The following is a 72,089-nucleotide window of genomic DNA, read 5'->3' as shown; positions in this document are numbered from 1 at the left end:
ACCCCTAGTTACAAACGGACCTCAGGATGTTGGCAATTTACTGTACTTTAGCCCTAGGCTACAATAATCAGCTATAACAGTTATCACAGGTGTCTACAATGAAGATTTAGTGTTAATCCTGATTCTTATGACAATCCAACATTTTTAAAATCCAATTGTCACAGAGACCAAAAAAAATTTGGCTGGGGGTTACAATGATAAAGTATACAGTTCCGACTTACATACAAATTCAACTTAAGAACAAACCTACAGACCCTATCTTGTATGTAACCTGGGGACTGCCTGTAATAGTAATAATCATTTATATAGATCCATCATATTCTGTAGTGCTTTACAAATCATAGGGGACATATACAAATAAAATAAGACATTATAAATAAATATAAATATCCCCCATTATATTTCTGGTGTCTTTGATAGTGGCGGTCAAAAATCATGATATTGATATATTCCATTCAAGAAAGGTCAAAGTGTAAAATATATACATATATATATATGTGACATATATGTAACTATGTGACAGACTTGTTTAGCACATTAGCATTGTCCATGAATTAGGTGATTCAAGTAGTTTTATATGTTTATATAAGTCATTTAAACGACTGGACTAAAAGTAAATTGAATGGAAATATAATGTGTATCAAAAATAAAACAGTAACACGTTTCTTCTCCAGGTCATTACTTTTACATTCATTAGTAAACAGGGGTTGAAATTATTTACAAGACGCCTTTTGTTTTGGTTGGAAATGGTGCCATGGGTTTAATTTAAAGTAAATACATGCACATATCCCGGTGCTGCTGGTCATGCTCACTGAAATATCTGTAATGACATTGGGAAGACGGCCAAGTATTATAGGGTGTGCAGCCCTAACATAACCTTTATGCTGGTGATAATAGGTCATTTTTGCTGTACAGTACTTTTTTTTATAGTATATTGTGATGATTTTTCTATATTATCTAGAAAAGCTTATTTAAAAAAATATATATATTTTTGACATTAAATTGTGGCCACATCTGGGGAAATAGTCCCTTTCCGCTACAATGTACATTTAGTATGTCTAATATATTAGAGCTGTTAGGAAAACAATAAATAGGATAGGGCAGCACAGTGGCTCAGTGGTTAGCAATACAGCCTTGCAGCGCTGGGGTCCTGGATTCAAGTCCCATCTAGGGCAACATCTGCAAAGAGTTTGTATATTATCTCCGTGTCTGCTTGGGTTTCTTCCGGGTCCTCCAGTTTCCTCCCACACTCCAAGATTAGATTGTGAGCCCCATTGGGAGTGATTTGGCCAGCTCTGTGCAGCGCTGTGTAATCTGTGTGCTCTATATAAATAAAGGATTTATTATTATTAATTAGGGGAATTTTGTTTATAGGAAAACCCTTTTGGCCACCAATTAACAACAATTTGTGACATAAAGGGAAATGCAGAAAAAATAGCTGGGAACATAAAACAATATTGCTGTGGAGCTTAAGCCTAGAAGGTATAGATGTATTCATGTAGAAAATATCAGAATTGACCTCCCTTGTGTCTGGTTTTCCTTACTCAAGCAGATCCAGCGAGTTGGAAGAAAGAATTGAGCAGTGTAGTCACCTTTGCATATATGGATCGGTGAAGAGGATGGTTCATTTTAAACCTAATCGAGTCTCAGGCTTGTGCGCTTCTCAGAAATTAGAGGAAATCAATCCATGTGCTAATGAGAAAGTCCATAATTTATTGTCTGCTGAGGAATGCATGATACATTTATTTTAACAGTAAACAATTATTTTTATTGCGAGATTAATTATCCTGATTTATTTGGTAACTCCTGTCTCCTCCTGTTCTAGAAAGCTGCAAGGTTTCTGGTTACCACTTTGTTGATCTGTCATGTAACTTCACAAAAAATGTAATTGATGCACAAGGCCGTTGTTTCTCCTGGAAAGGAGGAGGACATGGAAGGGAACAAGCTGCTGATCTACTGAGCAGGAATAAGGGGAAACTGGGAGATAAGGAATTTTTTTTGACTGTATTAAATTTGAATGTCTTTACTAGGAAAGGTCTCTAGTTCATAACAAATTTGGGGCATTGGGGTCCCTTTCTCGAATGTATGAGTCTTGGGAATTTTTGGATTTAAAATGTCCTTATCATAGCATGCTTTTCTTTACAAAATCTGTGGCTTGAATTCACATACACTTTTCAGTGCGTCATGGGTAGCCATAATGATCCCCCAGTAGTCATAGGAATTCACCCAGTAGTCACACTGATCCCCCCAGTAATCAAAGGAATGCACCCAGTGGTCACAGTGATGCCCCAAGTAGTCACAGCGCCTGCCTCCAGTAGTCACAGTGATTCCCCCAACTTGTCACACTAATGCCCCCAGTAGGCAATAGTCACAGTAATGCTATTTGGGAATCCTTTCACTGGGGTCGCATAATACCATTGGAAATTTGTGTTTTCTGATGGTCTACAGCAGTCACAGTGATGAACCCAGTAGTCAATAGACACAGTGATGCCTACTTTGAGGGTCAAATGGTCCTTTTGCAGAGATTGCCTAAGATCATTGGGAATATGTGTTTTCTGATGGTCTACAGCAGTCACAGTGATGCCCCAAGTAGCCAGTACAAAATGTGATGCCCCCAGTAGTTAGCAATCACAGTGATGTCCCCAATAGCAAGGATGACGCTAGCAGCCATTCGTCACAGCGTCTGCCCGCAGTAGCATGCTATGTTAATGATGAGGAGCTCAGTATGGGCAAGAAACACATTTTTAATAGCATTTTTTTTTGTTAAACTGTATTTATTGAAATTTTTTTTGAGTGAAAATAAGACCCCAAAATAGGGCCTGTAACATAAACAGTAGGTCAGAAACCTAGAAAAAAAAGGAAGGGATATGAAAGGGGGTCTACATTAGCATTGATTTAAATAAAGAGAAAAGATTTTAAGAAATCCAGGTCTGATGTATGCTGTGCTTTTATGAAGAGTAAAAATATGTTTATTCTCAGTAGCCAGCAGTCACAGTGCTGCCCCCAGTAGCCAGCAATCACAGTGAAACCTCAAAGTAGCCAGCAGTCACAGCACTCTCCCCAGTACCCAGTAGTCACAGTGAAAATCCCCTTAGCATACGAAAAAAATAACATACCTTGTTACTCTCAGCTCTTGCCTTCTTCTTCACTCTGATGGCGGAGCTGCAAAGCAGGCAATGTGTGATGACGCAAGTTATCTCTGGCCTTAGGCCTCTACAACCTTTGACCAGGCACAGGTGAATGTCTCATCACATGTCAAACATCATCTAATATCACACAGACCATGTGGAGAAAGCTGCCATACTCCGCTGCCACATGTGGGTGGTGGGATCCGGCACTCTGCCCCATGGTGTCTCGGTTCCTCATGATGTCTCGGCGACCCCTGTGAAAGTACCGTTTGACCCCTAAAGGGTTTCCAACCCAGAGGTTAAGAACCACTGGACAGTCTCATCATGCGCCAGAATTATCAAGGTGCCTGATGCTGCATGTAAAACTGGCGTAGTTTTATTATGTCTAGTAATACTTTTCACCTCCGGTTATTTGGCCACAGAAAGTTTATTTTGACTGCCATATTGGAGTCATGAAGGATACTTTCCCTACAGTGGGCCAATTGACATCAGCAGGGCCGGCTCCAGGTTTCAGTAGGCCCCTGGGCGACAGAACCTCAGGGGGCCCCTTTGCAGTGAACTCACGTGGCAGCATTTAAAATTCAGAAACTAAAACAGTCTCCTGTTCCCTAAAATATTCCCTAATTTATCATCCTAAACAGCTGTATCACGGAAAGGGCAGTTTTGAGGTCATTTAACCAACAGGACGAGCCTAAAACTTTGTGCCCCTCTGCCAAGTAATAAAACTGAAGCTTCTACTCAGCTGCTGCGGAACCTCATAATACACCCCTCAGCTGCTGCGGAACCTCATAATACACCCCTCATAATACAGATCACTGCTGCTGCCTAACATCATAATACACACTTCAGCTGCTTCAATACATCACAATAACAGTTCAGCTGCTGCAGAACCTCCTAATACACATCACTGCTGAAACAGAAGCCTCTCTCCTTCTCATGTACATACAAACCAACAGGCAGTCACACATGCAGCAAGACATATAGAGCCAGTCACACATGCAGCAAGACATATACAGGCAGTCACACATGCAGCAAGACATATACAGGCAGCCACACATGCAGCAAGACATATACAGGCAGCCACACATGCAGCAAGACATATACAGGCAGCCACACATGCAGCAAGACATATACAGGCAGCCACACATGCAGCAAGTATAGCTACATACAGACAGATACATACAGACAAGCATGGAGGCAAACACATCATCACACATACCATACACTCACCATATGGATCAGTCATACACAGCCATACATGTGACAAACCATTACACCCCATGGTGTCTGCAGCAGCCCTGGCATCACACAGAGGAGTCTTCAGGCTTCTCCTCCTCCTCCTCCTCCATCTCTTCGTCCCGATCTCTAAGCTGCCAGATCTCTACATACTGCAGCTTCGTGTGAAGAGGAGATGGGGGAAGGGTGGGTTAACCTATTATGTGCTGTATCTCACAGGCTGCTCAGCAGCCTCTAACTCTCCTGTGCCTTGTCCAAGTGAGGGAGGAACAGTGCAGGGCACAGGACACTTCCTCAGTCAAAACAGGAAGTGAAGATGTTCACAGCGTGTGTGGGCCCCGGCAGCTCTCTGGGCCCCGGCACTTGCCCAGGTATGCCGGGTGCTGGAGCCGGGCCTGGACATCAGCCCTGTAGGTTTTTTTTTTTTTGCGTTACTCTGGTTCAAAATTTTATAACTTACAGGACTTGATGGACCTTCATCTTTTTCCAACTATATCTACTATGAACTACAAGTTTATGAACAGAAAACAGTGCCAATATTCTTGCACAATTGCACATTGGATGGCACAGACTTTTCCCCATGAAGACCAGCCGTCTTTTGTTTGAATAGACGTAAAAGTGTCTAAAAAGTGTCTAAACCCCTTGATAAATGTATTTTAAAATGAAATTTAAGATTTTTTTGCCGTAAATTATGACAAAATTCAACAGAAAGGAAGCCAGAGGACAAAGTGCAACAAAGCTGGGTGCCTGGAGACGTAATTCCTCAGTCCACCCCAGATCCTCTAAGTTTCACCCTTGCTGATCCTGGACCCAACACTGGTTGTGCATGTTACATTATGGGTTCCGGTTTGATTTCTTTAATACGGTCATGAGACCTTAAATGAATATCTTTGATGAAATACTGAAAAATGGGTCACAATTGCCAAATGAATCTGCAGGTGTCTCCTCACAAAGACTCCAGAATGTAGATCGGGCATGACAAATGATTTTACCCTGCAGTACTGGATGGATATCATTTATAACCTAGGCTAAACTCCTGAATTCCTGGAGAGTTCCAGACACCTGCATACTGCCTTAAGGATTCTGCCCAGTGTTCCTATGAAGGTATGTAGGTCCCTGTACGTAGACTACGTTGTCCTCTATATATGGCTCATACTTGCACTTCAGGGAATTTCACATTGTCTCCGCTACAGTTAATTCGTTCTCTTGCACTTTGCTCTGAATCTCAACAAGCAATTTTGTTTATTCATTCTCCAGACTTATTAAAAAACTAAATAGCATAGGACATAAGAAAAAAAAAAGAAAAGATTACGTATTGAGGTCATCTATCTCAATTCTCTGCTTGACAGCGTTCTTGACCAACTCAGCAGTCTTACGGTTTCACACGAGCTGAACCAGAAATTCTCATTAAAACAAAACCATGCTTAAATTATGAAAATAATTTATCTTGTAAAAACATAGTAAATATATTGGTTTTAATCATAAATTTAGATTTACTTGTATAGAAAAGCTTTGACCTAAGACAATTATACAATGTCAGAATCAGAACGATTTATTCTGCTACAGTGAGACAAATGGAATAACATTTTAAGCCTTCGGTATATAAGGATGGCAATGTCATGTATGGAGAAGGCTAAAAGCTATTTGTAGCAGAATGCTATATTCTAGGAATATTTTTTAATAATAATAATTCTTTATTTATGTAGCGCACACAGATTACACAGCGCTGCACAGAGCTTACCAAATCAGTCCATGTCCCCATGGGGCTTAACAACTGCGAACCCCAACTGATTGTACAGCACCATGGAATTGAGTTCAGAAATATATGCACGGGACATGTTATGGTATGGTAACTAAATCCAATGGGTAATGAGACTGTCAGAGAGGAGAGGCAGAGAAGAAGCCAGGGACAGATAGCCATAAGTATGTAACATGGCAGAGCATGTCGACCTCAAGTCAAGGATGGAGCATGAGCACAAAAAAGATAAATCAAGCACTTATCTACAGCTGGCTTTGCCATCCCTGAAGAGAAGAAAAGATAATGGGGCACATTTACTAAGGGTTCGAATCACGTTTTTCCAACAAGTTTTCTGAATTTTACTGTTTTGTGCCGAATTGCCCCGTGTCTTTGGCGCACACAATCAGATTGTGTTGCATCGGCGCCGGGTTTCACGCATCGAAAAACAATGGCGTGGGCGTCGGAAAATCCGATGGATTCGGAAAAATTGCGCTATTTAAAAAAAAAGTGTCGCTTGACACACACTTACATGCACCAGGAATAGGATGGTGAACTCCGGTGGACCTCGGCGGACCTCGGCACTGCAGCGACACCTGGTGGACATCAGGTGCACAACCTTAGTGAATCGCCGGAAGACCTGAATCCTTGTCGGAGAACGCTCCGCTGGATGGCGACAGGACCGGGTAAGTAAATGAGCTTCAATGTCTCCTAAAGATCAATGAGAAGGAGAGGGTGAAAACCACTTTTGAAATACAAATGTAAAAGCTATTATTAGATGTTCCCTACTATTTTATCCTGGAGAAGTATTAAAAAAATATTATTTTAATTAGAAGCTTTTAATATCTAACAACTTAAAAAGGGCAGTGTCTTCAAGTGAACCCTATTTAGCTTTTAATTAACTCCAAAAAAACAGGAAACCCCCAAATGTCCTTTCCATTGTATCCAGGTGCAATATGGATTTAACTTAATGGAATAAAGAAATCTACAAGTAGTTTTTTTCTTCATTAAGGACATACACTCACCGGCCACTTTATTAGGTACACTTGTCCAACTGCTCGTTAACACTTAATTTCTAATCAGCCAATCACATGGCGGCAACTCAGTGCATTTAGGCATGTAGACATGATCAAGACAATCTCCTGCAGTTCAAACCAAGCATCAGTATGGGGAAGAAAGGTGATTTAAGTGCCTTTGAACGTGGCATGGTTGTTGGTGCCAGAAGGGCTGGTTTGAGTATTTCAGAAACTGCTGATCTACTGGGATTTTCACGCACAACCATCTCTAGGGTTTACAGAGAATGGTCCAAAAAAGAAAAAACATCCAGTGAGCGGCAGTTCTGTGGGCGGAAATGCCTTGTTGATGCCAGAGGTCAGAGGAGAATGGGCAGACTGGTTCGAGCTGATAGAAAGGCAACAGTGACTCAAATCGCCACCCGTTACAACCAAGGTAGGCAGAAGAGCATCTCTGAACGCACAGTACGTCGAACTTTGAGGCAGATGGGAACAGCAGCAGAAGACCACACCGGGTGCCACTCCTTTCAGCTAAGAAGAGGAAACTGAGACTACAATTTGCACAAGCTCATCGAAATTGGACAGTAGAAGAATGGAAAAACGTTGCCTGGTCTGATGAGTCTCGATTTCTGCTGCGACATTCGGATGTTAGGGTCAGAATTTGGCATCAACAACATGAAAGCATGGATCCATCCTGCCTTGTATCAACGGTTCAGGCTGGTGGTGGTGGTGTCATGGTGTGGGGAATATTTTCTTGGCACTCTTTGGGCCCCTTGGTACCAATTGAGCATTGTTGCAACGCCACAGCCTACCTGAGTATTGTTGCTGACCATGTCCATCCCTTTATGACCACAATGTACCCAACATCTGATGGCTACTTTCAGCAGGATAATGCGCCATGTCATAAAGCTGCAATCATCTCAGACTGGTTTCTTGAACATGACAATGAGGTCACTGTACTCAAATGGCCTCCGCAGTCACCAGATTTCAATCCAATAGAGCATCTTTGGGATGTGGTGGAACGGGAGATTCGCATCATGGATGTGCAGCCGACAAATCTGCGGCAACTGTGTGATGCCATCATGTCAATATGGACCAAAATCTCTGAGGAATGCTTCCAGCACCTTGTTGAAGCTATGCCACGAAGAATTGAGGCAGTTCTGAAGGCAAAAGGGGGTCCAACCCGTTACTAGCATGGTGTACCTAATAAAGTGGCCGGTGAGTGTAAATCCCACCCCCATACATGGATAAGTGTCTGATCTAGACAGTTGGGACCTCCGGAGATCAGCAGAATGGAGGTGCTGCAAGTTCTAATGAGCCTAAGGAGTAGGAGGAAAAGAACCTGATAATTTGAGAAAGAAGAACTTTTCTTTGCTAAGGATTATTACAAAGTCCTACACATTTTACTGTGGTTCAGATTTTTGACACAGTTTGTTAAAATGTAAAATACTTTTTAAATTAAGATTGATTTGAGAACAGTTGCCACAGCTTGGATTTTAAATAAAGAGAAGGCCTTGAAAGAGTCACAGTTCCTGGTGCAACTATTTTCCCACCTGAACCCCAAGTGGGCATGCAGGAGCGCAGAGAAGGCTGTGCGGAGCTGCGGAGTGGGACAGTGTGGGGACAGTGTTCCTGTCACGCACCTAAGTATATAGCCTGCTCTAATTCATCGCCCACATTGCACTAGCGTATGATAAATTTCCCCTCCTTTATTATTGTTGTCCTGTGCTAGCCTAGGCAAGTGGTGGGTTAATTAACCCATTTGGTAATAAGAACCTTAAGGCGCGAACCCCTTCAGCCCCACTTCCTACCTGACCAATATAAAAAGATTTTGCTTCAAATCTGAAGCCAGAATTTGTAATTTATGTTTGTATGAAGTATTAATAAGAACTTATGCAGATATCAGGTTGACAGAACCTGGGCTGTATTACCTAATTATTATTAATTACAGGAGATGATTAATCCCATTGCTTTCACTTGAAGAACACAGACACTTTCTAAGTCTGTGATAAACAATAGTCATGTGAAATTGATTATTTAGGAAATCCTTCACATTGCGATTATATAACAAGCCACTAGAGTATAACTGTGTCCTCCAAGAACCTTGATTGATTTATTATATCTCAATCTATCATTTTACATCCATTACTCCACGATGATTTTTTTGTAAATACAAAGTATTTTTTGGATTTTGTTAAGGAAATCTATTTTTAGTTTTGATTTTTCTTTCTAGTTTATGCAATCTTCCTTTTACTCAGAAGTTCGGAGTTTCAACAAACACAAAGGCCGCTAACGTATTTTGCAACTGTAAAATAATTTCATCCCTTCCTTCATCATCTCGGCTTCCTCTGTCCATTGGGATCTAATCAGAGATATGCCCCAGGTTAAGAAAGTAGCTTAATTGGACCCCATGAGAAGATAAGCGATAACAGCGAACCAGGAAAGAAAGCCTCCTGCTTTATATATAATTGATCAGATCAGAAAGGTGTTTGGCTCTACAACACTGGAAAGAAAGAGAATAAAAATAACATTCACCTTTTAGGTAGCTATAAACTAGCAGATACCTTACTAATATCAATGGTCAGTGAAAAATTTACCAATGCTACTAGTAAACTACCTGACAATTTAAGCAATTCTGTCCCATTTTCCTTCCCACGCTTTTCCGAAGGGGGCACATTTAGGGTACCATGGGTCCTGGACAGTATGGAATACTCCAATACAATCTTATATATAAGTAGGTGTTTTGGCATGCAAAGATATTGTATTACTATATAGGACAGTGGTGGCGAACGTATGGCACGGGTGCCAGAGGTGGCACTCGGAGACTTTTCTGTGGGCACCCAGGCCATCGCCCCAACACAGAGTTTGCCAAACAAGACTCAATGCTTCCTCCTTCAGTCCAATACATTCCAGGGCTTGCCATGCTCAGTGCAATTTTAAAGTGACATCCATGGCTACAGAAGGAGTGAGAAGATGTGGATAGAGATGGATTGTCATTGGAGCTCCTGTTCTGGGTCCTCTGATTCTTCCTCTGGGGGGACCCTGGATGGAAGCTACAATCCAAATTTCTCCATCTTTCTATTGTATTGGTGAACTCAGGATGCCAATACGATTGCCTTGCCTCTCTCTGTAACACCATTAGAGATCAATGGGGTGACCATACAAGCCCAATCACTTACTCCATTTATTCAAGGTTATAAGGGTCCTTCAATCTTGGAACGACCCCTACTTGAGGTACTAAAGCGTTCGTACACCTAGTTCGATTGTTGTTCCTTATCGAGTCTGATTGGTGGGTCTGACTGCTGTCTTTCTCAGTATCTGAAGGAATCGATAGCTTGGCCAAGTATACTGCCGCTGCATTCAATAGTTTGTGAACATCTGCAATTGTCCATAGTTGTAACAGTGCTTAGCTATCTCACTTACTGTCTATGAGAGTGCTCAAGATAGCCGAGGGATGGTACTCATAGAGCGCTGATTGAAGTGACATGGTGAATGCTCAATCTGCCCCTCAATTAATAAGTGAGAGTTGAACACTCGCTTTTATGGTCGGTGAGGAACCGTTCATGTGATCAGATTCTTATCCTCTATTCAGGTGATTGGGATGATAATCAGACTTGGTTCAACCAAAGAGTTGATTCTCTCCCCTAATAATTCAAACAGGGGGAGGGTTTATATGCTCTCACTCTTTATGGTCTACCCATTATTTTTGGCCTCAAATACTTCATAGTAGAGATACTACTATGCTACTTTGGAATAGTTATGTATGAATGCCGGTTCTGGAACGTAAATACAAGGTTGAATTCCTTCTCTTTTCCTAAAGTGATATCCACATTAAAGGCCACCCAATAATCCTTTTATATGTTCAAGGTTGGGAAGTAGAACTGCTTATAAATTAAGGGAACCATTAAATTGAGTATTACAATTATTACTTAAATTAACAAGACAACAAATAAACCTAAAACCACCGAAGAAAATGCATTATTTTTATGCAAAAGATGATTGGAAAATGCAGCAAAAACCGGGTTAAGCAACAAAGCCGTTTTGTTTCCAGGAGTTATACAAATGTGTTATGTATTTTAACATTTACAAGTATGAAATATTAAGTAGAAAACCATTTCACGCCGGCTCTTTTGGGCATTTCACATTAGTTTTCCAATGAATCATTTATGAGCAATAAAATTTGGTGTTTTGATACATTAATTTGTGTTACTATGCTTTAATGCCCATTATGTTCTGTTCTGTTAGCTCTCTGGAATTAAAACAAGAATATTATGGGATAGAAAATACCAAGTGTAATCTCATATAACATAAGAATTGTGGAATAAAGCATATGGAAGCATGAAAAACAAACATTTACATATTTGGTGTTGAATGACCATTTGTCACTTAAAGGGACATTTCCCTCCCTAGCTAGGAAATGTTATCACTTTATAATCAGTGTGTGCGGTGATAATTCAACCTCTGATTACCCCATTGATATGGATACCTGTGGTGTAGCCACGTACATTGAAAGGACCATAAAGCTGACTCAGCATTGCAGATCTGTAGCTTTCTGGAGGATTATAGGGCCGATTTACTTAACCAGTCCTGTCGCGATCCAGCTGCGCGTTGTCCGACGAGGATTCAGGTCCGCCGCCATTCATGAAGATCGTGCGTCCGAGTTCCTGCATGTGTCACTTCTGCGCCGAGGTCCGCCGGGCTTTACCTGCTTCTTCCCAATGCACATGAGTGCTAGATCATGCGACACAATTGCGTTTTTAAATTTTGCGGTTTGTCCGAATCCGTCGAGTTGTCCCACGGCCCGCCTCCCAATTTCTGTCGCGTGCAAGGCGGCACTGATGCGTGTGCCAAAATCCTGGGGCAATTCAACGTAAAACGGAAATCTTTGGGAAACCTGACGATAATGCGTCCAACAGACCCTTAGTAAATTAGCACCTATGTTGCAACAATCCAGAAGCCTTCATACATGTCTTCTTCTCTACAAAAAGCCAAGATTTCACACTTATCCATAGAAACATAGGAAGGCATTTATATGCATAGTTATACATATGTGAATACACATCAACATTCAAACCTCAGTACAGTACATAGGAGCTCCAGTAATTCCTTTACACAAATATATATTCCTTACATATCTTGGAGGCTTCCTAAAAATGGGGAGATCTCTCTGAGCTAATCTTCTGAGCCTGGTAGAATGTACCCATGTTGCTGAGATCTTTACATTGTATATATTAGTGGCGAGGAACCTATGGCACAGGTACCAGAGGCGGCAGTCAGCACCATCTCTGTGGGCACCTAGGCCATCATCCTAGCACAGAGTTTTCCAGACCGGTTGACTGACTCAAGGTCTCCTCCCACAGTTCTAGGTAGCCAAGGATGTCTTGCGTTCAGCGCTATTTTAAAGTAACTGCAGGAACAAGACGATTTGGAAAGGGTTGGATTATCATTAAATGTCCTGCCTCTGAAATTTTTCCTGGACCCAGGGGTAAGCTACAATAATAACAATGATAAGCTTTTAATGGTCCTGAGACAGCAATATGGAAGAACAGGGAGCAATAAGCTGCTGAGTAAATTGCTGTGTCGGTTTTTTGGTTGTAGTTTGGGCACTTTGGCCTCTAGGTTCCCCATTACTGGTATATATCGTATAATATTGGAACAAAAATGGGAAGTGACTGGCATGTAGTTTGTGGCACCAAAAAAATGTGAGTTACACACCAGAATATATAGGGGCTCATTTACTAAGGGTCCGCGGACCGCACTATCGTCGGAATATCCAACGATTTCCGATGTGCGCCACATTTAGAAGGGCTTTTTGTTGCACATGATCGGATTTTGGCGCTCCGGCTTTCACGCGACACAAATCGGGGGGTGGGCCATCGGACAATCCGACAGATTCGGACAACGCGCAGGATTTAACATTCAGACCTGAGAAGGGAGGCAACACATGCAGGATATCGGGCATACGATCTTAGTGAATCTCGGCAACTCTAAATCCTCGTCAGACAAAGCGCCTCGGGGATTGCGACAGGACAGGTAAGTAAATGTGCCCCATAATGTTGTGTCCTGCAGTGGTTGTTGTCTGCCCTGAAAAATTTTGAGATACCACATTCTTCGTCAAAGTTGTCAAGTATTCTTAAATTAAAGCAACATGAAAATGCAAATATATACAGCCTTTAAAATAAGTTTTGGAACAATTCACCAATTTTCTTTGTAAATATATTTGTAAAGGGGCTCATTGAAATGAAATTCTCACCGAATGTTGGTTAAAAACTCAACCAATCAACACTGGCAAAAAATTCAAATTTTAGAACCATAAATAAAGTTATGTGTAATAATGAGAAACATATTTACTTAGAAAATTGGTCTTTGAAAATTGGTGAGGTTACATTACTTTTTTTTACCAGATGTAAACAATGTAAGTGTCTTTGTTGTCAACCTGTAGAAAATTTAACATGAGCCCATATATTAGTCATGTAGAGCACTGGAGTTAATCTGCCAATCTATTCCATTGTTGGCAGCTGTCTTATATTTACTTTATTTCTTCATTTACTTTCTGGGGAGAATTTAGTAAGGCTGGCACACGGAGCTAGTCTTAGAATTTTTCCTGCTGGCACATGATACAGCAATATACAAAGAGGTTCCAGCCTGTTAGTATATTTGGTGTGTGAATTTACGCCAGGATGAATTCTACGTCAGGTCGTGAAATCCTTCCCGCAACGCAACCTCTGTTCCAAAAAGTGGCTTGGAGGTGGTGAAAGGTAGAAAAAGTTATAAAAAGAGGTGCAAATTTCTGGTTGTTTGGCAGGAATAATAATTATTTTATGCCTTGTATGCTAGAAATCTGATAAATATCCCAATTATGCATAAAGCAGCTTACCTACCATACTCACACTGACATTAGATAGATATGGAGAAGCTACTAAAGTTTCTAGCGAATTATCTCCTTAAGTTAATCTTTAGCCGCTTCTCCTTATCTGGCTTCTGTGGACTTCAGAGAGGAGATATAGCTGTATGAGATATTACTCGCAGTATCATCTATTAAAGGTTTTTAGCTATAGAATAGTTCTAAGTGTCTGCGTTTCTTCCCACATTTCAGTAAATGGTTGATTTTAGTAACTTTACTATTAAATACATCACATGACATAATAAATTATTGAAGAGTGCTCTGGGTTTATTTCCATTTGGTCTCCTGAAGAGATACCGCTGTGCACTACTAGTTATGTTTGTTAAAACAACATCGCTATGGCCCATTCAATTTGTGGAAGTGACTTTGCTATGCTCTGTGGTCACATTTGCTAAAAGGACATCCCTGCGCTCCCTTCAGTTTGATAAAGTGATCTTGGTATGGTCCATTGGGCCTAACATAAAAATGGTGATGTCAGGGAGAGAAGAGTTTAATGCTGACACTTTATGTGTTCTAAAACCACTGCGCAAATGATTTTTATTCACTGATTTGAATGTTGAAACCAAGATAACTTGTACTGTACACCTTAAATATGCTAAATCCTGGTCAACATTGCAAAAATAAAGTATTTGAATAATATTTGAATACTGTAAATAATACAAACAAAGGGGGAGCTCATCAATCAGCAGCGCAATATGCACCAGCACTTATTATCCTCGCCACTCCTTCAATATATATAGGGTCTCATGCCACCCGTAGAATTATGCTAAAACCTGCACCAGGAACAGGCACAGGCTCAGGCTTTAGCAAGTGCTGCCATGACTAAGGACGCGTCAGCGTTTTCCTACCTACCACATGATGTTCTTAATCTTATTGGAATAAAGATTTAGTTTTTAATGGAAGTGCTGTGATCCATTTTTCTCCATGTATCCATGCTACGGCTGTGATCCCAGCAGACATCGCTTTTGCACTCCTTGTGTGTTGGAATCACACGCCAGATTTACCCCAATGTGCCTGGATTTTCATCGAAGACCTACGAAAGGGTGAGCCGCACGTACACTTTCTTTTATTATAGCAAGTGCTACTAGTGTCTGACACGCTGGTGGTAGAGTAAGAGGAGAAATAGTCACAATTTTTGCCTATTTGCCAGGAATAGTGACTATATCAAGGCAAGTATGCCAGGAATCTCCTCCAATAATAATAATTCCTTTATTTATATAGTGCTCACAGATTACGCAGCGCTGCACAGAGCTTTTAAAATCAGTCCCTGTCCCCAATGGGGCTCACAATCTAATCAACCTACCAGTATGTTTTGGAGTGTGGGAGGAAACAGGAGGATCTGGAGGAAACCCATAAAACACAGAGAGAACATACATACTCTTTGCAGATGTTGACCTCAATGGGACTTAAACCCAGGACCACAGCGCTGCAAGGCTGTAGTACTACCCACTGAGCCACCATGCTGTCCTTAGCTGACCTTAAATTGTGGGTAGAAGTTGTGGTGCACTCTTCAAATCATTCAAATTCTATGGGATGGTCCATAGATGGTCCATTAATAAATCCCCACATGTTTGAATAACAGAACTCATTCCCTCCTACAGGTTTCGAAATTGATATTATTACAAAAAAAATGAAGTATTTAGGGCTAGTGGTAGGGCTCCCATGGTATGTTCCAGTAGCTGTGCCACTTAAGTTTTAGGACAGGAAGGACTAAGGGGATCCCCTGATCATAGAATTAACTGTAGCTGATGAAGAAGTGATGTTCTAAGCACCAAAGCCATAAGGCCAAATGTGTGACATAGTCTTACATCAGGGTGGAGTCACTAATATTTGGACTGCTCAAAGCTTAAAGGGAACCTTTCATCGATTTCATTGATGGCCCTATCCATAGCCACTATTCATCTATAAAAGACTTATTTTGATGCCCTCTGTTACTAAAGATCCAGTCCTGAAGGCAGGGATTTCTAGCATACAACCAAGCTACCCCTCCTCCTAACTGGAAATGACACTGTTAACAAGCCCCCCTGAAGAATGAGGAAGTTGACAGAGCTTGCTGAAGAGAAGGAGGGGTGAATGAGGGAGCTGATTTCTCTTCAGTGAGTCACACACAGCCAGCACTCCTCTCTCAGGAATTCTCTTCTGTGAGGCACACAGCCGGTGCCTCTTTCAATTCCCTAATTCATAAGGGGGACTATATAACTATATGCTAGAGTTCCCCCCGCCATGACTCAATCTTTAGTAACAGAAATTGGTGGCTCTAATCCCATCAGCGAAACATGTACAAAGACATCTAAAAGGTCCTGTGTGGTATTTGTGGGCAGTTGCTTGTGACAGTTTCACTTTGAGGACTATAAATAACCATACTGAACTATGCTGTGACAGCCAAGAGTAGTGTGCCCCCACTGCGAGAGATAACCACCATGCACGACTTCATTGTTATGTGTCTCTTGTTATATTACAGATATTATTCTCCCGCATTCTTCACCTGCACATTGAATTTCCATAACATTTATCTATATTTCTTGATATTCACATAATAAACAGCAATATCTCCATGACATCACACTTTGATGAAGATGAAAACCTCATCGGTTCTTAAAAAAAACTGACCTGTTGGCCATAAGTTCCTATTTCCATTCTGCTGCCTCGCCTCTAGGTCTGGTGTAAAGCAGTTCCTTTTAATGATCATTGCAGGCACTAAATATTCTCCAAAAACCTGGAAACACCTTCATATAACTTCTTTTTGGCAGATTTGGAAATATAATTATGAAATATAAAACGCCTTTTCCATCCTTAGAGATTGCAGTTGTCATTTTCCAGGAGCCTTCACATGACCACACACTTTGCCTCTGGACTCGATAGAGTAACTGTAAAAATGGGATTTTGTGTTACTCTTTTGCTTAGCAGCAATTGTGAAAATGTGGTACATGCTAGGGCAAATAATGACAGCAATGGGTTCCTATATGCAGGGCAGTTTCTGGGTAATTTGTTGTACAGGGCGAATCTCCCAAAATTAATTCTAACATATAAAGAGTACCTCCGTTAATTAAAATGTACAGTGTCTTTCACAAATTATTATAATAGCAATTTACATATATAAAGCCTAATACTTACAGACAGCAACAGTATGGAGTCCAATACATAAGTACAGTACTAGAACCAAGCTTCATACAAAAACACAGCACCAGGACCAATGTCCAGTCCCTATATACATATATATATATATATATATATATATATATATATATATATATATATATAGTATCCAAAATGATTTTACAAATATAAAGAGCCCTCTAATTTACATGTATGCAGTTCCACCTTTTAATTCATACTGTGAGCCCTGTAATAAATTTAGAAATATACTATGGCCCCTCTATTAAATACCATCCTCCCTTTATTAGATGTATATACTGTGCCCTCTCTATTAGATATACATACATATATGTGATGAAGCAACTGTATACATATCATTGATCACATGCTGTATACCAGTAAGCAGGGGCGGACTGGGAATTTAAAATGGCCCTGGAAAAACTCTGAAAGTGGCCCCATTTTATGGGCGGAGTCAAAACAAGTGGGTGTGGTCAGATAATGTGGATGGGGTTATAACAGACAAATTGTTGGTAGATGGCATTACTGGAAAAGATGTTCTTGTTTTGCATTAAGTGACTTTAATGTGCAAAGAATGTGACCTGTCGATCAGTAAATGATGCAAATACACGACCCGATAAGCCTTAAATACCTTTCCCCTGTGCCATACATGTACAGTTCAGAGAAAGAATATATTGATACTGCCTCCTATGTACAAGAATAATGCTACAATAACACATTTCGAATAACACATTCAATCCTGCCTTCTATATACAAAATAAAACTACTACCATACCTTCTCCCATATACAAGCCAACTACTTTAAAGAGAACCCGTCATGCAAAATAACCCCCTAAACTAAATGTATTTTCATAAACTGCCATTAGAGAGCATTGCCTCTATCCCTTCATTGTCCCTCTACATGCCTGCAAACCTAAGCAATGAGGTCCTAAAGCTGTATGCAAATGACCTGTGAAATGTCCAATGAAGCATTAGCATATTCAAGCTGTCCACTCTATTCATGAGTGGGAGGCACAGCCACACCCCCAGTGCTTGACTGACAGCCTGTATAATGATGTGCTTCCTGGTGCTGGTGGCCACGCCCCCTGCAGCCTGTGTGTGCATGTGTGTGTGTTTAGGAGAGATACAGCAGCTCCAGGCAGCCATGTTACAGCAGAACATGTCAGATTCATGTGTAGCTGATGTCTGTGTCTCTCACCTGTATATTAGGAGGATGCAGCATGTCAGCAGATGCAGCACACACACTAGCCATGCTTTACTATACATTACACACAGACATGAGCAGGGGGAGGAGAGGGGAGGGGTAACAGGGGTGACATCACTGCCTCTGACCATGTGACCAGCCTCATTTATATGATAAAGAAAAGATGATTTTATAATGATTAATGTATGAAATAACTAGATAAAGGCTGGGATGGGATCCTTGTGAGCTGCTCCAACAGGAAGAGGTGACAGGACTAGTGGCAAAGACCTGATGACAGGTGTCCTTTAATACTGCCCCCTATGTGCAGGAATATAACTACTATAATACTGCCCCCTATGTACAAGAATATAACTACTATAATACTGCCCCCTATGTACAAGAATATAACTACTATAATACCGCCCCCTATGTACAGGAATATAACTACTATAATACTGCCCCCTATGTACAAGAATATAACTACTATAATACTGCCCCCTATGTGCAGGAATATAACTACTATAATACTGCCCCCTATGTACAAGAATATAACTACTATAATACTGCCCCCTATGTACAAGAATATAACTACTATAATACCGCCCCCTATGTACAGGAATATAACTACTATAATACTGCCCCCTATGTACAAGAATATAACTACTATAATACTGCCCCCTATGTACAGGAATATAACTACTATAATACTGCCCCCTATGTACAAGAATATAACTACTATAATACTGCCCCCTATGTACAAGAATATAACTACTATAATACTGCCCCCTATGTACAGGAATATAACTACTATAATACTGCCCCTATGTACAGGAATATAACTACTATAATACTGCCCCTATGTACAAGAATATAACTACTATAATACTGCCCCCTATGTACAAGAATATAACTACTATAATACTGCCCCCTATGTACAGGAATATAACTACTATAATACTGCCCCCTATGTACAGGAATACAACTACTATAATACCGCCCCCTATGTACAGGAATATAACTACTATAATACTGCTCCCTATGTACAGGGATATAACTACTATAATACTATAATACTGCCCCCTATGTACAGGAATATAACTACTATAATACTGCCCCCTATGTACAAGAATATAACTACTATAATACTGCCCCTATGTACAAGAATATAACTACTATAATACTGCCCCCTATGTACAGGAATATAACTACTATAATACTGCCCCCTATGTACAGGAATATAACTACTATAATACTGCCCCCTATGTACAGGAATACAACTACTATAATACCGCCCCCTATGTACAGGAATATAACTACTATAATACTGCCCCCTATGTACAGGAATATAACTACTATAACACTGCCCTCTATGTACAGGGATATAACTACTATAATACTGCCCCCTATGTACAGGAATATAACTACTATAATACTGCCCCTATGTACAGGAATATAACTACTATAATACTTCCCCCTATGTACAAGAGTATAACTACTATAATACTGCCCCCTATGTACAATAATATAACTACTATAATACTGCCCCCTATGTACAAGAATATAACTACTATAATACTGCCCCCTATGTACAAGAATAGAACTACTATAATACTACATATATAAACAGAAGCGAACATGAAAAAAATCAGTATTTACCATATACAGCTACAAAAAACACATGAGATCCTCACCTATTGCATCCAGTGACATCAGGTGACGTTTTCCTGGATTGTTCTCATTCCTCATCTTCTCCATTAGTTCCACCATCACCTTGTCTCTTCCTCCAGGTACACAGCTTTCCTGCAGAGTTTACCACACAGACGTCTTATGTTCTGCACTTTCCCATTGTCCCTTCTTCTGCTACCACCAATACTGTGCCCCAAATACTGTAATAGAGCCCCCTGAAATATTAGCAACACACAAATAGTGTCCCATAATGTAACATACTGTAACATGCCCCCAACCTACCCCAGACATAGAATTAATGGCCCCAGCCTACCCCAGACATAGAATTAATGGCCCCAGCCTACCCCAGACATAGAATTAATGGCCCCAGCCTACCCCAGACATAGAATTAATGGCCCCAGCCTACCCCAGACATAGAATTAATGGCCCCAGTCGGCCCCAGAAAAAGAATTAATGGCCCCAGTCGGCCCCAGAAAAAGAATTAATGGACCCAGCTCGCTCCAGACATAGAATTAATGCCTCCTGACAGCCCCAGATATTGATTAATGCCCCCCCGCACACCCCAGACATATAATTAATGCCCCCTGCCAGCCCCAAATATAGAATAATGCCCCCCCCGCCAGACATATAATCAATGCCCCTTGCTAGCCCCAGATATAGAATAATGCCCCCCCAGACATATAATCAATGTCCCTTGCTAGCCCCAGATATAGAATAATGCCCCCCCCCCCCGACATATAATCAATGCCCCCTGCCAGCCCCAGAAATAGAATAAGGCCCCCCTCGCGCGCCCCAGACATATAATCAATGCCCCTTGCATGCCCCAGATATAGAATAATGCCCCCCCCAGACATATAATCAATGCCCCTTGCATGTCCCAGATATAGAATAATGCCCCCCCCAGACATATAATCAATGCCCCTTGCATGCCCCAGATATAGAATAATGCCCCTCCCACCCCAGACATATAATTTATGCCCCTTCCAGCCCCAGATAAAGAATAATGCCCCCCCCCCGCCCCAGACATATCATTTATGCCCCTGCCAGCCCCAGATAAAGAATAATGCCCCCCCCCCCGCCCCAGACATATAATTTATGCCCCTGCCAGCCCCAGATAAAGAATAATGCCCCCCCCCCGCCATATAATTTATGCCCCCGCCAGCCCCAGATAAAGAATAATGTCCCCCCCCTCCCTCCGCCCCAGATAAAGATTTAATGTCCCAATTCTATAATTTAAACCAAAAAAAACCCATAATACTTACCTCTATGGCGCAGGTTCGTCTCGTCCCCGGTCTTCAGCAGCTTGGTGTAGAGGCGCGGGATAGTGACGTCACTGCTCCGCGCCTCTCACATCAAGCCGCGGAGCTACATGGAGGCAGGCTGACATCTGGTAAGTGTCAGCCTCCTCCACTGAGTGTGTACACAGACGCAGAAGCAGCAGTGCTGCGCTGCGTCTGTGTACTAAGCTATAGTACCGGCATCGTAAGATGCTGGTACTATAGATTAGATGAAAAGTTGAAGGGAGGGAGTGCGGACCGGCCCCGGATGAGCTCTGCACCGGCCCCACACCGGCCCAGGACCGACCGGCCCACCGGGAAAATTCCCGGTGGGTACTATGGCCAGTCCGCCCCTGCCAGTAAGGCATCACCTCTGCAGGATTAGAACACTGCGCTAATAACTACAGGGAGAAAACTAAAGAATCCAGACAATGAATACAGGCGGTCCCCTACTTAATGGCACCCGACTTACAGACAACCCATAGTTACAGACGGACCCCTCTGCCCACTGTGACCTCTGGTGAAGCTCTCTGGATGCTTTAATATTGTTCCAGACTGCAATGATCAGCTGTAAGGTGTCTGTAATGAAGCTTTATTGATAATCCTTGGTACAATTACAGCAAAAATTTTGAAACTCCAAATGTCACTGGGGCAAAAGAAAAAAATGTCTAGAACTTGAATTATAAAATATACAGTTTCGACTTACATACAAATTCAACTTAAGAACAAACCTCCGGACCCTATCTTGTATGTAACCCGGGGACTGCCTGTATTCAGAACAGCAGCTTAAAAATCTCACTAACTCTTTGCATCGATTTAAGACCTACTATAGAACCTGCCATATTCGGGCTTTTGGAACAAGAGTCACTGAAAAGGAAATAAGGGAAATTAATTACCAAATTAATGAATGTAACTCTGGTTTGTATTGTTCGAAAATGGGGATCTAAGGAATAGCCAAAGGTAGATTTTTGGTACAATCTCTTCTTAAAGATCAAAAACTTTGGATGTAGTTTGGCCAATAATAAGGCCATAGGACCTAAAAGAACAAAACTCTGGAATAGTTGGTACAAAGAAATTCTTTTTTTTTTTTTGCTAGAGGGCTCGTGGGGTGGGGATAGAGAGGGTAAAGAATTTAGGTGAGGCTCCTCTGCTTTAATGCAATAGAAGACATTGGGGGTCATTTACTAAGGGCCCGATTCGCGTTTTCCTGACGTGTTACCCGAATATTTCCGATTTGCGCCAATTGTACCTGAATTGCTCCGGGATTTTGGCGCACGCGATCGGATTGTGGCGCATTGGCGCTGGCATGCACGCGACGGAAATCGGGGGGCGTGGCCGAACGAAAACCCGACGGATTCGGAAAAACCGCCGCATTTAAAAACCGAAAATGTGTCGCTTGGGAAGCGCTTACCTTCACCTGGTCCAGCTCGGTGTATTCCGGAGCGTTCAGATGATTTTCAGCGCAGCATCGCCACCTGGTGGACGGCTGAGGAACTACCTTCATAAATAACTACAGGGAGAAAACTAAATAATCCAAACAATGAGTATTCAGAACAGCAGTTTAAAAACATGATAAAAATCCCCCTTCCCCAGTATATAGGTATCCGGCGCACTGCCCCAAATTACAGGAGGTCACCTGTTTAGGTAGAATAAACAGCTATAACAGTTATCACAGGTATAGGCAAATTAAGATTTATTGTTAATCCTGGTTCTTATGACAATCCAATATTTTTAAAATCCAATAGTCACCGAGGCCAAAAAAAATTTGGCTGTGGTTACAATTATAAAATATACAGTTCTGATTTACATACAAATTCAACTTAAAGGGCACCTACCACCACAAATCTACCTATAAAGGTAGATTGGGTGGTAGGTGGATCATTGGGACGTGAGGATAGCCCTTTTAAGGGCTAATCCTCACGTCCCTGCACTTTTTTGAGAACTTTAATTTGATATTTATTCAAATGTACTTATGTGGCTACCGGGGCGTGGAGTAGCCGCTTATGAGATTACACGAGGCGGCTACTCCACGCCCCGGTAGCCACTTTACTCCTCCTACTCACCCATCTTCGGCGCGCAGCTGCGCGCCCTCGTCCGGCGAGCCTGCCGTCTGCGCATGCGCAGAAGAGCAGGCCCGCGCCTGCGCGGTCACAACTCCGAAACAGGCGCGGGCCTGCTCTTCTGCGCATGCGCAGACGGCAGGCTCGCCGGACGAGGGCGCGCAGCTACGCGGAGCTGCGCGCCGAAGATGGGTGAGTAGGAGGAGTAAAGTGGCTACCGGGGCGTGGAGTAGCCGCCTCGTGTAATCTCATAAGCGGCTACTCCACGCCCCGGTAGCCACATAAGTACATTTGAATAAATATCAAATTAAAGTTCTCAAAAAAGTGCAGGGACGTGAGGATTAGCCCTTAAAAGGGCTATCCTCACGTCCCAATGATCCACCTACCACCCAATCTACCTTTATAGGTAGATTTGTGGTGGTAGGTTCCCTTTAAGAACAAACCAACAGAACCGATCTTGCACGTAACCCTTGGACTGCCTGTATATAGGTATCAAACACACTGCACCTTAGTATATAGGTAGCCAGGAAACTGCCCCCAGTCTAAAAGGTATCCAGCACACTGTCCAACATATATAGATAGACAGCAAATTGCAGACCCTCCTCCCCCCCAGTATATAGATATCCAGCACACTGCAGCCTCCCCCTAGTATATAGGTATGGTACAGAACCTGGACCCAAATCCCCACCAGTAACACCAGTGATCAGTGCTGGAAGCGATCATGGGTGTTAACAGTTTACACTTCTGCTTCTGCACGCTTTATTGTTGCTGTGGACATGCTGGTGAAAGTGCGTGGTAATGCCAGCAGCATTTAAAGAGTTAACACCCACCATCAGTGCCAGCACTGGGGATGAGGGAAACCGGTACCTGGGTTGTAACTTTCAATGAACTTTTTGGTTTGGGTCCACTCAAGATATATACAACGGCCATCTTATGTAAGATGCTGCTGGATAGGTGATTGAAGACGTCGCACCATAACTAAAATGCATAAAAATGCCCCACAGAACAAGTCCAGAAAAACTAATTATATTCTTCTTACTGTGTTAAGTAGAAAGCAGACGTCTCTCAGGATCCTTCTAAAGTTGGGGACCCGATATCCAATGTCAGAGGTGTAATGCAGAGTGTGTAGAGGGGAGGACAACCCGGTGGGTAGCTCAACTTTGATGTGCTCTGTATAAGGACCTGCTGGAAGTGACGTCACTTAGGCCCATTCCACACTTGCATTACACTCACAACGCAAGCTGCCAGGATCGCACGGCCCGAACGCTACACACCGGGAGTGATCTCAGCATGTCAGTTCACTCCCGGTGTGCAGCGTTCGGGCACTCGCAAGTGTGGAATGGGCTTTAGGCTACAGAAGGCTGCACAGTACATCATGTCAACCAATCAGTAGCCTCCCTGTATCATGTGACATCACTCTTTACTTTTTGGCACCCGTACCCTGACCCCCACATAGTTTTTCCAGAATTCCTGGGAAACCAATTTAAATCAGGTGTACATGCTGTGGGTAGCTTACTGGACAAGCCTTGTTCTTTACTATGGAAAATCTGGAATAATAAAAAGCAGCACCTGAGTACAGTAGTCCTGTGCACAGGACCGGCACAAGCACTGGGCATACCTGGGCAAGTGACGGGGCCCAGAGCTGCTGGGGGGGACCACATAAGGCTGTACAGAAGGAATCCATGGGGGTAAGTGGGACTTTATATAAAATAACCATGAGGGGGTTGTTTGGTATGATTAAGTAAGGAATATTTTAGGGAACAGGTGTTTTATTTTTTGAAATTTTAATGCCGCCACATGAGTTCACTGCAAAGGGGCCCACTGAGGCTCTGTCACCCAGGGGCCCACTAAAACTTGGAGCCGACCCTGCCTGTACATATTACATGGATGAGTATTGTACTGTCTGCATTGAACAATGTTTAGGTTTCCAGTACCTGTTTGGGACATGATGTTACCCTATTACAGGAAGTAGATGCAAATATAAAAAATATTCTCTTTTTTGCATAATAAACAGTTTTAGGCTCTTTCCAACTGCTCATTTCACAACATGCGTCTATGCTCATTTTTATTGTCAATTTAATGGGCATAGCACACCTACATATCACAAAATATAGTTTAGTTACAACACGTTGGGTAACGTTGTAAAAATTATTCTGAAATAAGTACAGTTGGTGCAAAAGCACTAAATATTTACAATCCACTCAGTATTCATTCTCCATTTTTTACATGATGTGCTTTTTTTATAATTCCCACTTTGGTCCTTTTGTATTTTCTTTTTTTATAGTTTTACTATTTGTGTATTCATGAATGTGTTATATGAAAATAAAAGTGTATATAAAAGTCAGCAGTCTGCCTTTATTATACAGTCAATGATAGAATCATGAAAGGATCTCGTCATTGAAGAGCTGTAAAGGCACATTTTGTTGAAAGGTTATTCCCATAGATATAAAATCAGAAAACTGTTCCTACAATGCACTGTATATTAACTTAACACCATAAGTGCTGGCAAGCAATATAATGAGCCGCATGGCATTTACTGGAGGGGGGGAATCCAATATTAGTCAAATGTAACATTTCCCACTTTTATTATATGTTTGAAACATTAGAAGGTCCTAGGCACAAGGGATGTATGAAGAGGTATGGCATTTGAAAAGTATTGCATAGGGAGAACTCAGTATTAATACTAAACATATGGCCAGTTTAGATTAAGGTACCAAGACAATTAAAGGAGATAACATTAACGCTAAACAGATCTGCTTTTTCATATATTTACAGTAGTGATCGTTAAAGGCTAAGCCATTCTGTTTCTGCAAGGTTTATGTTCACAATGAACCTCTAGTAAATATAAATTAGTCTTATCATTTAGGCCCAGGCTACAAAATATCCGTCACTTATTAGAAAGGGGCTGGCATATAACATCATTGGATCCCAAAAGTGCCATAGCTATAACGGTTTCTAAAATGGGGATGCTGCAATGCAGTTGTAACATAGCCATGGCGAGCAATACCCATCCCATTGTATCCACGGGTGGGCTATGCCATGTGATAGATTTCCTTTTTACTGCCAAGGTCACAAATTTCTGGCAGGACAGAGAAGACTTACCGTATGAGGATGAGCCGACCTGAGTATAAACCGATGTACCTAATTTTAACACAAAAAAATGGGAAAACCTATTGACTTCAGTATAAGCCTCATGACATCAGTACATAGCCAGCCAGCCCAATCCTCCCAGTATATATAGTCAGCCAGCCAGTGCCCCAAGTATATGGTCAGCCCCCTTCCCTCCAGTATATAGCCTGCCATACCCTGTCCCCAGCCTATGCCCCCTTAGTATATAGCCTGCCAGCCAATGCCCCTTAGTATATAGCCTGCCAGCCCCTAATCCCAGTATATTGGCAGCCCCCTGCCCCAGTATATAGCCTGCCAGCCCATGCCCCCAAATATATAGCCAGCCCACTGTCCCCTGTATATAGCCTGCCAGTGCATGCCTCCCAATAGATAGCCAACCAGCACATGCCTCCCTAGTATATAGCCAGCCAGCTCATGCCCCCAGTATAGACAGCCCATGTCCCAAAGCATATAGCCTTTCAGCTGATGCCCTCCAATACATACCTAGCCAGCACAATACCCCCTGTATATAGCCAGCTAGCACATGCCTCCTTTCCTCAGTATGCCTAGCACATTAACAAAAAAAAACAACCCCTGTATTCACCTTTTATGTTGACATGATTTTTTATGTGTCCTCTCTTTTTTGTAGGATTCTATGAGACCTACAACTTTATGTGCGATTTTTCACATTTTCATAAAAAACGCAAAATCCTACCTTTGAGGGACCCGCTCAGCATTTAAGTAACTTAGAGAGGCCTTAAATAATAGTAAAACCGCAAAAACAATTTATATGACATTTGTTAATTCTTTCATTGTTTTACAGGGGTTAAAACAAAATTGGGTGCTATTTTGAAATTAAAATTTTTTGGGGGCTAAATGTATTTTTTTTTTAAATTTGCACATTCTCAGTGGATAAAATACCAACACTCTTCACAAAGTTTGATACCCAATTCCAATACCCCATATGCGGTGGTAAACTGCTGTATGGGCACATGCAATGGAGATGAAGGGAAGATGCGCCGTTCAGAGCAGATTTTCATTGTCACTTTTTAGAGGCTATACAATCTTTATTTTTGGGCAATTTGGACATATAAGGGCATGTTTTCTGTGTGATTAGATGCAGTTCACAAATATTTTATTTTAATGGTTCTTTAGTAAATCTGGGAGCCAGTGCCAGAAGAAGGATGTAATAGTACAGCCCAAGTAACTGCTGCCCATGCTGTACTATTACATCCAGCGTTGATAAGGGGTTAATTAATTGGAAATTATATATTGGAAATATTTGGAAATTTGCACTCAACAATATAGAGAAGGTCATCTAGCTCACCTTTAAATTTTACCCACAAACAAAATATCCCAAACTAGTAGTGGATTAGCAATTTCTGCAACAAAAATGTCTGACCTTTTAAATGTTAAAATCATAATCTCACTCAATGGTAAAGAACACCAGTTAAACTACATAAAATGTAGGAAGACTCTTATCATTACGGAGACTTCCAATTAAGGCCACCCTGTAGGCGTGTAGAGTCTTATAGCCATGGATGCTCCACTAGGGGGATTCTGGAAAATTTTCTGTAAGGAGAACTCTTACTTCCCGACCCTAGTCACAAGCCTCTCTCCCAGCCAAACCAGTTCCCTACGCTGTACTGACCCAATCAGGTCGAAACATTGCTGTCTACAGTTGGGCGTCTGTTCCTTCTGGAATACATATACTGCTCTAAAAGAGGCGTGGTTTTCCTTATGCCATCCTGGAAAAGTATGCATATTTTCCCAAAATCCCTCAAGTGGAGCATCCATGGCTATAAGACTCCACACAGCTACATGGTGGCCTTAATTGACAGACTCCGTAAGGAGAACTCTTACTTCCCATCTCCAGGCACCAGACTTATAACATCACGTAATATATTAAGGTCAGTTTTTATCCCTTTTATTTTATCAAATTGTTATGTTTGCATTGTATGTATTTGTCTGTTTTATCGTTACCCTTTTTGTATGATGACCCATTTTTGTTTGCAGGCACTGTCCTTTTTTTAAAATTTTATACTTCAATTTAATAAGAGCTTTCTTGTGTTCTAACGATTTCATTCCACGTTTCCTGAAGTGATTGATTTAACTAGTGAGTGTTATATTGTATTTGGGTATAATCTATGCAAGGTGTTTCATCAGCCTTATATATGATAAGTGGTGGCAGCTAAATTCACTAAGGTTCTGGAGGGCAGAAAGCTGTCAGAGGGAGTTCCAGTGCGACCCGATAGTCTCCATTCCTGAAATTAAGTCTGTGAGCTTGACAAATACATAAGACCCTTTTTTCGTGGATATAATACTGGTGAGCCAGACAATTTGTATGTTCACGCAGTGTACAATATGGTGGACATGTAAACTAATATAACTGTAGGGGCATTGGGTATTGCGGGTTATACCTATCTGAATCTTGTCTATGTCCTTGTGTTTGATAGTGGCGAGATCCAGAGAGAGGCCCTATGTTAGGAAGTAGAGAAAAAAAATCTAATTTGTCATTGCTATACCCGACATATGATACGGGATTGGTCTACAAGTCTGGATCAGATATAGATTTTTGACTGTAAAAAAAAATAAAATAAAACACCCCATTCAGCAGTTTCTTAAATTGTTTAACTAAAGAGTATAATAAAAAAAAATAACTGGTCTCATAAATAACCAAAAAAGCAAATAATTGTCTCTTTGTTTATTTACTATTTATCCAAATTAGTAGACATGTGGGCTCCCGAAGTAGCATTAGTTAGGGTCTTCATTACTGCTTTACATTTAGTCCTTCCACTGTGATTAATCGAATTACCAGTATCACAAACACCGTGGACTAATATTTCAGTGACATAGAGAGTGAAAGATACAAATGAAAATGTAGGAAGAACGCTCACTTGGACTATTGCTTTAGCTTTTTGCACATGTGAACAAATTCCTATCCGTCCAGCACAAGAGGAGATTAGCAACAAGAAGCTATGAGGCATTCAGTAATTTACAATTTCTGGCTACAGTTTTCATTCATCACAAGCCTTGATTCACTACCTGCCATCTACATGGCTGCAGTTTGAGACCATGCAGTCATCAGTCTTTTTAAATGGAACAAGTCGCTTATTTGAAATAGTTTAGTTTACTGATGTTTTGTTTTATTTTAAATTTAAATTTCAGGTCCACATTCATCCATCAGGAGGACGTTGGTGTTTTCCTTGTTTTGTCATGTTGAAAGGCTGGTGGCATTTTCTCTTTATCCAACACAATGTTCTACGATGGCAGTGAGGACTGTATAGTTGTACATCACTACGAGTTGCTTCAGAGCAATGGAATTTCATTACCGCTGAAAAATACGTAGCTTTGGACAATTCATACCCGAAAATACATGCATCGTCGTTCAAAAGATGTCTGGCCATGTGACACTTCTCTATCCATGTTAATACTCACCTTATCAAGCTGTATCCATTCATATGTTTCAATCCCCCACCTATCTCTATATCCTGCCGAACAAGGACAATTGACCACCGCAACCATTGATTGACCTCATATACCACAGATTCCCCTTAATTTCTGAGGTTTTTCATTGTCCACTTTTTGGTATAATTTTTACTTTCGGTTTCAAGAGAACCCATTTCATATATTTATGTATTATTAACATTCACATCAGTTTATCAGGGAGGCTTCGAATGATTCCATTGGCAGATTAAATTCGAATGGGTTTTCTCCAGTTTCCATTGAGTTTTTTCAAGTACTGAATCGAGAGTACGGTACCAATTCCAGCCACAAGATACTCTCCATTCCTTACTAAGAGGTCACAAAGAATAGCTGTCTGATCCAAATCAGAGCCTACATTGTACACTGATGGACTAAAAAAACTAAAATAAGTGTCCTCTACAACAGCCAGCATAGTTTAGTGTACACCTTTCCAATTTTCCAATAATGATAGGGTCTGGAAATTATAGGAAAAAATCTTTGATTGTTGTAAAATAGGCTGTCACTTTCTTAGGTAGCATTCCTCAACTCCAGTCCTCAATATGAGTGGACGCGAAAGTCAAGAGACATGAAAGTACTAAATGTTAGATGGGATAGCCCCATCAAAAAAAAGCTACTGCATGTTGCCATATATCATAGCGACATGCAGACATGGAAAACTCGGTGTTGACATCATAAAGGCTAAAGTAAAATTTCTGTAAATAATGTAATAGATGTGCCATAGATATAAAGGAAATCTACCACATGGATGCAACACTTCTAAACCAAGTACACTTACATGCTGGGGTGTGCCTCTTGGACAGGATCTTCTTTTAGCTTCTAATAGCATCGTTTTTGAGCAAAACATCTTTTAAAATTATGGAAATGAGCTTCTGGGGCTGTTGGCTCCATCACAGAAGCCCCTTCTGGCTCTGTCATATGCTAATTATTCACGCCTCTGTTTGTTCCCGCCTCCTCTCCTGCCAGAGAACCAAATGGAGGCATGAATAATTAGCAGACCAAGGGACCAAGAAGGGGTTTCTGTGACATAGCCAGGTGCTCCTGAGGTTCATTTGCATGAGCAAAATCTAAGCCTTTAGAAGCTAAAAGAAGAACAGGTCCCGTTTCCAACAACCCCGCATGTAAGTGTGCTTGGTGTAGAAGCATGGCATCCATTCCATGCCGTAGATTTCCTTTAAATTAAGGGTACTGACCAGTTGAAATATCTAAAAATAAAATTCTTCGGTTCTTTCCCTGCAAAGTGGAACATCATTTAATGTGGTTGGGCTACAGACAGTCCCTTGTATTGTGGCTAGCCCAATTATTATTCCCAAATATAGATGTTCACCAATTACCAAATGATGGCTATCAATCTGTTAAGGCCAACTCCATGAAATATTCTCAAATATACCTTGAATTTTGAGTTATTTTTGTCAGCTTGGTCCTTCCGGTCACCATATCAACAATAAGCTGGATGAAGACTCTTCATATACATCTTCATTACAAGATGATTTCCTCGGTTCGGATTATTGTGTAAAATTACATTGCAGACTGCTTCATCCTGCAAAATATAATTACAGTATAAAGTTTTATTAAAGAAAAAAAGGATCTAAGATATAAAAATAATTAAATTGATTTTTATGAAGCACAACTTGCTTGAGCGGCTGATTTCAGATATTGTGAAATAATAAGAAAAAATACTTAGTGTTACATCTCATAGTGCCCTGTGGGTTGTCTCACAAACTTCTGAAGACTTCTCTGTGATAAAAAGATTAGGAAGCATGGAAATCGTAAAACACATTGATTTTCCAGCACATGAACTTTTTGCAAAACGGATTCCAAAATCTCAAACCATACAAAATATTCTTACAATAATTTCACAGTTCTGATTTTAGTGTCATCTGCAGAGCATCCTATGTTCTGGCAGTGAGCAGCAATGTTTTGGTACATGGATCTTAGAAGGAAAAAGGTGTTTCAGGATTATTAGTTATTCTATTTAACATTTTCTCTTAGCCTCCAAAAAGATATAAACTACGTTTCATAACATTACTCAGAAAAGTTAGAAAATGGTTCGTTTATATGTTTAAGAGCCAAAGAACAGAAGATGACAATTCTAATTCCTGTTGGGGTTATGAACTTCCATTGGAAAGATAATGAAATAGGTCAGGCTGGTATTTTTTAATATGTAGTCTCTCCATTGGCAAAGCTAGTAGCTCCGTGACTATTACTTACAAAGAGTGACCATATTTAGATAAAATTTGGTTTTACACAGGTATTTAAACTATATATATTAACATAATACAGTAAAAGATTTTATGACTCGCAAGTAACATCAACTAGTATACAAAATTTATTCAATTTCCTCTTAGCCCAGACCACCACGATGGGGCAGATTCACTAAGATCGTGCGTCCGAGTTCCTTCCTGTGTCGCAGCTGCGCCAAGGTCCACCGGAGTTCACCTCCTTCTTCCTGGTGCATGTAAGTGCTTGATCTTGCGACACAAAACCTTTTTTAAATTCTGCTGTTTGTCCGGTTGTCAGACGGCCACGGCAATTCGTCACAAAACGGAAATATTCGGGAAACCTGACGAAAATGCGTCCGACGGACCCTTAGTAAATGAGCCCCGATGACTTCCCTAATGACTGTCATTAAAAATTTCTTCTCTTTCTGTCTGGCCCAGACTACCATGATGACTTCTCTATAATGTTTACAACACAGACATCTTTAGCTCCTGACTTCTCAAGGATCCTTTTCCTGAATATACTGTATTTTTCGGGACTATAAGGTGTACCGGATTATAAGGCGCACCATCAATAAATGCCCGCTAAGTTCATATATAAAGCGTACTGGATTATAAGGCGCACTTGATTATAAGGTACAACTGATTAGAAGGATGAATGACCAGCAGGTGGCAGACCTGTGCACAGTTCAAGGCAGCTGTTGTCTGTAAGCAGGTTCATATATAAAGCGCACTGGACCATAAGGCGCACCTTTGATTTCTGAGAAAATCAAAGGATTTATTGTGTTGAATAGTCCGAAAAATACGGTACATATAAAGACCGGCATGATGACTTTTCTAATGACTGTCATTCAAAACGACAGACTACCATGATGACTTCTCTGTAATGTTTACAACACAGGCATCTTTGGCTCCTGACTTCTCGAGGATCATTTTCCTCTGAATGTACATATAAAAATTTGTGCTGGATAAAGTAAAAAGGAACCTTTGCGTTATAAGTCGGTTTAGTAAATTCATAAAAGAAATATTGATGGCATCAGATTGATTATGAGTCTACATTATAGTCAAAAAACAGCATAGAATGTATCACCTACAATTTACTATTTAAAACCAGATGGGACAACAAACTGTACATTCTGACCGGGGAGTTGACTGTGTAATACAAGTATCAGGACATTCAAACTGGAATAAATGTATATTATTCTAAGAATATTCAGACATCTGACACTCAAAGGGGCTCAATGGGGATTGTGGCACACATGATCGGATTTTGGTGCATCGGCGCCGGCTTTCAAGCGACAGAAATAGGGGGGCGGGCCGTCGGTCGATCCAACGGATTTAGACTGAGAGCAGGATTTAACATTTAAATTGTGTCGTAAGACAATGCACTTACATACACCGGGAACAAGAAGGTGAACTCCGGCGGACCTCGGCGGGGAAGCGATCGGGCGCACGATTTTGGTGAATCGCGCTGGACTTCATCTTCATTGGACCATCCAGATCGGGGATCGCGACAGGAGCAGGTAAGTAAATGTGCCCCAATATGCCTTTTTTTTCTCACTAAATTAAACAATCTCTGGGCCACAAACCCCTAAGCAAATATGAACCCCAAACCAATCCCTTAAAAATACAGAAACCCAACCAAATCCTCTAAATCAGTGGTTCTCAACCTTTCTAATGCTGTGAGCCCGTAATACAGTTTCTCATGTTGCAGTGACCCCAAACCATATACAAGAATATTGTAATTGTGCCAAAAAATACAATAAAATCGTGGCTCCGATGGCTTTAGGCGACCCCTTTGTTTTGGTCGTTCGACCCACAGGTAGAGAACCACTGCTCTAAATGCTGAGCTGAATCAGATCCCCAAATAAATTCAGATCCCCTAAATAGAATATGATGTTGCTATATAAATACAGCTTTATTATTATCATGATTACAGATTCGGATCCCCTAAATATAAACCCTGTAACCTCATACCAACCCCAGACCGGACCAATTCTCATATATAGTCGTTTACATTCTTTTTACTGCCATTTGTTTGCTTTCTCTTCTGGCTTCAGGACCTGCACACATACGATATTTGTAGGCCTTTCTGACATTGACCTAAGGAATTTAAGGAATTTATCATGATGCCTTTTTAGGGCCCTAGAGTTTACCCTGTATTTTAAATATTATGAACAATACTTAACACAAAAGAGATGCAACCGGGAACACAAGTCAATGTCATTATCATGAAGATTGATATAGATTATTTCTTGCAGTAATTGATGTCTCATTTGTAATGTGCAAAGTTTTCATTACAATAAAAAATCATGAGATCAGATAGACAAGCGCTGTATTATTATCAGCTGCCATGTCCAAGGATTCCTCTACTTCTTAATAACCGATTCTCTTTTGACTACATAATTTAATTAATATTGTGTTTGTGGGTTGGGAGACAACACTCACTCTTCCTCCAGCTGCTATTTGTCTCTGTCCTTGTGTTTCCCTTTCCTTGTCTCTCTTCTCTGTCTGGACCTTTTGTCACCCTGCCCCTTGGTTTTCTACTAGTGAATCGACACATTTTTAATATGAACACATTGTTTTGGGATCAATAGCCAATTTGTTTAGACTGAGACTAATGAACAATTCATTTTTCAATGTCTTGTGGCTCTATAATGCCTCACAGATTAACAAATATGTCTTCCTATAGTGATTGCTTCATAGTGATAATCAAGTTAAATGGCTACAAGTTAATATACAGCTAAAATAAGAACTTCCCCCCTCCCATTGTTAAACACAAGTCTTCTACTTTTCCATTTGCTTGGGTTCCTGGCTAGGACTTGACAAAAAGACTAGTTTCCACATATATCGCTATACAGAAAGTCATTCTCATAGGAATGTATAGGAAAGCCGGCTTCAGAGTCACAAACGGCAGGCCTAGTGAATCGGTAAGATCATGTGACTTGAACAGGACGGAGCATAAAAGCATCTCAATAAAATTAGATGAAGTAATTGTAACACCATAAGTTGTTTTTTACAGTCAGATGGGGAAAATAAAGAATAAAACACTGGAAGTTCTTCCTTAAAGGGGATGTAGGGCAATCACTAATTTAAAGGGGTATTCCGGGAATATGAACATCTGATACAAAAACTCATAATGCGATAAATAAATGAATATAACCAAACATCACGAAATGGAGCTTAAATGGTTTGATTTTATGATTTACAAAATGTTATGGGCTTTCTAAAGTAGGCGGAGTTATCACCAAGCTGGCCGCCACCGGAAACTACAAGTCCCATGATCCTTTAGTTCTCAGTAACTCCTCCATTTTATTCTCTGCTCCAAGTGATCATGTAACAGACTGTCCTGCTCTGTTACCATAGTAATGTGATGTATAACTGCCATCACTGCACATTACATCACTGAGATGACGTCTCACCACAACACTGGTCATACTGGATGCACTGCAATCAACCCTCTACAGCCAAACATAGTGATGATCACATGATCTGCTTTGGCAGGTGCAGGACATGTGATGTGGACATGTGACCAGCGGCCTTCTTCTGTCGTGTGTCTGTTCCACTGGGATAAAGTCACAGGACTGATTAAAGGGCCAGTAACATTTTAATTCTTCATTATTGTGTATGTCAATAGCATTTTTCTGCTAAAGGGGGCAACTTTTTAAATAACAACCAATGACATTTTAGCTTATATTTTAATGACCCATTTGTATGTGAATTATCCTTATTCCTGGAATATCCCTTTAATGTTATTAACAATTCCTGCTCATTTTTAGCTAATCAAATGTTTAGTCTGTAGGACACAATGGGGCACATTTACTTACCCGTCCGTCGCAATCTCCGAGATGCGTTATCCGACGAGGATTCGGAACTGCCGCGATTCACTAAGATCGTGCTTCCAATTTCCTGTATGTGTCGCTTCCCCGCTGAGGTCCGCCGGGGTTCACCTTCTTCTTCCCGGTGTACGTGAGTGCGTGTCTTGCAACACAATTTGAATTTTAAATTCTGCGGTTTGTCCGAATCAGTTGGGTTGTCCGACGGCCACACCCCCAATTTGTGTCGCATGAAATCCGGCACCGATGCGCCAAAATCCGATGGCATGTGTCAAAAACCCAGGGCAATTCAGGGCAAATCGGAAATATTCTGGAAACCCGACGGAAATGCGTCCGATGGAGCCTTAGTAAATGTGCCCCAATGTGTTGACACGTGCCAATCCCTCTGGTAATGATCAGGGGACTAGTGGAATAGTGGTCCCTAGTGGTCACTGGTGGAGATCACTGGATCTGCATAGCTGGAACACTTGGAGATTAAAAAATACTGTGGAGCAGGGAATGTTCAAAATCCCAGACAACCATTTGAAGTGTTGAATGGTCTTTAACACTAGGTGGAGTTTAGTAGATGGCATTAATGTTAAAAGTCTTTAAGTGAGTGTTTAAAGCAAATGTAAACCCTACAAAATACAGGGAGCAAAATCATCTAAACACTAGACCGAGACAATGACCGTAAAACTATATGGTTACAAGTGAAAAAGCCAAGGACGTGCTACAGTCTGACAAGTTGGATACATATAGGTAACTGTGAAATCAGCACCGGAGGTTAAAATAGCATTTCTAAAATAACATTACAGAAACACAGACAGTTTGGAGACAAAGAAGTAGGAAAATAGAAATGAGACATTGGAAAATGTAACAGATTTATGAGCTTGTTCTATTACGTGTACAGAGAATAGAAAAAGTAATGTAAAGTAATAATGTGAAATAAACAATATTGAAGTTTCGGTCATAAACTGGCATTGGTGTACGGGGATGAAATAACTGCCTATATTATACTTTTTAGTGTATTAAGAGAATAGGAGGAGGGAGCAAAGGTGTCTGGTAGAAATCTCTATTCTCTTCCCATTAAAGTGTATTAGAAAAAAAGAGAAGAAAATTAGCGTATACAGTAGCTAACCCCCTGTGAGTGCTCCCTGTGTTAGAGGCCATGCCCGGCAGAGCAGGACAACTTGCTCCAGACCCAAGGCTCATTCAAAGTATATTGACAGCACATGCATCAAAAAATGTTTTTAAAACATGGTTAAGAGATGTGATCATATACAAGAAGAAGAAAAATGGTGATGCTCTTCTGACTTTAAACGGAACCTGTTACCATTAACCTACTAGACCAGTGGTGCCGAACCTATGGCACTGGTGCCAGAGATGGCACTCGGAGGCCTCTCTGTGGGCACACGGGCTGTCTCCCAGGCACAGAGTTTACCAGACATGGCATCTTCCTGCAGTCTCAGGCAGTCCGAATAGTGCCCTGCTATTTTAAAGTGATCCATCCTGTGCTGCTTGTTCCTGTCCGAAGAGTGAAAAGGTATGGACAGGGTCCGATTTGAGCTAAAAAATTCTGGCAGCAATAAGTTTGTTACTGCCTAAATTGCCGTGTTGGCACTTTGGGAAAACTAGTTTTTTTTGGGTCTCATTTTGGGCACTCGATCTCTAAAAGGTTCGCTATCACTGTACTAGACCTTCAGATAGGAAATGACATCTCTTTTTATGTGAAATCTCACCCATTTGCCTATAAAAAAATTCCAAGTCATGGTAAAATGAGCAGAGAACAGTAAAATGTTTCCAGGGATGAGAATTAAAGATTAAAAAAAAATCTCATCTTTCAGACCATATAAGGCTTGTGGTTCTAAGGAGCTACAGATACAGGCGATACTTGAGTTATAGGCAGGTAAACATTTAGTTGGAAATGCGATCTCCCAATAAAAATCCAATTCCTGCCTTTTTAAAAATTTTTGTATCTCTATGTAATGGGACTGGGACTCCAAGAAGACCGAAAGGACAGTGAGCCCTAAACTGTGCCCCCAAAACTGCTTGCCTCAGTGTATCCTAAGTGATATGGGACAACCACAAAGACATTGTACAGACATAAAATAAGACAGACAAACACCACAAACGCATGGTCAGAAGTCCAGACACAAAAAGATATTGAATACGGCACAAAATCTGAGTCAAAAGGAATTGTCAAAAATATGAAGGCCAAGATCAAAAAACCAAAGATATCAAAAGAATAGAAGTCAATAACAAAGAGGATACAAGCTAGAAATATAACCATATAAACACTGAGAGAACCTCAGCTGCAGGTGACTGGGGCAGGACTCTGTCACTCACACCAGTTAACTACTGTTGGACCAGAGTAGAGATGCAGATGGACTGGGACCGCTGTAAGAGTGGCGACCCTATGAAAATGGCGGACTCTATGTACATGTTCAAGAGAGGCCTGGATGACTTTCTGGAGAGCAAAACTATCACAGGTCATTTGGGAATTAAACATGTATCCCTACCCTCTTCCCTCCTGTCCTGACACAGGGGTAATGCCAAGAGGTGTAGTGTTCAATACCAGTTTATATAGTAAAAAAATTTGTAGTTGTAACATCTTTGTCAGTGCCATCCGCTGTCCATGGTATGTGGCTGAAGAGATGCTGATTTTTATCTTTTTGCCTTTTGAACTACTGCAGTGTGAACACAGGTTTTACTTTGCTATGTTGTTTGGATTGATCAGCATCAAACCCGTCTCTTTCCTGCAATATTTACTCTGGTTCATTGGTAGTTAACCCGTTGTGACTGATAGTGTCACACACTACTCACCTGCTCCTTGTGTTGTCCAAATCTTTGATTTCTAGTCCAATCAATATTGATGGCTTTGAGATCACGTAAGAGTCCAGGCCACACTGCAAACCACACTGCCTATAGAGGTTCTTTTAGTTAGTGCCATACTTTGCTTGTGCCTCTGATCATTGTTTTCCTGGTACTCTGACCTTGGATCTATTTCAGACTACTCTACTATCTTGCATTTTTGTACTGTGCTTACTGTTTTTTGTTGTGATCTGGCTCTGGCAACCATTCTAATATTTTTGTACGGTTTTGTCTTTATCTCTGCATCTTGCAATTTGTCGCAGGGAGGGATTGTTGACCAGTTACTGTCCACCGCCTATGGTGGTTTGAGTAATTAGATAGGGTAAGATTGGTGGATGAACAATTAGAGCTCACTGTCTTGTCAGTTTTTCTGTACCTAGTCCCCCCATGACAGCAGTAGTCAAAAATGTCCTCACAAATGGCCCTCAATTTCTATTACAAAAAGTGCCCTGCTCACCTTTCCATACATCACACATCTGAATATACTTACTTTGTTTAGTACATTCATTCATCTTGACTGTGAAGTCAATGCACAGCTGTGTTCTTCATATAAGTAAATCATCCTGATGGAAGAACATTTGAAAATGGATTTAGTGTACTGCAACAAAAATAGCAATTTTTAGCTGTATGCAATGAAGCTGCAATAAGGCACATCCATAATACACACTATATACTTCGGTTGCAACTCAATCTCGAAAATCAATCACAGAGACTTATGTGAGCAATAACCATAATGCTAATCATTATTTGCAATAGATTGGCCACATTACAAAACGCTAGATGACCTTTTAAATAAATATAAATCCTCCAATGGTTCAAAATGACTTTCCCTTTCTCCATGAGCCTTAAATCAGTCTTGTAACATTTGTAATATGTTAAAAAAAGAGCAAAAAAATAATGTTATCACAGGTTCAAGGGCTAGAGTTCAATGCTAAGAACTAGACCCGAAGCGGCACATCCCATTAATATGTTCATCCTTTCCATGTGACTTTGTAATAGTTTTACAGACTGGAATGCCGAAGACTTTTGTGAATATGAAATAAGCCTCTCCATATCCTGATTACCATTTTATGACTTTCTGTTGACTTTGCTCAGAGTTCTATCCAATTACTCTGTCTTCCTATTTTGCATTACACTTAATTGCATTCCAAGGTCACTTATAGCCCCAGTATCCTCCGCCAGCAATTAACATGATAGTTTGTCTACAAGGAAGACAATAGCAACAAAACAAAGTACGTGACATCCGTCTGTTGCTATAGGAACAATTCACACAGTATTGGACAATGACTTTCCAGAATCTTTGCCTTATTTCAATTTTTTTTTTATCTTGATGATATTTGTTTTTTGATTAATTTGGATTGTTTTATATAAATGGATGAATGACATAATTAGATGTGGTTTCTCATTCAGACTGTAAATAATATACAACTTTAATGTATAATTTTTTGATTTAAAAATGTTTTATTGTAGTAAAAGGCTTTAAAATATTTTGTTTTCAGTGCAGAAATCCATTCTGCTCTCAATGATTCTGTTCAGTGATGGCTGATATTTCCATGATAACAGGAGGCAGAATTATTTTTGTCATATACCGTAGTTCTTTCTCAGTTAGGACAAGTTCACGTGTAACATCTGGCAAAGATTTTTATCGTACCATAAATGTCCTCCCCGTTAAAATCAAAACAAGATGTATATTCGGAGTGATATATAATTCAGATTCTACAAGCATTGTCCACATTGGAAAGTCTAATGATGGATATCTGCATAGAATTTGCCAAAAAATTTTCATCACAGTCTGCCTAACTTTTAAACATCATTCACCTAACACAGTTTTCTTATGACCTTTGTTGGGCTAATTAATATTTCTGAAATGACGTGATGAAGCACCTGCAATAAGGGTGCGAAATGCGTTGTTATTTGCTTTTATCCCTTAATAAACGGAATTGATATTACCCAGAATTTGAGTCGCTCTATGTCACCTTTTTGTCTTTGGATTCCTTTGACAATCTTGTCCTAAGGTACACCCTACTAATAGTTATGTTGTGTTCATTGATATCTGCATCAAACTTTTCCCCAGCCCTTTCCCTGCACTGCAACATTCAACCAGAATTCTGCATCTGCTCCGATTCAAAAGATAGGGGAGAATCTGTGGTGCAAATATCTCTCCAAGCTGCACAAAGTCCAGCTCCTATCCTGAAATAGAAATGCAATTTTCTTACTCCTGCAGCTGTTAATAATAATAATTCTTTATTGATATAGCGCACACAGATTACGCAGCGCTGCACAGAGCTTGTCAAATTGGTCCCTGTCCCCATGGGGCTCACAATCTAACAGGATGTTTTGGAGTGTGGGAGGAAACCGGAGGACCCGGAGAAAACCCACGCAAACACGGAGAGGACATACAGACTCTTTGCAGATGTTGACAAGGGTGGGAATCACATTGGGTGAAGTGGAAGTACATTAAGCCCTTGTAACACAATGAAAAATCACAGCACAAAACAAGACTAAAGTCTGGCACCAGAAAATGGACCTGGCGTCACACATTAATACATTCCCCCAATAAAATTGGTGTAAGCTATAGTTGGAGAATGGCGCAGATTTCCATTCAACATCAAGATACCTGCCAGAATTATTAAGAGGCTGGAGTGAGTGGATCAAATGATTTTACCAGAACACAATTCATTGGCTTTATACAGAGGCATAACTTGAGAGGGTGCAGTTGCAACCGGGCCCAAGAGGCTTAGGGGGCTCACAAGGTATTGTTTTTCCATATGAGAAGACTAGAACTAAAAACTATACACCATAGTCAGGGGCCTGGCATAGACTTTACACTGGGGTGTATCAGTTTCAAGTTACACCACTGGGCTCTAAATACCCTTCCCAATAAGTCACACCCCCATTTAAAAATGCGATGTGAGCACAAAACTGGATGAAAATAACGGCATTGTGACCATGACAGGCTGGGCTGGGAAGGAGATGAAGTTGGGTGGAGTTTTTTGAAATGGTGGGTGGAGCTAGTCAGGGGTATAAAAGGGCAGTTAGGAAGGAGACGCCATCTTTTGGCAGGAAAAAACTGTCCCGCCCACTTTCCTCCATAGTTGGTCTTTGTATTAGTTTCACTTATGTGCTTATGTGAGTTTGGAGGAGGAAGGATACACATAGTTTTCCAACAAAAGCAATGTTTTGTGTATTTAGCTAGGGGGTTGGTCAATCAGGTTTTTTATCTCCTGGGCATTTTCCCTGACTCAGCCCTCGCCCCCGGTCATGTATTTAGATGCTTGCAGTCCATGTAGAGTGTGCTGTCTATAAAAGTACACCACATTTATTCTAATCCCTATTATATCCTAGAAAATACATGTATATGTGTCAGACTCTCCATAGTGCAATGCTGTAATTACTATGAGGACCTCGCCATGCAGCGCCATTGCGTGTGTGACAGATTGCTCATGATAGTATCAACATAACATGACCGCATGATAATATCCAGTTCTTCACCAATACCAGGAAAACAGAGGAGCATAAACACTTCTTACAATGTAAAACTTTTGTCTTAAAGCCGGAGACATGTTTATAGCCGTTCTCCAATTAATTAATCCAAACAGTAAAGAAGTTACAGTCTCCTATAATAATGCTCATCATCACTACCGTCCTCGCACTGGAAACTAGTAAATTCTAATAATTAACAATGTATAAATTCGCACTCACACTGAAAGTAATTTGCCTCGTCACTGTGTTTAAGCAAAAGTTGTTCATTAATATTGCCCGCAATGAATATGCCGAGCCGAATGCAGCGCATCACGTAATTTATGGAGGATGCCGGCCTGTCTGCCAGCCACCGGGGCAAGGGATGAATCATTTGTTGAGGAGCTGGCACAAAACATATAAAGCATGTCTCCCTAGCTATGCCACCTCCCTACTCTTCTACCTCAGCAGCCGAAGGTCATATACAGTTCACAATCTTGTGTATGACATTCCCAATTATACTGATTCAGTGGCAGAAATGGGAGAATTTCCTCTGTACATCCACATTAAAGGTGCAGAATCCCCACACACTATGACAAGACCTCGACATGTCTCCGTCACTTTACAAACCTACGGATAAGAATATAAGGGAGAGCTGATTTACTTATTGTAGGAAGTAGTTCTTTATTTAGAGTTATGGGAATATTTTGATTCCTGGACTCCTGGAAAAATTAGCTAAAGTCTCGGGATGGTCACGATTTTCATCATACATCCTAAACTGATAAGAAATTGCAATGTTACAAATTTGGGGTGAAAAATTACATTTTTGGGGATAAAATTAATTAATTATCATAATTTTATCATTGTTTTTTCAGCAAAACCACTTGGTTCAGGGATTAAACAAGATATGTTTATGCATCTATGTAGCTACAGCATTCTCAAGGTATGTGTGGTTCATAATGCATGAAACCAAATGGTAGATTTCCTTTAACTTTTCCTTTAACCTCCCATGTCTTTCGGTATCACAGTAGTTTCTCCTGCTCCTGTGCAAATCCAAGAGGCAGGACAGGGTCTCCAACTATCAGAGTCAGCCAGAGACCCCAGGGAGAAGATTGAAGCGGTTTATTACTGCTTCTGACTTCTCCTTTCCTCACTACATAGTGCTGCAGTAGCGAGGAGTAGCGAATCATTGAGGCTCTATAGAGCTTATAGATCTCCGGTTAACCAAAGCTGCTGGGTCTAATCAAACCCAGTACGGCTGTGCCCAATACATCTGGACTCCTTGTTATCCATGGATGCCTTCCTTCTAAAAGCAACTTTTACAATTATGCTAATGAGTCAGCTCTGGGGGCGTTACCACAGCCCTTCATGCTTCACGGTGCAGGAGCCCTTCTTCTCCCACTGTGTGCTTAAACTTCCACTACTGCAGTGAGAGTACATCAGGCAGAGTGAGGGGAGGAAGTGCTGAGGGAGCAGTGGGAGAAGAGACAGTGTAACAGCCTGTGAAGCTGCAGCACAGACAGTCTCTAGCAACCCTTCAACTGATTACTATCATTTTAAAAGTTGATTTTAGAAGGAAAAAGGTCATCAATAACAAATATAAGAAGATAACCACAGTCACCGTGCCTGGATCTATGAGTAAGGGGTTAACACAAAAGACAAAGACAACATTTTATAACATAATTAAACACTTCAGTAATATATAACTGCACAATTTTTGCTTAGCATGTAGCGTCAGGCTATTCGGATTCCATGGTTACCCGGGGTCAGGCTGCTCCGGTGAAGTGAGAGGGGGTGTGATTGGCAGATATAGTAAAGCAGAAACCCTCCAGTTATTCCATGTACATTATTCAGCACAGTAATACATAACACGTGATATATATTCATGTCAAATACTGGCTTTACTAGCTCTTTAATATTACAGCGTTCATAAATATGACATATAAATTAAATATAGTCCCCTTTTGGCTCACAGAGTCATCACATATCTTAACTCATCCATTACTGGAGCTTATTTGTTGCATTCTACTAATCTATGTATACACATATGTACATGTATATAAACACATTGATATAAACAATAGGAACAGAGAGAGATAGATGGATGGAGGAAAAGATAGATAGGTAGATAACTGAAATGGAAATATAGATTAGAAATAGATGCAAGGATGCGTAGGTCTACATATAGATGAGATAGATAGATAGATAGATAGATAGATAGATAGATAGATAGATAGATAGATAGATAGATAGATAGATAGATAGATAGATAGATAGGTAGATAGATAGATAGATAGATAGATAGATAGATAGATAGATAGATAGATAGATAGATATGACTATATAATAGATTGAAGGAAAGAACAATGAATGGCTATAATAGTTCACAGTCTTGCTGTTTTTCTTTGTACATGATATTAATATTATAATGATTTATATTCCATCTTTCCATTGTATAATAATGTTCCTTTATTACCTTTCTTATGTTTTCCATTGTTTGAGTTTATTTTGTTTGATACACACCAGACGAATATATCCAAGAAAAAAATGAGACTGCACTCTCAAGCCTTGAATCATTTTTCAAGGCTTGAAAAAGGATCCTGAACAGGGTCTGAAATGTTGCACTTGGGCTAATAAAGCTCCCATCCGTTTTTTTCACATTTACCTTGGAGTGCAGTCTAATTTTTTTCTTGGATAGATAGATAGATAGATAGATACGTAGGTAAAGTCCAAAACAGCACATCAAAGAAATAGCAGTGGTGGGTGCAGGCACTGAGAACCAGGCTTTAGGTCCTCCAGAGGTAGGTAATTGAAAATAGGCAGCACTCCAAGGTATTCAGTGAAAAAGTGGTGTTCTTTATTCCATGTTAGAGTACATTAAAGTACATAAGCAGCAACGTTTCGGCTCCAGGGAGCGTTTTTCAACCTTGGAGTGCTGCCTATTTTCAATTACCTAGAGAGATAGATAGATAGATAGATAGACAGACCAATAGAAGATAAATAGATAGACAGATACTGGTAGGTGGGTAGATAGATAGATAGATAGATAGATAGATAGATAGATAGATAGATAGATAGATAGATAGATAGATATGACTTTATAATAGATTGAAGGAAAGAACAATGAATGGCTATAATAGTTCACAGTCTTGCTGTTTTTCTTTGTACATGATATTAATATTATAATGACTTATATTCCATCTTTCTATTGTATAATAATGTTCCTTTATTACCTTTCTTATGTTTTCCATTGTTTGAGTTTATTTTGTTTGATTTCTCTCCCTCATCTGTAGCGTTTCCCTTTTTCTACTCGGTAAACATATTTATCCCGTTACATCTAAATATAATTGTATTCCTTACTAACAATAAGTATTTCTGAAGAATTTACAGAGAAGTTACAATTATGCAAACTTTGGGGGGATGTATTATTGTGGTCACATCAGTTTTCTGTCTTCAACATGTCTCCCAAATATCTGCAAATCTGCACCGAATTTGTGACTTTCTGCGACGTTTCAGCAACCCACTTCATTTTCCTCTTGAGACACTTACTCCAGATTAATCACCCCAATCCAGAAGTATGAACTGCAATTTGTCAAAATGTCACAAATTTAGGTGAAAATCCTAAAAGTAGAAAATTGTGAGGAACTAATTGTGCCATTTTTTGGTAGCTTTATAGTAAATAAAAAAATTGCATATTAACGCCTCATTTTTCCAGTAGTCTAAGCTACTGTAATACAGCAATGATAAATGGATAATAATGAATAATAAAAAGTACCATATAGCAGAATCTTAAAAACGGGAGAAGGACCTTTTATGGTAAATATGGTTGTGAGATATAAGAAATGTAACGCCAACCAAAGAAAAGTTGAGACGGAGAAATCGTCCTTTCCCTTGATTGGAAAAGTTGTTATCCATGACATCATTAAAGATTATTATTATTACTATCATTCACATAACAGAAATGTAAAAACTCTAGTGTGATAATTGTGTAAGTAATAGTATAATGGCTATTTATTTGTGTGTGTTTTCATTTAGATTTTTATACATTTGTATGGGTTACTTATATTTGTACATACCTATGTGAATGTATATATGAACATGTATGTGTATATGTATGGGGACATGTTTATTTAGGTATGTGTATGTATTAGTGTATATGAACATGTGTGTATATGTATGTGTATATATCCATGTATACGAACATGTGTGTATATGTTTGTGTGTATATCATTTATATGAACATGTGTGTATGTATGTGTATATGTCCATGTATATGAACATTCGTGTGTATATGTATGTGTATGTATCCATGTATGTGCACATGTTTATTTAGGTATGTATTAGTGTATATGAACATGTGTGTATATGTATGTATATATATATATATATATATATATATATATATATACACGAGTATATCATTTATATGAAAATGTGTGTATATGTATGGGTATATATCCATGTATATGAACATGTGCGTATATGTATGTGTATATATCCATGTATATGAACATGTGTGTATATGTATGTGTATATATCCATGTATATGAACATGTGTGTATATGTATGAGTATATATCTATGTATATGGACATGTGTGTATCTGTATGTGTATATATCCATGTATATGAACATGTGAGTATAGGTATGTGCATGTATCCCTGTAACATTTCTGTAGCATGATTAACACGTGCAACAGACCGATCTCTTACCTGCATTGTGGAATCTGATATCTCCAAGAGGAACCCAGTTTTCCAGGATATCGCTGATTTCACCATTAAACCACACCATATGCTGCCCCCTAAAAAGAAGTTCCCAATATTTTTGCAGTGATATTTCATTTTGCCAGCTGCACTCCGTATTGTGTTCTGGTTGGACTTTCCATGTACATGTAACTCACTTCAGTTCTATCTCGACTTCTCATTCTCGTTCCCTTTACATTCTTTGACTTTGAACATAAAGTGATATTTATGGATTTCTATGGCTTTACTGTATGATTGTCTTTCTGTCTGGCTTAAGTGGCATGTTATTAGTTAGTTTGGTCATAAATCCATTTGGCCATTTGTACAATTCATGTGGAAGTGGTTGTGTGAATGACAATAAAAATATAATGGACAGCATATTGGTCAATGGGAAATAAATTATTAACCGCTGTTTTATGACTGTGTTTCCTGAACAATTACACCAGCTGCATCCTACATAAAATAGAAATGGCCATGTAACGTTACCTTGGAACATGCTTTACAACAGGGGATTATTGCGTAATTGGGAGCCCTTCAACAAAAGTCTCTATGCTTTACCTCTAAAACCGCTGCAAATCCAGGAAAATCAGAAGGGATTAAGCAGAATTTATCAAAAAGAGAGAAGCATTCCCCATAAAAACAGGAATGTGTTTCAGTTTGGTGACGACCCATAATTCTAACTGGCTGCACAATTCTCAGTTGGGAACATTCTTTACATCCCACAAAACACATGTTTTAAATTAGGCGGCACCAGATCAGGCCTGATGGCACGTTCATTGTACACAACCCTACAGGAAAACATGGAATTGTTAATAGTTTTTCTGCCTTATTGGTATAAAACAAAAGGTCTCATAACGATCTCAAGCAGTCAGATCCTCGCTGCCACTGACTAATAATTCTTATTTTACTACACACATCCACATGTACCCAAAATCTGATTACTAATGACAGTCTAAGGCTCACAGCACACAACCATGCATGGTTTTCGAAAAATGGACCAGGCACTGCCCGAATATAATATAAGATAATCCTTTATGAGTTCCACAGTGGGGAAATTCAAGAGAAAACAGAGAGTACAGTACAAACAATGACAGAACAATAGTATTATGGATAAATGAACAAAAGATAAAACGGGATAAAAAGACAAAAAAAAGAAAACAAACCAGAGTGTCCGGGACAGGACATAGTGATATGAGGTAAGGAGGCTCTCCGGGTCCTCCAGTTCCCTCCCACACTCTGAAAACATACTGGTAGGTTGATTAGATTGTGAGCCCCATTGGGGGCAGGGACCGATCTGGCAAGCTCTGTGCAGCGCTGCGTAATCTGTGTGCGCTATATAAATAAAGGAATTATTATTATTATGCTGAAAAGTAGTGCCATATTGTAATCATGGTACAGTGGGGCACATGTATCATTTATTTGCCTTTGCGACTTTTTAAAGTTTTTAAAGTCGGGATACTTTAGCAGTTTTATGTATCTTTCGAAATTCGCCGTTGTGATACATGTCTTTTTTTTTCCTTTGTCTCTGATTTGCAGGTTTTTTGATTTTTTGCAAATTTCTAGGTGCACGTATGGAACTAAGCATGGGGTCAGTTGTACTTTGTTTTGTGCCTAAAAAATCAGGACAGTGCATGATTTGTTTTTCATGGACTGAGCACAGTCATATGCCACCAGCCTAAACAGATTTTCTGGGCTGAAAATATTAACAGCTAGGGTTGAACAGACCCAGAATGCAAGGTTCTGGTCCTTGTCGAACATTCTGGGTTTGGGTCTCCAATCCCAGACTTCAGCCACAAGTTTGGGTTTGGATTCAGCATTTGGGTTCACTGAAACCGGCAACAACCATGATAAGTGCTGGTAAAATGGCAACGGCCCTTAAAGGGCTTACAATCACAATTGTGCCAGCACTGGTCAAAGGTGTCACCGACGGGTGTTCAGTTACCTAAACTGGCCTAATTCAGAAAACACAAACCTGAAGTATTAATGACCTATACTAAAGATGGGCCATCAATATCTGGAAGAACTGCAGCTAAGCAAATTCTTAACAGCTTTCAGATACATGGGAGCTGACACAGTGTCTAGGGGGTTATTTATCTTTAGTCTAGAAATGTTTGTATGTCTTTTCTGTGGTTTTTTTGCTACTTTTTTTAAAAAAAATCGCAAAATAGTCCCAAATATTTGAGCAACCCATTCTAATCCTTTCCTTACACCAGCAGGGGAGTTACATTTTGGGGCAAATATTTTTTACTTTTCGCAACTGTTGACTATTTTAAACATGGTCCTCTGGATTCCAAAAATAAATTTAATACAACCCTGGAAAATTTGGCCATTTGGCCATAGCAAACATTGTTGGGTGGGAAAAAAGTTAGGAAAAAAGGGCAAAGCCACCAATTTGCCCAATAAGGTTGCAAAAAGGAGTATAACAAAAAGAGAAATAATTGTAATATCCCCCCCCCCCCATAGCTGCCTACTGAGAACATCTGTGTGGGTGCTACATGTGGAAGGGGTACACTTATATACAAAACCCACTAACAATATTTAACCCATCTAAAGCATATACTGAGTCACTTTCTAAAACCTTAAAATTATTTCTATTATTAAGTTTCCAGAGGCTTAATGGCAATAATTACATTAAACAAATGTAATGGTATGTTGTAATTTCTTACCTAGTTTCTGGATAACTAGTGAGGAAAAGGAAAGCAGGAGTCAACAAGTGGATATGCGGTATTGCTTTGTAACAGGATATCCTAATAACATTATCATGTAACCTCATTGTGGACTTTCTCCAAGTCAGCAGATAGGATTTCTTGTACAGTACAAAAATTATATTTTGCAATTTTGCTCCTTTTCTAACACTGACGCCTTTTTTTTTGTGGTGCAGAATTAGACTTTTAAGTTCTATTTCACCTTCATGAAGGTGCAGTCAGTTAAGACCCTGACATCTCAGGCAAAAATACTGCACAATTTTTGCGCCACAATAACAGACCATGTGCATGGGGCCTAAGGGAATGGGCAAGCAACAAATAACACACATATTAGCTCCATAGGTCTTGGCAAACATAGGGCCGTGAAGGGGTATGTGCCGAGCCTCGTTGTGATGCTATGAAAATATTGATGAAACATGATTACATTGCTGCAGTATAATATAATTGTCATGGCTTTTCGTGATACTTTTCTGACATCAGAAATGTTTTGCGAAGGAATACGAATACTTAATATCAACAGACCACGAGGGAGGTATATTTAGGTGAACTGCCACAGAGTTCTGTCGTTTGTTTTTATGACTATGCATTAAAATTTAGTTCTATAGATAATTGTTCGTCGCTCCTCAATAAAGAGAAGCAAAACGAAGGGGTTTTAATAAAAAAAAAAAGGCCACATGGGAGAAATTAAGAACGTTGATGTGTCACAGTCAAGTTATGGCTACAAAAAAAATCATAAAATATCAGCAAGAATGAACAATTATTAACATGCATGGTTGAAATACAGCAACTTGGGAAGAGGTTGTGTGAGTTTATTGGGAAACATTTGTTGTTCAGTTAAATGAAAAAGAGTCATTTAAGAAATTAAGAGTCAAATGAAATATACGCTGGATACAGATAGTAACATTGTTACTTTTACTATACAGTCACCTTCTATGCCTTAACTCACTTGTAATCAAAGGGAATCTAAAATAGATATTATACAATGAAGGCAGAACTGATGATTATATAGAAATTAATGTTCTTTTAAAATGCATTTACACATTAAGGCTACTGTCAGGTCCGCTGGAAGGGACACCGCGTCTGCTGGTCCTTCTACCCTCCATGCTGACAATGCTAGCGGTCCTCCCCGAGTTTCTGCACGTCTCCGCGCTGGCTCCGCCCACGGTCCGCAGCGAGTTAATCCTGCTGCTCGCGCAGGGCAGCGGGCATCCAGGACGCGTGCGCTTTAGGGAAGCTTAGGCTGTTTGTCTTCTGAATCAGCCTGGGTTCCTGCTCCTATGGGATTCTGGGGGCGGATCTCAGGCTGCATAAATTGGATCTGGACCTTCCACCTGTGCCAGTGTTTGTCCTTCTGGAACTTACAGCCTAGCTGGATTCCTGGTCTCCTATAGCATTGTTTGCTTCACCCTGGTATTGTATTCACCAGTTAGGTTACGCTCCTTTGTCTTTTGGTTTGACCTTGACGGTTGTGTGACCCGGCGGTTTTGCTTACCTTTCTATGTTCAGTGTCTTTACATCTTTAGTTCTCCTTCCTCGTGTCTGTTTTGGTTTCTTATGCTGTCTTGAACCCCCCTTGTTTCATCCTTGTTCGTCCTGTTTTTTCCCCCTGAATACTGTCCTAACGCCCACACTGCAGTTTTTCTGTCCGTATCACCTCACTGCGGCTGACTGACCTATTTGGGTTCCTCTCACCCCCGAGGGCCTTGCAGGGTAGTTAGGAGGTTCCTGCGGCAGAGGCTCAGTACCTTCAAGGGGGTTTCTGCCTTGGTAGGGTCTAGCTGGTAGATCAGCGCAGGGTTAGTTCGCCCTCTTGCTCTGTTCTGTCAGCCTGCACTCAGACTGTGTGGTAGTTTGGCGTACAGTATTCCAGACATGAGTTTTCCTAACAGCTACATTCACACTGCCGTATGGGGGACGTATATATGGCCGACATGTATACGGCCGATATACATGCCCCATAGACGGCAATGGGAGCACGGCGCCCAACGGGATCCATACGGTGCAGCACACGTGCGGCACAGTACCGGTCAGTACCGCGCGCGCCACATATTCCTATGGAGACAGCCAGGTTTGAGCGGCGCTCTCCCCCTCCTCCTCTCCCCGGCACTGCCGTGTGAATGTAGCCTTATACATATACAAACTGCAACAAATAACAATGATGTGAACACATATGGGGGATATCCATACTAAATCCATACAGTTAAAGAGAATGGGACTTATTTACTAAGGGTCGCGAATCACACTTTCGTCGGACTGTTCACGGTTTTCGGGATTTGCGCAGCTTTGAGAGGTATTTTGCTGGGAATGTGTCGCAAGTGATCGGATTTTCGCGCAGCTGCACTGGCTTTCAAGGGACAGAAGTGAGGGGGGGGGCGTGCCGTCAGACGATCCGACTGATTTGGACTGAGTGCGAGATTTAACTTTCAAATTTTGTTGCAAGACAATGCACTTACATGCACCAGGAAGAAGAAGGTGAACTCTGCCGGACCAGAGCGGGAAAGCTACACATGCAGGATGTCGGGCACACGATCTTAGTGAATCGCGGTAGAGTGTATGATCTTCGGACTATGCACTTCCGTGAACTCCGCAGGATCGGGTAAGTTAATGTGCCCCAACAGTTTTGACCATACAAAGCTGCAGGCAGTGCTAGGTATTGGATGTGAAGATCTGTGTAATATTTGTGTGTGTTTTTATTAGCAGCAGGACTGTGAAAAATGAATTCATATTGCAGAATTGTAGCTGGATATGGAATACTCTGGTAACTACTGCAGTTGTTATTAGCAGCATGACTGTGAAAATGCACTTATATTCCAGGATTGTAATACCTCATAGAAGAGGGGAGAGGATGCGCTATGTTCAGTGAAGAGATCCCTCACACCAGACTGCCTCAATAGCGCTAAAAACACGCCGGTGGATACACATATGATTTAATATTCAACAAAAGTTGTATCCGCATGCTCGTTCATCCTATTATAAATCACACTGATGCCTCTGATGTATTGTCCATACTGGATAGTGTATAAAGGCTGATGTGTTATAGAATCCCCGGATAGACGGTGACCAATGTAACCAGTATCCAGTGGATGTGTAACTTGGATTAGTGTTATTCCATAGTGCTGGGAGTATGGAAAAATGTGACCCCAGCACTGTGGGATATGCATCATATTAGTTCAACATTATACACCACATTGGAAATAGGGAGAGAATTTGTGACCATATATATGTGTAGGTCTCACTGTCCGCGGTGTATACTGGAAGCCTTTTTATGTATTTATATGGCTAAAGAGTGGCCAATTTTTTAACAAATTATTAAGTGATATTTTAAGTATTCCATTTTCAGGCAGTAATACAGCAATCACGGGAGAGGATGCACTGTGTTCAGCGAAGAGATCCAGTGAAGTGCACCAGAGTGCTGCAAGTCCAGCTACAGTCCAGGAATATATACACATTTTCACAGTCCTGCTGCTAAACAAAAGAAATACAAATACGTTTCAAAGAGGGAGCTTTCTCCTGAGGGGTTCAATAGTAGAATTAGTAAAATAAAAAATCTCTTCTGCTGAGCTTTTTTGAAGTACCATATGGTCAACTCATTATATTGGTTTCGTATGCAGCCGTTTTCTGGGGGGGAAACGTCTCTGCAGATTTTCATGCACTTCTTAAAATGTAAGTCAAAGTGGATGGGAGCAGAAAGAATAAAATAATAAAAGTCCATAGTTGTGACTTGGTATCAGAAGTTATAAAAATATGCCTGATATTCACTTCTGTGTTAGAGAGTCTGTTTGGGAAATCGTAGATTTTATTTTTTAATTACCAAAATGCTGGAGAACATTATAGATCACTTGGGTCCATCAGGATCTGTTGGGGGAATCTCTTCCTATCTGGATTTTAATATATATTGCTGCTTCAGGGGAAAAAAATGCAAAACCTGTAGAAAATGTGAATACAGGCAGTCCCCGGGTTACGTACAAGATATAAGAACCAGGATTAACAATAAATTTGCAGACACCAGTGATAACTGTTATATCTGTTTATTGTAGCCTAGGGCTAAAGTACAGTAAATTACCAAAATCCAGAGGTCCGTTTGTAACTAGGGGTAGTCTGTAAGTTGGGCGTTCTTAAGTAGGGGACCGCCTGTATAGCCTTAGCTGTTTACTCTAAAACCGGGTCTGCATTGTCTATATGGAAACATTACCCATTAATAAACAGTTTTAAATTAAGTACTTAAGTGTTGAAATCACTTGTACATGGAATTCTCTGTCGTTTTTCCAAGAACTTTATAAATCTCGTGGGCAGGAGTTTTTTCACCTTCCTCTCCGGTAGCGGCTTCAAAACTTACAAACGTTCTATTCTCTCAGTAACTGGTTTTTAATTATGTCACAAAACACCAAATACCCCAGCTGTTTGCACCATCTCTAGAAGGTCAAAGGTAGACATTTAACACACTTTGAGGAAGGTTCTGGAAGCCAAGAAAGATTATGATTTAAGAGCAGAGATCACTAGGCTCTGGATACCCGATCCCATTGGATAAACTGGAGTCTACAAGAATTAATTGCAGCTCATAAAATACCTGAAATACAGCTTCAAAAATGTAAACTAAACTTCAAACTTCATTTTAAGGCAAATTCCGAATGATTTTGTCATAACATCTCCACAGCATTGTGTTTCACCCGGTATTCCCTTGCATGCTGAAGGTAATAGTATGTTTTTAGTATGCCTATAAATTCTTTAAATTGACTTATCCTTATATCCTGTTTCCTGAACTTAACAAGTGCTTCTGCATCATTAGCGAACACATCATCTGCTAAAGGATCAAAACAAGTCAGGCTGACGTTATTTCATTTTGATTTGAAATATTCCAGATGCGATTTCCGCCATGAATTCCTCCAGACATAGTACTTTAGAGCACTTCTTATGTCTTTGCCGAACAATAAGGTCAATCAAGTTTTTTGGTTTATGCCCTTTATTGGAAGGCGATGGACTTTCGTGTCTTGATGTGGTCTATCTGGGTGGCCAATTGACTGGACCATCTACACCTATGATTGGAGGGCATGAATGTCCATCTACAGTCTTATTTAGCTATTTCCACCAGTTTCTTCATGCATAGTGATGAACGTTCTGAATGGACAAATTTGGGTCTATACTAAATTTGGCAAACTCTCCTGGTGCAGAACAGGCACCGCTGTTTGTGCTGCAGGTTCATGGAAATAGCACCAAACTGGGTAATTGACTGCTGAGGCAGTTTCTAGCTCCTTAGAAGCCACGGGCAGGTTCTCTATGAGCATGGCTGTGATTGGCCAGGGTCATATGTCCAAACATCATTACACACAGGAGACAGATCTAGGGAGAGGTTGCTGCTTTTCATACACTACAGGCCAAAAGTTTAGATACATCTTCTCATTTAAAGAGTTTTCTGTATTTTCATAAAAGATATAGATTTACACTGAAGGTATCAAAACGATGAATTAACCCATGTGGAATTGTATACTTAACAAAAAAGTGTCAAACAACTGATAATATGTCTTACATCCTAGGTTCTTCAAAGTAGCCACCTTTTGCTTTGATTATTGCTTTGCACACTCTTGGCATTCTCTTGATGGGTTTCAAGAGGTAGTAGCCTGAAATGGTCTTCCAACAGTCTTGAAGGAGTTCCCAGAGATGCTTAGCACTTGTTGGCCCTTTTACCTTCACTCTGCGGTCCAGTTCACCCCAAACCATTTCGATTGGGTTCAGGTCTGGTGACTGTGGAGGCCAGGTCATCTGGCATAGCACCCCATCACTCTCCTTTTTGGTCAAATAGCCCTTACACAGCCCTGGAAGTGTGTTTGGGATCATTGTCCTGTGGATAAATAAATGATGGTCCTAAACTAAACGCAAACTGGATGGAATAGCATGCCGCTGGAAGATGCTGTGGTTACCATGCTGGTTCAGTATACCTTCAATTTTGAATAAATTCCCAACAGTGTCACCAGTAAAGAATCTCCGTACTATCACACCTCCTCCTCCATGCTTCACGGTGGGAACCAGGCATGTAGAGTCCATTCGTTCACCTTTTCTGCATCGCACAAAGACTCGGTGGATGGAGCCAAATATATCAAATTTGGACTCATCAGACCAAAGCACAGATTTCCACTGGTCTAATGTTCATTCCTTGTCTTCTTTAGCCCCCAAAGTCTCTTCTGCCTGTCCGGTGGTTTCCTAGAAGCTATTTTACCATGAAGGCTTCTGCACACAGTCTCCTCTTAACAATTTTTGTAGAGATGTGTCTGCTGCTAGAACTCTGTGTGTCATTGACCTGGTCTCTAATCTGAGCTACTGTTTCATTATAGCCCTTGATGGTTTTTGCAACTGCACTTGGGGACACTTTCAAAGTTTTCCCAATTTTTCCAACTGACTGACCTTCATTTCAAGTAATGATGGCAACTCATTTTTCTTTACTTAGATGCTTTTTTCTAGCAATAATACACATTTTAACAATGTGTTCAGCAGGACAATCAGCTGTTTATCCATCTGACTGCTGCAGAACACAACTGATGGTCCCAACCCCATGTATAAGGCAAGAAATCCCACTTATTAAACCTGACATGGCACAACTATGATGTGAAAACCTTTTCTGGAGACTACCTCTTGAAGCTCATCAAGAGAATGCCAAGAGTGTACAAAGTAGTAATAAAAGCAAAAGGTGGCTACTTTGTAGAACCTAGAATATAAGACATATTTTCAGTTGTTTCACACTTTTTTATTAAGCCTATAATTCCACATCTGTTAATTCATTCAACTTCAGTGTGAATCTACAATTTTTATAGTCATGAAAATACTATTTGAACGAGAAGGTGTGTCCAAACTTTTGGTCTGCCTTGTAGGTTCATTCAGATTGACAGGGACTGCTCAGATACCAATGAATACCCTTTTCAGGGCACTTAGGTAGGGCAAGGAGACTGTGGTTTTAGGGACAAGTGGAAATCTGAAATAGTTGCCCTTTTTAGGGCACTGTGAAGAACTGCATTGATTGCAATACAAAGAGGATCTCCAATCTAGGAACTGCGCCAATCTTCTTTTTAGTTTAACAGTATGTTTATTATTTCAAATGTAACAACATGTTAAAAAGGTATGTAAAATGTTTTTAAAATGCCAACTAGGTTTTTCCTCAGTTTTGTGGTATGACAGTCCAGATTTGAAATGCGTTTTACGGGCCTTTTTAATATGTTGTTACATTTTAAATAATAAAGAAGCTTTTAAACTGAAAAAGAAGATTGGCACCATTCCTAGATTGGAGATCCACCTTTGTATTACAAGCTTTCATCCTTGGCATTCTGTGCCGAGTGTCTCCGGACGTGCTGCCATCCCATCCATCACTATTACAGATGCTAGACTTTGTGTTATACTGAAAGTACAACACATGAAGGTGAGTAGATTCCTGATATATAAACTGATATTTGGATTCTACCCATGTGGCGCCCCTGCCCTCTCTCTATTTTATTTTTCATTTGCTGCAAGAACTGCTTTGAGCTACTGATAGGCTGCTATAGTGAAGGGCCAGACTTGTACCAGCCATACTGAGACTAGTACCATAAGCATTAAATGCCCCATCCAGAGATAATTTAAAGTCACAATCTCCCTATAGTTTGTTGTTCCACCATTATTTAGCAAAATCTTAAAGGCACTGTCTCAGTGTAGTTTGCAGTCCCAGAAAAATCTTAAAAATACTGTATCAGTGTAGTTTGCAGTTCCAGCAACATCTTAAAGGGGCAGTCTCAGTATAGTTTGTAATTCTAGCAAGATATCAGTATAGTCTTCCATGCCATACCATTTTCTAGCACCCTGACATTTACAGGATTTTTTTAAATTCTTTTTTTAACATTTCTTTTTTGATTTAACGTTTTCATTTTTCACTATCCACATTCAAAGATCTCAAACTTTTTATTTTTCCATGTAAAGAGCTGTATGAGAGCTTGTTTTCTGCATAGCATATTGCACTTTGCATTGACAGTATTTAATATTTCATCCAATAAATTGGGAAGCGAGATAAAATTTCCAAATGCATTTGCGCCATTTTCTATTGGGCATGATTTTTACGACTTTCACTGTGCCACCCAAATCACGTGCCTTCTTTATTTTTTGGGTCAGTATGATCATGGGAGTTCCAAATTTATGTAGATTTTACTGGGTTTTAATACATTTTTAAAAAGTAAAACATCCTGCAAAAGAAAATCTTCAATTTGTCATCTTTTGGTGCTAATAACTTTTTCATAGTTTGATGTACGAAGCTGTGTGAGGTGCAGTTTTTTGCTAGTTGAGATGTCGTTTTCATTGCTACCCTATTGAGGACTGTACGGCCTTTTGGTGACCTTCTATCACATTTTTTATATGGTTTAAAATGGCGAAAAAGGGGTGTTTTGGACTTTTGGACTTTTTTTTTTTCCATTACAGGGTTAAATGCAGGGAATAACTGTTATTATATATTGATAGAACAGACATTTTGGGAGGTGGCATCATGTAACATGTTTATGATTTTTACTATTTATTTATTTTTATATCAGTTCTAGGGAAAGGGGGTGATTTGAATTTTAAGGGTTTTTTAAAATAAAAAAAGTAAATAATAAATAAATTTAACTATTTTTCAGTTTAACCCTAAGTTGTATGGCAGTACATGGGAATTTTACTGAACAAGTATTACAATGTGACACTGGCACATTGTAACGAATGATTAGACACTAGCCTTGGATCTTACAAAGACCCGAGACTGTCATAGCAACAGATCGTTGCTCCCCGATGAGCGACAATCACAGGTGTTACTGGTGGGTGTTTGTTGCAATATGCAGCTAACACCCACATTGTATGGAGAGGGCTGAGCGGCATCCATCAATTTCCATGGGTTTGTACTGGGTTCAAGTTTGTACTGTCCAGTCCAGGTCCCAAACCGAAATTTTGCCAGTATTCGGACAAACTCAAACCAGTATTTTGCCCAACCATCATTACACATACACATTCAAGATTGGCCCAGCCAAAAGTGAGTAATGAAAGTAAAACATTTCTACAATAGACAGTACATGACAGTTGTATTCCTTATCTGCCATGAGAGGAGATTCAAGTGACATTCACCTTCCTATTATATAGATGACCAAAGTATCTGGAATTGGAAGGTTCAGATGATTATTTTCTAATGTATATGGGGGAGTGACTTGTAAAAATGTTTAGATAGCCAGGAATAAACCAAGAAGACAGAAGACTTCTGAACATATTTTGTCTCTTGCTTTTGTCTCTTCTTTCTCATATCCATGTTTATTATCTACAACTTATTGTGCAGGATCCCAGCATCTGGTCATGAAAAGTTAAGGATATTTTTGTGTCTTGTTTTCCCTATGTATCTTCAAAACATAAATTGAACACATTTTATTGTGGCCAGAGCCTCCACGCAGGTGAGTTTTCCGCTTGCTTTTCCTTCTTTATATCTACGACTGGTAAGATAATACAACTAAAACCTAAACACAGACATCAAGCAATTCGACTGAGTTATTGCATTACTGAGCAAGACACTGAAACTTTACTAAGCCATAAAAAGAAATGACCTCTGTGTATCGCAATATTCTTCATGCGTGTGTCATTGTCTTTCTCTTCCAATATACGTTTGAAGAGATGCCAACCAATAAAACAAATTATTGAAACAAATAAATGGGATCATATGGAACTTATAAAACAAGGTCGGTGGGAGACCTGATGAAAAGCCGGTGCTGTCCCCATCGATGCTGTGCGTCTACCTTGATGTGGCTTATTGTGCTCCGTTCTGCTCTGTTTTATACAAAAATATTACTGGGATTATTTAATTTGTAATCTAAAACAGGTCACTTCTTAAAAGAAGCCCTTACTCATCACATGCTGAGGCTGTTGACTAAGACAATCTACGTCTTCATATATTCTTGGGCCACCAGCCAAGCAACACCATACAATTTAAAAAGACATTTTTGGGCAATGTCCAACCAGGGGTCACAATGAACGAACAAGAAGTATCCGGATTGTGGCAAAAAGAAACCTGAAGCTCCAGCAAAGAATAAAAGGGGTTTATGAGGCCAAAAGTATTAAAGGGGTTTTCTACTTTCAGCTAATAATTGTATCTTGAACTGAGACTTGGGGCTACAACTTTGCTACAAAAAAACTCTGATTTGGGCACTCCAGTTCGTGGAAAGATTTCTAGGCTTTTATTTACAAAATGCTTAAAATACATAGCCTTTAGTTAAAATATTTAAAACACTGACTGATGACGAGCCAGGTTCGGGTCTCATGTATTATATATTTTAACTATATGTATTTTAAGAATTTTATAAATAAAAGGCTAGAAATCTATCCATTAACTGGAGCGTCCAACTCTGAGGTTTTTTGGAACAACGTTTTAGCCCCAAGTCACTGTTCGAGGTATAACGTAACACAAATTGATTTTGGGTTATCCAAGGCTGCCCTGTGGATTAAGGCTATACAAAGAAACATTTTAAGTGGTTGTGGCTTTAACAAAACCCAAAGAGGTGAGTGCATTTTTGGCATTTCTATACTTGGAAGGATATACAGAGGATATCCGGGCTCTGCATGAATTATGTACCGTGATAGACAGACCGTTATTTTAAATGTTTGAAGATTCACTGAGGACTGGTTATGTTCCACAGGATGGCGCATAGTAAATGTGGTACCAATATACAAAAGAGGATGAAAAAGCGATCCTGGAAACTACTACTTATGAGAGATCGGTCCTGTCAGACTAATCTGATTGGTTTCTACGAGGAGGTAAGTTCAAGACTGGATCTGGGGGACGCTGTGGATGTTGTATATCTGGACTTTTCAAAGGCATTTGACACCGTGCCACATAAAAGGTGGTTATATATAAAAAATGAGACTGCTGGGAATAGGGGAAAATCTGTGTATTTGGGTAAGTAATTGGCTTAGTGATAGAAAACAGAGGGTCGCCATTAATGGCACATTCTCAGATTGGGTTGACGTTACCAGTGGAGTGCCACAGGGGTCAGTATTGGGGCCACTTCTTTTTAATATTTTTATTAATGACCTTGTAGTGGGTTTACACAGTCAAGTTTCAATATTTGCAGATGATACTAAGCTGTGTAAAGTAACAAATACTGAGGTCCATAGTTTAGTATTACAGAGGGATTTGTGGAAGCTTGAGGAGTGGGCAGAGAAATGGTTGATGAGGTTTAATGTAGATAAATGTAAATTATGCACTTGGGCCATGGAAACAAAAAGTATAATTATGTTATAAACAGTCAATTACTTGGTAAAACTGGAGCTGAAAAGGACTTGGGGGTATTGGTGGATGGTAAAAGTAATTTTAGTGACCAGAACCAGGCGGCTGCTGCTAAAGCAAATAAAATTATGGGATGTATCAAGAGAGGAATAGATTCTCATGATAAAGACATAGTTTTGCCCTTATACAAATCCCTGGTCAGACCACACATGGAATATTGTGTACAGTTTTGGGCACCAGTGTATAAAAAGGATACAGTAGAGCTGGAACGGGTGCAGAGGAAAGCAACCAGGATTATTAGGGGAATGGGGGGATTAGAATACAATGACAGATTACAAAATTTGGGATTATTCAGTTTAGAAAAAAGACGACTAAGGGGAGACAATGTACAAATACCTGAAAGGACAGTACAAGGATCTCTCCAAAGATCTTTTTATACCTCGGCCTGTGACCAGGACAAGGGGGCATCCTCTACACCTAGAGGAGAGGCGATTCTACCATCACCATAGACAAAGGTTCTTTACTGTAAGAGCAGTGAGACTGTGGAACTCTCTGCCGCAGGAGGTTGTTATGGCGGACTCTATGTACATGTTCAAGAGAGGCCTGGATACCTTTCTGGAGAGAAAAAATATCACGGGTTATGGGGATAAAACATTTATTTAATTTGTAAAGGTAGTGGACTTGATGAACTTGCGTCTTTTTCCAGCCTTATATACTATGATATACTAGGATACTGCACTATATCAGCGCTTTCCATTTTTTTATTCTTTTATTATTCAGCTTATAATTGAAATTTTACGAGTAATGAAAAGTTATCCAATTTTCTGTATTAATTCTTCAGTTTTTTAGATCTCCATTTGCTGATAAGTAACAGAAGAAGAACAGGAAGCTTCCTTGTTTACTTCCTGTGGATAAAACCGGTCCCTGGTCATGTGATGTCAGACTGATGCACATCTCATTATATCAGAACTGTGTGTTTATAATGAGCTGTGCACCTGTGTGACATAACATGGCCATGGACTGTGGACTTTGACCCACAAGAAGTAAACAATGAAGCTTCCTGTTCTTCTTCTGCTGTTTCTCAATCTAGAACTAGAAAGTGGTGAGGAATTCATACAGAAAGTATACTGGAAAATTGAATTTAATGAGTTGTTGTTAGGTTATTAAGGGAATATTCCAGTCAAATTGATTCATAGAATTATACCTTGTGCAGGGCCTGAAGGGAGGAGCATGACTCTAGGTTCTAGCAAGGTTCTAGGAATATAATGAAAAGAAGATATGCTCCTCCCTTCAGGCCCTGCACTGTGTTTTATTCATTGAATTAGCTTTAACTGGAGTGTTTCTTTCATAAGTAATCGCTAGTAATGCAACTCCTGACACACCACTACACAGTGGGAATAGCTGGAAGCAAAAAGTTCTGCCTACAGCAGGGGTGGACAACCTTTATCAGCAGGGGTGTAACTTGAGGGGTTGCAGATGGTGCTATCGCAAACGGGCCCATCAGGTTTAGGGGGCCCATAAGGTGTCAATTTCCCATATGAGAAGACTAGTACTATATACCATACATTATAGTCAGGGGCCTGGCACAGACTTTGCACTGGGGCCCATCAGCTTCAAGTTACGCCACTGTTTATCGGTCTGGGGGCCGCATTGTCATACCGCTCAAGATGAGCCGAGCAGTAAGTACAGAACAATTGATATGCACTCACCATGCAGGTCCCCTCTTGCTCTGGGCGCTGTACTGTCATGGGTCCTGATGCTGGCACATACAGCCTGCATCAGAAGCCAGAGCAGAGGAGGAGATACACAGGAACGGTGAGTACTTTGTGGGCCACCCCTGGTCTACAGTACAGTGACCATACACCTTACTGTTGGGTTGACTCCCGGTGGAGTAAATGGGAGATAAACTTGCGGTTCTGCTTCAGGTTCTTTATTGATGACTAGACCCATATTAAGTTAAGCTATTTTATGGTCATTAATACTTAAGTTGATATCACAATACAGTAGATGTTCTATGGTCCAACTATCAGTGGTCCATGCATTCCATTAGATGGCCCAACTAATGCTTTTAATATGGAGTTTTCAAATTATTTATAATTGTCCAGGTGCAAATGACGCCATAGTAGGGACTGTGAAATAAATGAAGTTCTCTTCATTTTAATTCTGAAGGCTTAAAAATTTACTAATTGCAACAGTTTTTAAACAATTGGTTTCGGAAGCCAAATTTCTCAGCCTCCAACCAACATCCCCACCCCTACCAAATGTTCACAGCCACATATGTAATTGTGCAGCTATAGTGCAGACTGACTTATAAAAATAAAAAAATAGAAATATTGCATAAATATTGAATAGCTAGCACCACTATTACACTTTTAAAACTGAACATCATTCCTTTTATTTTTGCATAAAATGACATATTTATACAATAGAAATGTACAGTTTAAAATCTATCCACTGTAAGAAATAAAATCCACATAAGAGAACTTTCACTTATTTAACAAGATTATAGAAAATATAAAGTACGGTAATTACCCGGATATGCAAATGTTCCATTAAAATCATCTCACAATACCTTTAAATATTTCAATGAGTGATAGATATCAATATGCTTCAATAAAGAAGAGGTCCTGCATGTGGAGTTTATATATATATTTTTATTTTTCTGTACAATGAAGGCCACACAAATGTGTGCTCACCCGGGCCATAACCCAGGTGCATGAGAGCGGAAGGGATGAGTGATACTCACTCCTCCGAGTGGCTGCCGCAAAACAGCAGGACATAGGACATGTCACATATATTGCACGATGGCCCCCTTATCAGGTCACAGTTTGGTGAAGCACTGAACGTTCTTTGCAATGTGACCGAGAGCCATAGTCCTCAATTGGTGCCGATATCTGGCCACAAATTTTTCAGCCAGATCATGGTCCCCACAGCGGTCATGTGCATGAGACCTTATACATATTCACTTCCTAGTATTTGTAGTAGTATTTGTTGCTAACAGCTTGTCCGCTTTTGGCACTGCCAGTGTGGCTTTGGAAGCTCTGATGTCTCTGTCCAGAGAATACAAATGCTCCAATCGCCACTTTTCCCTTCCCTCCATGCTGGCTTCATGTTAGCCGTACTTCTTGTTTCTTTATTGGAGATCCTAGATCAGTGATGGCGAACCTTTTAGAGACAGAGTGCCCAAACTACAACCAAAACCCACTTATATTTCCCAAAGTGCCAACATGACAATTTAAGCAGTAACTTATTGATCGCTGCTGTATCACAGGTTTCAATCGTATTTCTGTCCTGAGGAAGAAGATGGAGAAATTTGGATTGTATCTTCAATCCAGGGTCCCCTAAAGAGGAAGAATCAGGGGACCCGGAGCAGGAGCTCCAATGATAATCCATCTCTGATCAAACCTTCTTGCTCCTCCTGTCATCCTGGCAGCCAAGGATGTGGTCGCTTTAAAATAGCACTAAGCATGGTACGTCCTCGCTGTCTTGGACCACAGGAGGAAGTCTTGAATCCTCTCTGGCAAACTCTGTGCTGGGGTGAAGGTCTGGGTGCCCCCATAAAGGGCTCTAAGTGATACCTCCGACACCCATGCCATAGGTTCGCCACCACTGTGCTAGATACTGCACTGCTTTATCATGGAGTTGAGTTTACTGTGTAATGTTGATTTCTGTATATTACTCTCCTGGGAGATCCTGCAGGTTACTGATGCCCAAAATATAAATTTACCCAAAGGAGAAGGGTGTGGAGCTTATATTGATAATGCGCAGTTCAAGGAGAGTGTTGAGTGGGAGATAAATGACCTCCTAAAGGAGGAGGAGGAGCGGCAGGAGCGTCCTGGTTGAGGAACACTGCTCCAGACAGTTGCATTTATTTTGTTTGACTTTCCACTCTTTCCACAGTAGTTTCTCATGCTGTATCTAGATCAGGGCTGGCGTCAGCACTTGGAATACCTGGTCAAGTGTCGGGGCCCAGAGCTGCTGGGGGGGCCCACATAAGGCTGTACATAAGGAATCCATGAGCATGAGAGGGACATATATAAAATAACCATGAACTATTTGGGATGATAAACTAGAGAATATTTTAGGGAACAAGAAACTGTTTTAGTTTCTGAATTTTGAATGCTTTCACATGAGTTCTCTGCAAAGGGGCCCACTGGGGCTCTGTCACCCAGGGGCCCACTGAAACCTAGAGCTGACCCTGGTCGTGATCATTTTGTTCATAGTTCATAGTGAACAATTTTGAGGACTTTAGAGAATAAATCTTCCTTCATTGCTTTTAGTTTGATTGCTATTTATGACATTTGTCTTTAACTTCATCCATGTTGTAATAAGAATCTGCCCACTAATTCATTTGCAACATAGGAATATGTGGCAAATCCCATAATGAGCTTTAGGAATATTAAGAACAACAAAATTAAGTCATATTATGTTTGTACATATACCCCATAATTTAACCAAAGGGGAAGGGGTGGAGCTTATGTTCCACAGCAAAGCGCTGTGGAATATGATGGTGCTATTGCAAATAAATCTATAATATATAAAACTTTACCAAATTCTTTATGAAGACCTTTCTGTGGGGTCATGACTATGGAAATATGTAACTGCTTAAGATCCCCTAGTGCATCCCTTGTGGAAGAGGAACAGCAACTGCAGGGGTTTTCCACAATAATTAGTTGGCAAAGGATGAAGAGGGCATTTAATGTGGTCACCATTTCAGTGTCCTGCTGATAATACCATCACAATAACATCATTGTTTACATACTATGACACATATAGAAATCATCAGAGCAAATGTACAAATGTTGAAAAGATACAGAAAGAATGAAAATACTGCTCTGCTTCGCTTTCATATGGTTTCCTTCCCACTGAGTAATCCGGAGGCCATATCGTTGACCATTTTAAGCACAATGTGGCTTCTGGATGATACGGGATGCGTTCATTTTTTCTGGAGTTCATTGACAAAGAAGTTTAAACCCTATTCATCAAACAATGATAACAAATCATAGGCCATAATCAGTCGGGTTGTCTGGCAGCATGACCCCCGATTTGTGTTGCATGCACGCCGGCGCCGATGCGCCACAATCAAATCACGTGCGCCAAAGACCCGGGCAATTTGGCGCAAAAAGGAAATATTCGGGAAACCCGACAGAATCGCGGTCATTGGACCCTTAGTAAATGTGCCCCAATGATGTTATTTGGTAAGATTTCCATGCTCATCATTGGTGCAGACATTTAGTTCTCAAAGGTTTTTATTAAATTTATACAAGTTAGCAAAAACAATGGAGAGATTCAATATTCATTGTCCAAAATAAATTGTGTTTGCACAAACCCATATGACAGTCCTCAATCACGGAGCACTCAGTCCCGAACCGGTCCCACAGTTCATCTATCAATATTTAGGAAATTAAGAGTGACTGGAGCTCTTATAGCTTTGGCTTTTAGCTCTTCTGGCTTATAGCTCTTTACAGACCAATTTCTTAAATATATTCCTTACCAAAAGCACCAAGACTCCTTGGCATGATACCTTTGGAAGGAGCCATATCGGCAAAACCCAGGGTCGGGTGCGGATGACTGTCTGACACATCAATTTGATTTTAAAGCATTTTATGTTGCGATAAATGTGAGTTTATCATTAACCCCTTAACGACTTGGCCCTTTTTTGTTTTTGCATCTTGGTGGAGATCGTCGCTCCCAAGATGATCGACGTCATCGGGGAGCTGCTATCAGTTGCCATGACAGTCTCGGGTCTTCCCAAAACCCAAGGCTGTCTTGTTTTAGCACATTGTGAATGTTGAGGAAAGTCCCCTAGGGGGTCTGAAAAATAGTAAAAATAAAAAAGTAAAAAAAATTCAAATTTCCCTAAAACTAATATAATTATAAATAAACAGTAAAAATCATAAACACATTAAGTATCGCCACATCCGAAATAGCACGATCTATCAAAATATAATAACGGTTTTTCACTGCGTTTAACCTCATAATGGAAAATAGCACCTGAATTTGAAAATAGTACTTTTTTTGACATTTTGAAAAATATAAAAAAAATTCTATAATAAGTGAGCAAAAGGTTGTACAGTCCTAAAAATGCTGGTATTGAAAACTTGACACCACCCACAGCTCCTACACGAAAGTATGAAAAAGTTATTAGCGGCAGAAGATGGCAAAATCTAAAAGAAAATGTTGTACAGGAGGTTTTAATTTTTGTAAATGTATGAAAACATTATAAAACCTATACAAATTTGGTATCCTCGTAATCGCACCGTCCCAAACAATAAAGTAGACATGTCATTTGGGGGTCAAGAAAACGGCGCAGATGCGTTTTTTTCAGCAACTTCACTGCATTTGGAATTTTTTTCCCGCTTTCGAGTACACGGCATGGAATAATAAATAACGTCACTATGAAGTGCAGTTTGTTACGCAGAAAACAAACAGTCACACAACTCTTTATGTGTAAAAAAAAAAAGTTATAGATTTTTGATTGTGGGGAGTGAAAAATAAAAATGAAAAAACAAAAAAGGGCCAGGTCTTTAAAGGGTTAAGGGCCAATCTGGAACACATAGAAGGTACTGAATTACTTAATAATATACAAATTGCCTATGAAACCCATGAAACCTTCTACCCACCAAAGGAGCAGAATTTACCATAACTATATAACACGAAAAGGGATAGAACCTACAACAAAAATCCCACAAGACTTAAACAGAAAATACAAAAAAAAAGACATAGACAAAGGAGGGGGACAAAGAGATGAAAAGGGATTGGGTTAAAATGGTAGACCAGATCACTAAATATACAGTTTACATATGTGGCCCTTGGTCTCATAATGAAAGCATGTTTTTGGATCGTGACCTCTCTGGCCTGTATTGGAGCCTTTGGGTTTCTTTTTTCTTTTTTTTTTTTTTACTGGAAAATCTTTTGAAAAATAAAAATAACTGTCAAAAATGTAAACTAAATTGTCAGGCTTGCGGGATGTGGATCCGCTTGACCACTGCAGACGATGACTCAAGCCACTACCTGGGACCGGAGTCTAAGTGGTACCCGGTTTTCACCAGAGCCTGCCGCAAAGCAGGTTAGACAAGCTGCGGCGTGGTACCACCAGGTCGCTCCTCAGGCGTGACTTGTCTGCAGTGGTGGCCAAGGTAGAGGTACAGAAACAGCAGTCAAGCTCGAGGTCACAGTCCAGGCACAGGGTCAGGGCAGGTGGCAGAGATGCAACATCAGAATCCAAACCGGGGTCAGCAACAGGAGGTCCAAGCAGAAGGGTACGGGAACACAGAACTCACGACAGCAATACGGAGGGACACTGGAACACGGGAACACGGAGGTAGTCAGGCAACACAGGAACACGGAGGGAGTCAGGCACGCAGGAGACACTGGAACGCAGGAGACACTGGAACGCAGGCAAATCGCAACAGAGCTTTCTCTAAGGCTGTGAGGCACAAAGATCCGGCAGGGCTTGCAGGAAGAGGCAGGCTTATATAGATTTGGGCAATATGGCCAGCGCCAATTAATGGCGCGCTGGCCCTTTAAATTTCCTGGAAGTGCCGCGCGCGCGCCCACGGAGCGAGGCCGGGACTCGGGAGCGGGGAGAGGTGAGACACGCTGGTGCGGCGCCTGCGGGGAGCGAGAGGCACGGGTGAGCCCACGACCCGCGATGTGGGTCGCGGGTCCACCCGTGACATAAATTATTTCTTACTACTAAACAATTAAAAATAATCAGCATTATTGTAATATTTTACCTTCAAGATTCAGTTATCAGAATTTTTAGAATAAGAAAAAAAATTGCAATAACTGAAATAACAAAAAAATTATTAAAATTAATTTTATAGCAAATTTAGCCGATTTTTGGTTTAGTCCCCCAGTTACAAAGAGGTTACTTTAATTGCTCATGAAATTTGTATGCATGTTTGGGGCATAAAGCCACTTTATTTTGTTTGCTAATATAGAAAAAATATAATTCCTTATAAAATGCCACACTTCAAAGGTTTAGGAAATAAGGCTCATTATAGAGAAAACTAGACCTCGGAGACATATCCCCAACATGTGGAGTTTTATAGAATGGTACAGCAATGCACAGCGCACATTAACAGGAAAAGGAAGTGAAACTTTTATTCCCATTCAATTATATTTATATTTTTGCTCTTATGTTTTTTTTATTACTTTCTTTAAAGTGCAGCCTACCACCGGAGAAACTTAAATGTCACCTAAGTTCATTTCACACTGTGTGAATGCTACAATCCATCAGAGGCCGAGTAACAACATATTCATTCCCATTTATTTGAAAAATATAACTGAGCAGAGTGAAAACACAAAAATATCAGTCTCCAATAACCATATGGTATGAAATCTATTTTGCCATTGTTGAACTTAAGAACATAAAAAACATCACATAATCGGCTGATTATATAGCTTGGAAAAGGGTGTCTTGCTTCATGGTATTCACAAGACTTTGGTTAATAGAGGAAATCGATTTTGATCATTTTTAAAAGTTGCATTAAGTTAATTTAAAACAGTTACCATATATACTCGAGTATAAGCCTAGTTTTTAAGCCCCAAAAATGTGCTGAAAACCCAAACTCGGCTTATAATCGAGTAAAAAAAATATAGGTTTTACCAGGTTTTTGTGGTAAAATTAGGGGCCTCGGCTTATACTTGGGTCGGCTTACACTCGAGTACATACGGTAATTATAATCAAATATTTGTGATTTTCTTTTTAAAGAACCTACCACCACGGATCTACCTATTAAGGTAGATCCAGTGGTGGTTGCCTCTAATGCATTTATGGATAGCAGTGTTTAGGGCAAATCCTTTAGTCCCCTTTATCTTTAATAATAATGAATAATGAATGATACGTAGTGAGTGATAATATGCTAATTTATCAAAGACGATACTGGCGTGTGGAGTAGCCAGAGCTGAGGCTACACGGCGCACCTACTCCACATCCCAGTAGCCTCCTTGATCCTCCTACCTAAATATCTTCAGTGTGCAGCTATGCGCGCCCTCATCCACGAAGCCGGTGTTCATGCGCATTTGAAGAATGCAGGCCACCGGCTGCATGGTCTCAGGTCCGAAGCCGGAGCTACTGCGCAGAACGCTGGCTTTGCACTTGAGGGTGCGCAGTTCCTCGTAGCTGCGCTCTGAAGATATCTTGCGTCGGTAAGGGGTTAAAAACAAAATAAAGCAAAATAGTAAAATTTATTTTAGAGAAATTGACTAGCAAGAGCACATTCACTCTGATAACCTTTTTTTCCGTCTCTATCAAGAGGATCCTTGGTCTATAGCTTATCTCATTATTCTCCAACTTAAGAGCACTTTACTACCTATCAGGACCATTTTTTTTCGTATCATGGGCCCGTAGCAAGGTCAGGGTTACAAGGAAAAGAATGAATTGGAATATTGCACCAAGGAGTCTGTTTTATTGTAGCCTGGGAACACTTGCTAGTTCACAGGAATCACATTAAGGAGATAAATTAAAGTTCAACTGCCCTTGTCTTGTGGTTCTGCCTCCCAGCCTACTGCAACAAACTTTATGGCTGTACTCAGAGAGTCATTTCTTTCTGGACCTTAGTCAGTGCGGACTCGCCTGTGGCTAATGACTAGACCAATAGAAGTAATGTCCTGCAGGATTTACTGGGCAATCAGTGACTACGGACAAATGTTTGATCCATCATTAGAGAAATAAACAATGTAGCATCCTTGACCGTGGGGGGGAGTATACCCCCATAATACAAGACATTCTATATATCCACGTACCTAATGTATAGATAACTACAGGCAGTCCCTGGGTTATGTACAAGATAGGCTCTGTAGGTTTGTTCTTAAGTTGAATTTGTATGTAAGTCGGAACTGTATATTTTATAATTGTAGATCCAGACAAATTTTTTTTGGTCTCTGTGACAATTGGATTTTAAAAATGTTGGGTTATCATAAGAATCAGGATTAATAATAAAGCTTCATTACAGACACTTGTTATAGCTGTTTATTGTAGCCTAAGGCTAAAGTACAGTAAATTATCAACATCCAGAGGTCCGTTTGTAACTAGGGGTCGTCTGTAAGTCAGGTGTTCTTAAGTAGGGGACCTCTTGTATTGTATCTCACAATCCACCATACTAAGATGACTAATATGTAGCTCTCATGGTAGCATTGCCATTGTGAAAACTGACTTACATTAGAAACCAGGAGAGGATTGAAAAATGAGTAATAAGTAATAAGAGGAGTTTCTGTCATTTACCCTTTCTTTCCCTTTTTGATCCAGGAATGTAAAAAGTTGAACATTAAAACATCACTGTTCGTGTGGACAGTTTAACGTATGCAAAGTGATGCAATGTATTTAACGTATACGTAATCGGCCAAGTTACCGAAAATATTCATCGAATGTTCACAAACATCTCTTGGTTTGATCCATATGGTTCGTCGCATCACACTCACAAGTGTGGAATGGGCCTTATACTCCTCCTTTGAGGGGCATGTGGGTGGATTGGTTTTATGGGTAATTTATATGTGCTTTAGCTATTCAGTACCTACTGTGGGTTTGAGTTTGGCCCTTAAAGGAAATATACCATCAAAACACAGCATGATAATTTAGGGACACTTACTCATAGATCCAGGCACAGTGACTGTGGTAATCTTCTTATATTTGTTATCCATGGCCTCCTTTCTTTAAAAAAAATCTATATATAAAATGATGCTAATAAGCCATAAGTGCTCTGGGGGTGTTACCAGAGCCCCTATGTTTTGTAGCTTCACAGACTGTTAAACTGTGCAGTAGCACATTTCCCCCTCCCACTCTGTTCTCCTGTAGTTATCCCCTCTCTTTGTCTGCTGCAATCTCACACAATGGGAGGGGAAAGTGCTCTTGCACAGTGTAATAGCCAATGCAGCAAGGATGGGCTCTGGGTGCTGCTGCACAGATCTCCCCTCTGGCTGGTGACATGCCACTGCACCTGCCTGGGAGCAGGAATGGGGTTTGGTTTTGCAGAGGCAGCTCCACACTCCAGTAGCCGGTGCAGGTGGTCTGTGACCTCTGCATAGGTCATTGTGCAGAGAGGGCAGGAGATGGTTGTATCTATTACCTGGAAGATTCTGTGTTACCTTCCTCCAGCTCTTTATT

General features: G+C 40.3%; 1 long non-coding RNA gene across 1 annotated transcript; it reads right to left on the bottom strand.

Annotated features, from left to right (window-relative positions):
- Positions 1–16,672: 16,672 nt before the first annotated feature.
- Positions 16,673–40,023, bottom strand: LOC140074941 (uncharacterized). The gene is made up of 4 exons (XR_011849315.1): positions 39,897–40,023; positions 39,323–39,395; positions 31,318–31,467; positions 16,673–16,883 (listed from the first exon to the last, which is right to left on the bottom strand). It is a non-coding gene; the product is annotated as an uncharacterized lncRNA (long non-coding RNA).
- Between the last annotated feature and the right edge of the window lie 32,066 nt (positions 40,024–72,089).

Source organism: Engystomops pustulosus, chromosome 8 (assembly GCF_040894005.1).
Source record: "Engystomops pustulosus chromosome 8, aEngPut4.maternal, whole genome shotgun sequence".
Taxonomy (NCBI): domain Eukaryota; kingdom Metazoa; phylum Chordata; class Amphibia; order Anura; family Leptodactylidae; genus Engystomops; species Engystomops pustulosus.
This window is presented reverse-complemented; position numbering and strand designations above follow the sequence as displayed.